The sequence below is a fragment of the Lissotriton helveticus genome, chromosome 10 (assembly GCF_964261635.1).
Source record: "Lissotriton helveticus chromosome 10, aLisHel1.1, whole genome shotgun sequence".
Taxonomy (NCBI): Eukaryota; Metazoa; Chordata; class Amphibia; order Caudata; family Salamandridae; genus Lissotriton; species Lissotriton helveticus.
The window spans coordinates 580,855,131-580,927,219 of record NC_136071.1 but is presented as its reverse complement, the minus strand read 5'-3'; the positions used below and the strand labels follow the sequence as shown (position 1 = coordinate 580,927,219).

The 72,089-nt window shown below is 41.8% G+C and overlaps 1 pseudogene; it reads right to left on the bottom strand.

The window, feature by feature from the left end:
- Window positions 1-33,792: 33,792 nt before the first annotated feature.
- On the bottom strand, window positions 33,793-36,332 carry LOC144784062 (uncharacterized; annotated as a pseudogene).
- Between the last annotated feature and the right edge of the window lie 35,757 nt (window positions 36,333-72,089).

The following is a 72,089-nucleotide window of genomic DNA, read 5'->3' as shown; positions in this document are numbered from 1 at the left end:
GGATTGCGGGTGCGCGATATATAGTTAGTGCAACTAACTATATATGGAATTTCAATGGTTTTGTGTGAGTAAAATAAGGTTTTTTAAATGCTAATTCCTAACTATATATGGTCTATAACCTATGGTTTTTTCAGTGAATTTTCAAGGTTTTGTAAATGCTAATTCCTAACTATATATGGTCTATAACCTATGGTTTTTTCAGTGAATTTCATTGGTTTTTTAACAGCTAATATCTGTAGCTGTAAAATGTATTCTTCTTTAAATCCCAAAATATATTTTACATGTTTATTAATAACTTTTTTTTTAAATATTTTTTTTTCTTCGTTCCCGCTTCGCGAATCGGGAAGCTTCCCGTTAGCTGACCTTGATGCCGCGAAATAGACCGCGAGCCGGTAAACGTTTCTTTACCGCAACTGCCGCGTTAGAAAACAACATCGTGACGCCTCCCGTCCGCATGACTTTTCGCGTTGTCGCGTGATACGTCATATGACGTGCTACGTTAGCGAACTCGTACGCTTACCGAGTCGCAAAGCACAGGTTTCTGGAAGCAAACCGGGAGGCCCTGCAAAGCGCTTAACGAAAACACAGCAGGTCATGTGACTTGGTAATAACACTTTTCATTGGTTCATTTCACTTTCGGTTTCCTAATGATGTAAGACTAGGTCATATGATCTAAAATGAACACTTTTCATTGGTTGAGAACTATTTTTTTTCCCAAATGGTGAAAATCCCTCCTTCTTTCCTCACTCTGACTTTCATCATTGTGAGAGAAAGACCCTTTGTTACCAGTGAGCAATGGCTTCTTTACTAGCTTCAGCTGGTGCTTCCCCACCACCTCCACCACATCCAAGGAAGAGTGGACCACCTGCTAAAGTTATAATTCAGCAAGAAGAGGAAGAAGAGGAACAGGACGACCTAGATAATCTCCCTATTATGGCCAGAAGATCTATTGTACCGGAAGTAACGGGACCAGAGGGCAGGGAGATGGTGCCAAATATACAAACGAGATTTCGTGAAGTAAAACAAGTCTGCGTACATTGCAGTGGATTCATTTGCTACGGAGAAAGTAGCATCACTCTGATCAACAGAGCTATTGACAATCATGCTCATGTTTGTCCGAAACTCCCCAAACAATAAATTCTTTTTTTTTGTTTTCTTGCTCCTGTTGAGCCCTTTACAATGAATCGTTTTCGTTGCCCCCTCCGAAAAAAAAACAAAAAAAATATAAAACTGTTCAGAAAAATTCAAAAAAAGTAAAAAAATGTTCCGAAAAATAATAGAAAAAATATAAAACAACAAAAACAATAAAAAAAAAGTTCTTTTCAGAACTACCTCCCCGTTATTAAAAAATTGGTACAATATTTGCAACTGTGCCAACCTCTATTTCTCTTAGTTCGCTTCCCAGTTCGCTCCCCGGTACGCGAACCGGAAGCGAACCAAAATTTTTTTTTTAAAAAAAGAACAGTAAGTATAAGGGAAGGAAACAGACAGTTATGTTAAAAGAAAGACAGCTATAGGGGAGTAAACTAGAGATACTATTACCCGTAATCCACTGCTGATGATGTCACATATTACATCATTCATGACATGCTCAGTGACATCATCAGCAGAGGATTGCGGGTAACAGTATCCCTAGTTTATTCCCTATAGCTGTGTTTCTTTTAACATAACTGTCTGTTTCCTTCCCTTATACTTACTGTTCTTTTTAAAAAAAATTTTTTAGATCAGTCAGAAACAGTGAAAGTAATGAAATATAAAAGACTACGTAGAATATGAGCACTGTATGCAACAACTTTGACACTTACAGAAGACTCACCTTCTCCATGCCTCCTACACAGTTCTACATGTACATCATAAATGCAAACAGAACAGAATTAATTATACATGTTAAATGATTTATTTTTGCTGTTCTCAGAATGTATCAAATTTCACTAAAACAGTGACTTGAAGGTATTCATCATATAACAGCGGGGAAAAAAAAACACAATCAAAATGATTGTGTTTAAAAAACCCAAAAAACATTACAAATCAGAATTCAGAACTCCTTAAAGTTAACTTACTTTCCATGACGGCCAAGGATGTCCTATGAACAGCTTACACTCTGTTGTGCTGTTATTACTTTCAACCCGCCACTTTCTGAAAGAAAACCTCCATCGTTTTCAAAAACATGTTACATACAATAAATGACTTCTTGCTCTCTACCACAATTTTCCACAAGGCCAAATCTTGTCAGAGCCATGTATAACTCTTGGATTTCTTGTTAGCCAATCCCGTCTTTTCGCATTTCCGCAACTTTCAGAATTAAAATGTTGAAGATCATTTACACAATCCTGGACTAGTAATATCTTCCCCTTCTTGCTCAATCATGTTCTACATTTCCTATCACACTGATACTGCTTACTATGAAGCAGACTTACACTACCTTTATGACTAGTACAATTATTTAATTCTCTACATCACTTTTAATCACAAAGCAATGTAAAACAGTAGACAGCATTGCAGACTTACATTCCCTCTACTCCATGTTTTGATTGGCTGCTTCAATTAGCTTATAAAAAGAAACAGTTTTTCTGAACTCATTCAAAGTGCACGTATTTCTCCATAAAGTCCAGTGTTATGGTAAGAAGTTATGTCTCTGTACTACACTTATCCTCAAGGCCAAATCGTGTAGGAGCCATGAGAACTTCTTGAAATTCCTCAGAGCACATCCCGAGATTCTTTCCCTAAAATTTTGGTTTTAAAAACACCAGGTAAGAGTTTTTAAGGTCATACGGCAAATTTTTTTTGAAAATTAAAACAGAATCATTGCAGAATGACCAGCCATTTCTACACTTTAAATAAGCTGTATAATGTCCTGATGTTATTGAAGGACCATCATGATATATAATTGCTACAGTTACAAAAGTCCTTCCTGATATTGACAACTGTGAAGCCACAAAATTTTTAATTAAAGTTGTCAATTTTGTTCCATCAGGCCTACATCGTTGGAACATTAAAATGACATACTGGCCATATGTTCGTATAAATAATGTGGACATCATTTCAGATTTACATTGGCTACACTCCATGTTGTGATCAGCTGCTTTTACTAGCTTATTAAAAGAGACTGATTTACTGTCTGGCAAAGTTAAATATATAAATCTTTCTGAGTCTACACTAGTAGTACTTGATACCCTACAGTTCTCGCAGTCATGCTGCCATTGATAAGAAAGCCCAAACAGATGATCTACATCTACACCTTCAGAATACAATACATCAAGCATATACATTAAAAACTCCTGACAATCTTGCTGACTATTTTGAGAGAATTGTGTTTGGCCTGAACATCTGTCTAACAGATTTTGAATTTCAGACACACTTTCTATGTTTGTTCTATCAGTGCTACATTTCTCTAACACAGAATTTAACAAACTGCAAAATCTTTGATCAAAATTGACCACAATCTCTTCTTTTACATTTTGTAGAGAAAACAAAACATTAATCACTACATTAGCATAGCAGTTGACACCAGAACTGTTTTCAAATTGAAAACCAACAACATCTTCAACAGAATCCTTTTTGTTTCTGCTTATAATTTCAGGTTCATCGACTTTTCGTCTTTTTGCTACAACCTCCCCAGTATTGGTCACATTTCTTCGTTTCCGGCCTACCACACGTTTCTCAAACAAAGGATACTGAGGCAAATGTGGCCCATACTCTCTTCTCAACCTATTGTATTCCTTAACACAATCTAGATCCGCACAAATGTTTGTGACATCACACTCAATCAAGTACAATCCCGATAAAGTCCTAACTCGTGACAATGCCACATATGCCATACCCTCCTTGAACACAGAACTGCCAATATTCACCAATGCACAGTCTACACTTGAACCTTGCGATTTATGGATTGTCACCGCATATGCCAAGCAAACAGGAAACTGCTTACGACGAACATATAAGTCTTTTACAAGCAAAAATCTAGCAGAACAACGAGCAATTAGCTGTACTTCCTCAATGCCATCAAATTTAATTTTTAAAAATTCAATTCCATCTCTATTTCTGTATTTCACAAAATCAACAACATTACCCATTGATCCATTTACCAGACCTCTTTCAACATGTAAATTCCTTCTTAAAATTATACGGCAGTTCAAGCACACATTCAGAGTCTTTTCAAAACCCGCAGTTTTAGATATACTCTTCTCTAATGAATCCAATTTTGTTTTCAGATTCTCAGACAAAATAATTGTTGATCCCATATGCTCTACTCTGTCAATAGCTTCCAATTTTACAATCTCTTGCTTTTCTAAATGCAACATTTTGTTGTTGAATTTGGCACATTCTGCAAGAGTTGGCATCAAACATATTCCAGATTTTTTCTCAGTAACTTTCTGAAAAATATTCTCAGGCACAACATCTTCGTCTGGATATAAATTTGTCAGTAATCGTGCATGTAAAGCTTCTTTCCCATGCTCTGTCACTTTTCCAATTCTAACATCTTGTAGAATAGTCTTGTAAACTTCATCCTTTGCCTGACGCATATTTTCATGCAGTTCAGCATAATTGAAGTTTAACCATATATTGACGTTGCCAATACTCCCTAAGCACTTCCTGGTATCTTCATGCGTGAGCATTTTGAACACAGGTTGCCCTTTCACTGGTGTCAGCTGCAGAAGATCTCCGAAAACAATGATGTGTTTGCCACCAAATAACACATCATACTCTGTTTTGAGAACTTCTTGCATTCTCAAATGCACAAAGGCAAGCATGACATTGGAAACCATGCTTACTTCGTCAATGATAAGAAGTTTCATTTTCCTCAAGACTCTTGAAACTTCAAAACAAGCATCTCCAGATAGCTTGTGATATTCTAATTTGTTGTCATGCTCCACTGGCAGCATCAGTAAACGATGTAAAGTAATCCCTTTAATGTTATGTGCTGCCAGTCCAGTTGGAGCGGTGACAACACAAGACAGCGATGACTCTGTCCTTTCCTGCAAATAACATGAAATTGCTTTAAAAAGGAAACTTTTTCCAGTTCCCGCTTCTCCACTCACGTACAGTCGGACAGGCTTCAACGACGTACATGAGCACTCTTTCTTGTCATGACTTAATCCATGATCAATTTGCATGGTAAGTTCGTCATATATTTTCCTCTGCTCAACGTTGAGTTGTCTTTCCAACTCTTCTAAGTTAACCGCATCCTCCTGAGCATGTGCCATGGCTCTTTCCACTTCATTCATAGCAGTGGCAGCTTCATTTTCGATAAGAGGTCCTCCTAGTGGATCCTGACTCAATGAAGCAGAACTCTGACTGTCCTGAGAACTGTCTCTGGCAATCTCGGCTGCAATCGTTGCTTCCTGCTCAATTTCCACATTCAACATTTCTACATATTTGGGAAAAGCAGGACATTCTATGGTCTCCTTGGCAGCATTGAATGAGTCTTCGTAACAAAGGAAATCTCCAAGCAGTTCCTCTTCTGCACGCCAAGGCTTAAAAAGTTGCAAAAGTGCTAAATAGAAAAACTCCTTTTTTTCAGGAGATTCGCCACTCAATTTTCGATGGTTTATCAAGTGGCATTTTCTTTGCTTGACCAGACATCCCTCACTTCCTATTACAGCATACACTCCTTTCTCAGTATCTTCTTTGATGTTCCTCTTGAATATGTAATTTTGCAGAACCTCATACAGACAAACATTCTCGAGGTGACTGCTTCGATTTGGATAATATGTATCCAACATGTTGCTCTTCAAAATGTCGGTACTGTTTGGCTCCTTTTCCGCCAAATACTCAATTTCCCGCACAGGTTTCAGAACTCGATTACGCGTTGCAGCAAGACCAACACTCGCCCAAACGATACTCCTGGACTTGGCATAGAGACTTGCTGAAGACAACCGGTCAGAACATTCGTAAGCTCCGATTTCTCGATGCGACAACATCTTCAGACTGAAACTGTACAACTTCTTGCTGAGGCTCTTTTCATGGGAAATGTCCTCCCACATATCCTTCAATTCTGTCTTCTCTTTTTTGGTGATGTAAGATGTCACATACCGAGCCACAGCCATACAGTTATCAGCCACAAACTGTATATCCATGTTAGCATTCCACATGGACACAATCACCGGGTTGTAGTCGTTAATGTACTTAGACTCTTCGTTCCTCTTCAAATTGTATGTGTTTTTAGGTGATTTCTTCATCACATTATGTCGCAGCGAAGACATCAAACTGTTCACTCTTCCTTTAGAAATCACCGGTCGTGGAAAGCCGAAACGACATTTGGTGTAGAACTTGTCTTTGTTCCGGAATTTACGACGACAGTACTTTCCACATCGATGGCTTTGGAAACGTAGAACTTTTTCTCGTAGGCTTTTTTTCTCCTTTGCGTTTGGAACAGCACACGTAGAATACTGTTCTATGAAACTCATCACTGAGTCTTCTGCATCCGTTCCAAATTTAGGTGCATCCTTGATCCACAGCAACATATGTATATGAGGAGCACCTCTTGCTTGGTACTCCTTCCTCCAGAAGAAATCCAACACCTCTCCAAGAGGTGGATTCTTCTTATTCATGATGAAAGACATCATACCTTCAAATCTATGATTGAAGTACCTACATACATTGACTGGATCCAAAGAGCACAGTTCTCCGGGTGTCTTGAATTCGATGTTTTCTACGTTAGCATTTGCCTCTCGTAGAAATTCAAGTAAGTCTTCCCAGCCATACTCAGCACAGCTCAAAGTGAGGAACCATGTGGGAGTTCCTAAGTTCCTTAGCATACATTTTAAATCACCATGACGACGGTACCAGTACTCATTAGTACCACGCTGACACGCCATGAGATTAATCAGGTGAGAATCCAAAATACTGTCTTGGACATTGACTTTATCCATAAAGTCACTTGCCGAGATGTTTTGCATGTGTATACCACTTTTCAAGATGTGGTTCACTGCATATGACAGTCCAGACAGATCGCTTTCAAACAGGAGATGAAACAAATAAGGAATGCATTGTCGAAACCTAGGATCTCCTGCATACAATCGCAAAGTCCGGTATTCAGAAGCAGGAATTTGATGAGGTCGCTCATCATATCTTCCTCCCTGACCTGTTGGAAAAAGCTGTGGGAAACACCGAGCTTCCAAACTTTCCTCCCAAACACTAATGGGACTCCCTTTCGCTTGTTTCATTTGAAACAACTCAATAGCATTCCCCATGACTTCCTTGGAATGCAAAGGATGAACACTATAATGTTCATATATTTCTTCACTAGTACAGGGTTCTACTTTCTCAATTTGACCAGCACACAAATCGTTATCCTCTTCCTCACTTACTTCCTCTTCTGCAACATATACATTTTTATAGTACTTATTATATTTTTTCAAATACAATGTTGCCCTTTTGACTTTCCTAACATCTACTAAATCTTGCCATATTTTCTTATTCTTTGTCGGAACCCCATTAACTAAGATAACAAGAGGTTCCTCTTCCACTTTTTCTACTCCAATTGTGTTAATGTTTTTCTTCAAATCTAGAGGCAAATAAACAACTCTTCCCTTTAATCCTCTCTGTAAATCTGATGGAGGCAATTTCCCTGTCTTTGGCTCCATTCTTACAATAGCCTGAAAGGGATGGATACTTTGAATCAAAATAGATTCATAAGTATTTAAATCCTTCAATTCAGAAGGAATCTCAACCAATTCCAGATTATTATGAACTGCTCTAGCAGGCATCTGGTTTTGATTTAATTTGTTACAACAATAAGTACACACACGTTGATCCAATCCCAAATCAAAACAATTTTCTACCATCAAGTATGTTGTAAAATCCTTCCATTCACTATTATTTTCCCTTTCACTTTTTCCATATAAATCCACTAACTTAGTCTGATTCTTATAATAAGTGCATCGACAACACACACAAGTGAAATTTGGCCTCTCACTTGATTTCACCTCAAACGTCGCAATTTCCCTCTGGAAATTATCTGTACTGGAAACCTGTACACTATCTTCCACATTACTCTCTTCTTCTTGGTCAATTTCAACATTCTCCTCTTTACTTCCAAAGTAACAAAACTCAATTTCTTCACATATATTCTTCACATCTATTTCAGAACCATGCAAAAGAGCAGTGCATATTTGTTTAAGCATAATTGCTGGACTCTTAGCATAATACAACATTCTAACTAATTTCCTCACTTTATTATGATGCACTGCTAGCATCCTGAAATGATGAAAAACACTCTGGCATACTCTCCTGGAAAGACAAGCCAGTGAATGACCATGCAAACCTATCACTTCTCTCACTCTGCAAGGATCTAATTCTTGCAACAACTTCATTTTCTGCTTCAAACTGTTCTTACTAAATGACCGTATAAAATCACAAAGCAAATTGATGGAATCCTGTCGTACACTGCAAATACTACTACACTTCCAGGTGTACACAGGACCCTTAGGACGTCTCCCTAAAACCTCATTACCTAACACCTCTTCTATCTCTGTTGTCACAAGTTTTTCTTTTTCAACTGGACAACCATCTTTCACTTCATAAGCTCGACCACTGGTGTCAACTGCATGCACCAAATCATTATCCTGGAAATAACTCTCCTCATTAAAAAATGCCTCAGAGCTTGAACTATGCATCCATTCTCCAGAAAAAACTTCACAAAAATTACTACGATTAACTATTCTCTTCCATCTACTATTTCTTTTGAAATCATAAATTACCTTGTTTAGCTTCCGAATTCTATTGATTGTCAAAATAAATAACTTACGTTTAATTTCAAATGCCTGATCAATAACTTTCTCAACAATTTTTTTTCTCTTATAAAAAACCACTTTCTGCTGACCTTTCTTAATATTTTTTAACAAATTCCCAATTATCCTGTTGCGGAACATTCGTTTACGAATATCCCTAAACTCTTGTTTCCTTCTACTTTCATGCATAGAGTTATCTCTTACTCTAGCAGTAACATTTCTCATTGGCCTTTCCTTACCATTTGAATTCTGTCTCCTTTTCTGGACTGAAACATTTTCTGTAGTAATATTTTTTTTACTACACATATTTCTTATGACTGTTTTTCAACTCTTACCCGGTGCTTTCTTGGTGACTTGACAAATCTTTTTGTTAGAGGACTGCTGCATTCTTCCATGGTCCTGCTGTCTTTGACGTTTTGCAGCCTTTCTTACTCTTTCTTTGCTAGGCATCCTAAAATCTTGAAATAATCTGCAGTTGAATCTGTGGTAAAATATAATAAAAAATGTTATTAACCACTATTACCCAACAGTAAATTAATAACAGTCATCAAAAACTTAACACACTACTTAAGTATATAATATACTGAAGCCTATCTCCAATTTTTCACTGAACAGGACTCATCTCTTCTTAACCTTGGATAAACCTCACCTACTCTGTGTCCCCTGCACATAATTAAATGTAAAGGGGCAGATTTATATTAACTAGCACATCCCCAGGGATGCACCAGTTAACGTGCACCGCTGCTCTGCCACCCACGGTGTGCCGCATTTACAATCAGATAGGACAAAGCTACATCAAAACCCTGCGCCTGCTTGAAGCAGGCATAGATCTTGACGCAGGTAGGCTGAAAGCTAAAGCAACAACTAAGTATCGTGTGCAGAAGTTACAAAAAAGGAAAAATGGCGTTTAAACCAGTAATGAGCCCATGCTAACGTAACACAGTGTAAAAATATCCAGGATCTACATCAGTTTGGGGTTCACGAACCTGACAGGTACAAGGCACTGAGGCTTTCCACCGTGCATGTCTCATCCCAAATCATATGTTGTTTGTGAATGAAACAATTTCCCAGACCAAATGCTTTGGATTGGCTACTTCTAAAAAATTAAACACCCCTACTATCCCGGAGTTAGAGGAATATGATGGTTGGAGTAATTTTACTCGTTGTCCATTAAAGATTTACAGGCCCTACTCCGTAATTCTTCCTTTAACATTTCCAGTATAAATCCAAAAGGTTCACTGCTTTGGCAACGTGCCTTATCCACGGTTTATTAACGCTGCCTTTTGCTTTATATAAGTTTTCAAATTGTATGAAATATATACCAATAGGTCGTTATTAACCTTTAGGTAGTGGTTTTCTTCATGAGGTCTGGTCGCTTCCATACACATACAGATTTTCAAAGATGATCAAGACCTTTATCTGAATGGAGAGGAATGCACTGAGACGCCAGATCATTCACTAATGTGTAGGCACATACAGTTACACGGTTCATGCAACAAACACCGACCAAATATGGCTTGCGTGTTGCAAGGCACGCCAGTTCCTGCTATCATCCCCACGTTCAAGTTCTTGGAAAATGGTAGTTATTTGATGCTCAATAATGAAGATTGTTCTGGGTTAATTAAAAGTATTCATTTTATAGTAACAGTAAATGAACGGGTTATTTGCTGCAGAAATGTTCTATTTCCTCCCACACATGAACATAGGGAGTTTTCAATCTGGCCACAAATACCAACCTTGGGAGCACATTTCAACGGCATGGCAAGAATAAGAGCTCTTTTGTCTCAGAGAGAGGTGGCCTTGAGTTCGGCCCGTGAAACTCCCGTGCTTCACATAGCGAACACCCGTACAGAGGTGCAGACCCTTTTAAATACAGATTCGACTTTGCATTTCAGCAAGATTACCCATTCATTTCCATGCAGCAGGAGGCCCATAGGAATGAAGGTGCAATTTGCGATTAGCAATTACCTCATCGCAAATTACGAATTTTTCCGACGGTGCAGGGGTGTCTCAAGAACACCCTGCTGCACCCCTGAAAAAAAAATTTGGGGTCATATGGCGCACATAAATTTTGAAAACATTCCTTTACCTCAAAAACGATTTTCAACTCATAATTTGAAAACACTGCACATGGGGAAATGACTTAAAATGTCCTTAAGACACATAAAAGCATTTTTTGATTGCCTTTGCAGCATGTTTCAGTCACCTTTAACATGCCTATGTAACGGAAACATTCAAAATCTAAATTTGCCATGCACAGGTGGGAGCATATTTACAAGCAATTTGCTCCACAGACAAACTTCTTACATTGAAATGGGAAAAATAACATCAGAGACTCTCAATTACCTTATAAAGAAGCAGACACCATTATCTCCTTCTCATCAATATTAAAACCATTGCTTTTTCTCAAAAACGATTTACAAGTCATAATTTGAAAACACTCCACAGCTCCTATGCACATAAAAGCCCTGTCAGTACTAATACTTCACATTTTCTCCAATTACAATTTCTCAAAGAAACAAAATCTATTTGTGAAACACTTGAGACAAAGCAACATTTGAAAAACACAACTTTCTTCATAATTTTCTCCTTAAAGCACACTATTTTCTATCTAAATTAAAGAAATTTTTTCTCACCTTAGCAAATACTTTGAGTTTCAAAACAGTCTCAGAAACACACCAATTTGTCTTCAGCAGAGCAAAAGGTATGCACTCCAGAGTCTGCAGCTATCAAAAGCACAGAAATGCTGTAATTCCTCACACAGATCTCTCATGTCACCCAATCAAAACTCTTCCCTCACTTTTTTTCAAAGCAAAACCCTTCCCCCCTCTGCCCCCTCTCTGCTTTTTCTGCATAGCAACCACCTCTTGCAAGACCTCTCACACAACAATGTTGCAATTGAACTCTGAACTCTCAGTGCACCTGCATATCCAGAGCATTCTTTCATTTAATGATTTTTTCTTCACCACTCAAAATACATCTTTCAACGAACTCATCCATGCACACTAACTTTCTGTTTTCAGCAATCAAAATCCACCAATCACTCTTACTGCTTCATTAACACAGAAACTCCTCAGTTTTTTTCATTTTACACTCTCATTTTTTCAACTGCCATTTCATTGCCACACTTCATCTGACTGCAGGAGAACCTTCTCTCGCCATGTTTTCTGTCTGGATTGTTGGACATAGCTACATCTATTGGGCTCAAAGGTACGCTGAGAACAGGAATTTACCTAACCTCAATTTACAAGATGTGGAAATTAAGTGGTTTGGCCACAGAGGATTAAAATGTCACCAATTGATACCATTGGTGAAAACCTTTATGCATTTGCCAAAACCTGACCTGTTAATTGTGCACTGTGGAGGTAATGATTTGGGCACTTTGACTGGGGTAGGTCTGGAAATGCTTTTAAAGGACACCTTTGAGCAATTGATGGCACTTTTTCCTCAGACTGCCTTGGTATATTCAAATATATGCCAAAGACAGAAATGGAGGTGGTCGAACCAATTTTGTCCACAAATTGAGAAATCGAGGAAGCATGTAAACAAATCTGTTTCAGCTTACATGAGAGACCATGGAATGGGCTCCCTGTACAACAATAACTTGCGTTACTACATGCAAGATATCTACAGAGCAGATGGAGTTCACTTCTCAGATGAGGGCAACAGAGTTTTCACTCTGAATTTAAGACTGTGCATTGGTACCTACTTATAAGTACCTAAATGTACCATAAACCCAAAAGCTCTTCTCAGAGCTACCCTACATCTGATCACTCACAATTATTATTTTACTCTAACTTTTTTCACTAATTTTCAAGAAAGTACGCTCCCCAGACCGCTTCCCGGTTCGCGAACCGGGCGCACTCCACGCAAAAAAACTAAAAAAACGGTATATTTTTTTTTTGCCCTGCGAGACCCTTTCAAAGCCTCCACATCAAACCTAGGGGGTCAGGGAAGATCTACTATGCCCCCTTATGGTCATTTGCCCCTTCGCTTTGGCCTCCTCTTGTCTCTCGATCCTACCGAGAGACAAGATGGCGGCCGCTACGGACTGTTTGGAATGTTTACAGACGCCGAAAAACCAATCAGCTTCGCAAACCTCCGTAACGCGAAAAGTACGAGAAGCGGAGCGCTGTTACAGATATATATCTTTTTTTGAACGTTAATTTCTCAAAATCCACTAGAGCACATATATTGAGACCTAGCAAAGGCACATCGGGCTACCAGTCCCTACAATTTTGCCAAGTTTCGTGCAAATCCATTCAGCCGTTCGATTATTATTATTATTTTTTTTTTTGCCCCGCGGGGCCCTTTTAAAACCTCCACATCAAACGTAGGGGGTCACCGACAATCTACTATTCCCCCTTATGGTCATTTGCCCCTTCGCTTTGGCCTCCTCTTGTCTCTTGATCCTACCGAGAGACAAGATGGCGGCCGCTACGGACTGTTTGGAATGTTTACAGACGCCGGAGAGCCAATCAGCTTCGCTTCGCAAAGCTCCGTAACGCGAAAAGTACGCGAAGCGCTGCGCTGTTACAGATATATATCTTTTTTTGAACGTTAATTTCTCAAAATCCACTGGAGCACATATATTGAGATCTAGCAAAGGCACATCGGGCTACCAGTCCCTACAATTTTGCCAACTTTCGTGCAAATCCATTCAGCTGTTCGATTATTATTATTTTTTTTTTTTTTTGCCCCGCGGGGCCCTTTTAAAACCTCCACATCAAACCTAGGGGGTGAGCGACAATGTACTATGCCCCCTTATGGTCATTTGCCCCTTCGCTTCGGCCTCCTCTTGTCTCTCGATCCTACCGAGAGACAAGATGGCGGCCGCTACGGACTGTTTGGAATGTTGACAGATGCCGGAGAACCAATCAGCTTCGCTTCACAAAGCTCCGTTGCGCGACAAGTACGCGTCCTGGGCCGCTGCCCGGTCCGCTGTTACAGATATATATCTTTTTTTAAACGTTAATTTCTCAAAATCCACTGGAGCACATATATTGAGACCTACAAAAGGCACATCGGGCTACCAGTCCCTACAATTTTGCCAAGTTTCGTGCAAATCCATTCAGCCGTTCGGGCTAAAAGTGAGGCCAACCGCCCTATGGAAATTAACATGGGAAAAACGCGTTTTGGGACCCCCCTTTTTTCTCGGCCCTCAGAAACAAAATGTGCCATTTTCCTGAAAATTTCAGCCAATTCCGTCCACAAACGCCAAAGTTATTAGACATAGAATTTTCAAAAAACCCATAGAGAAAAAATCCTAACTATATATACCTACTGGCGACCGCGGTATATATATATTACATACTGGCGGTCGCCAGTAGGTAGTTATAGTTAGGACCTAGTTTCCATAGGAAATCCGCAACATTCTATTTGGAATAACTTTGGCGCTGGTCGATGAATACATGCGGAATTCTCAAAGAAAATGGCCTGCTCTGCTCCGCTCTTTACCTGAAAGTTTCGGGGTGATTCGTGAAGCGGGGGCCCAGAAAAAGGGGGGGTCTCAAAACGTGTTTCCCCCATGCAACTTTCCATAGGGACCTTTAGCCAGGGCAACAGCCCGAACGGCTGAACGGAATTACAACAAATCTGGCAAAAAGGTAGAGTTTGGCTCGCAGATTACGCTTTTTGTTAAATGGTGTAAATCCATTCAGTAGTTCCTGAGAAAATCAAAAGTAAAATCCTAGATATATCTAGAGATGAAGTACCGTACTCTGTACCTTCCCGAGCACAAGCTTAATGCTAATTGGCTGTCAACACTCCAAAGCAGGAAGTGTTGGCAGTCATCTTGTGCCTCGGTAGAACCGAGGCACAAGAAAGCAGTGAAACAAACGTGCAAAACACGCAAAGGGGGCAGGGTAGAAACACCCTGACCCCCTAGGCCTGCTCAGGGGGTCCGGCAAAGACCCCCAAGGCCCCAAAATAGTTTTTTTTAAATCGCGGGATACACGTAGGTACCCGGTCTGATTTTTTTTGTAATTAGCCCCCGGGGGCATAATAAAAAGAGTGTGGAGGGTGCCCCAATCCCCCCTACACTGCCCCGGGGACCGCCACTCAGCAGGGCAAAGTGATTATAATAGCGGGGGTCACACGGCCCCCCCGCAACCCAGGGGACCACCACCCCCCGGGGCTTGCATATTCATGATGGGGGGCCTCTAAGGCCCATGACGTCACATATTACATCACTCATGACATGGTCAGTGACATCACTCATGACATCACTGATGACATCTCAAAAGACATCACTGATGACATCAGTGAATGTGTGTCTTTCTGAAAAATAAATATTTTTTATATATGTATATCTAAAGGTCGATGGAAGAACAAATGGGTAAATAGGTGTCTAAATGGATGTTTTTTTTGTAAAATTGATTGTATAACTGACTTATTAAGTGTATCTTAGTGAATACATGTATTAAAGAGCAATACTTAAATATTTAAATATCTGTATTAGTGTCTCACTTTGTGTATAAGTGTCTGCATGGGTTGGTGAGTAGCTACATGAGTGTGTATATGGGTTATTACTTTATTTTTTGAGTATCAGTATGAGTGTCTGTATAGTTCGGTGGGGGATTTTACTTAGTGCACAGATGCATGAATGACTGACTCACTGTTTGTATGTGATTTGAAGACAGCATGTGTGCAGGACTGTATGGGTGGATGAGTGTGTAGCCCTCATCCTCCTCGATCTATCAGCGGCGTTCGACACAGTCTCCCACCGCACCCTAATACGCAGACTCTATGACGCAGGAATCCAGAACAAGGCCCTCGACTGGATCTGCTCCTTCCTCTCCGGCAGGACGCAGTGGGTCAGACTCCCCCCTTTCCTCTCGGACCCCACACCTACCACCTGCGGAGTCCCCCAGGGCTTCTCCCTCAGCCCGACGCTCTTCAACGTCTACATGGCTCCACTTGCCCCCATCGTCAGAACCTACGGACTCAACATCGTGTCATACGCAGATGACACCCAGCTCATCCTCTCCCTATCCAACGAGCCCAACACCGCCAGACGCAACTTTCGAGAAGGCATGGAAGCCGATGCCAAATGGATGAAAAACAGCTGCCTACAACTAAACACCAACAAAACAGAAGTACTCATCATGGGCCCAAACCCCGACGCCTGGAGCGACACCTGGTGGCCCACCGCCCTCGGAAACCCGCCAACCCCCACAGACCACGCACGCAACCTGGGAATCATCCTGGACTCTGAGCTGAAAATGGACCGCCAGATCAACTCTGTCTCATCTTCCTGCTTCCACACCCTCCGCCTCCTTCGTAAGACCTTCAAATGGATCCCCCTCGAACACCGAAAGACAGTTACTCACGCCCTGGTCACCAGCAGACACGACTACGGCAACGCACTCTACGCCGGAATAAACAAAAACCTCCTCCGCAAGCTACAGAACATCCAGAACGCCGCCTCAAGACTGGTCCTCAACCTGCCAAAACACTGCCACATCTCCCAGCACCTGCGCACACTCCACTGGCTCCCCGTCGAGGCAAGAATCACCTTTAAGATGCTCACCCACGCACACAAGGCCCTCTATGGCACCGGACCAGCATACCTGAACAGCTGACTCAAATTCCACGCACCCCAAAGGACCCTACGATCAGCCCAGCTCTCCTACGCCGTGGTCCCCCGCACCAGAAAGACCAGATCGGGAGGCCACTCCTTCTCATTCTTTGCTGCCAAAGCATGGAACGCCCTTCCGCTCCACCTCAGACAGACAACATCGCTCCCCATCTTCGCAAGAAACCTCAAAACCTGGCTCTTCGACAGACCTCCTCCTTGATGGAATGGAACCTGCACCCCCCCACCCCTAGCGCCTTGAGACCCTTACGGGTGAGTAGTCACGCTTTAACAAACCCCTGATTGATTGATTGATTGATTGTGTGTGTATGGGTGTGTTAGTGATTTAATGACTGTCTCAATAGTATCTTTATTAGTAACTACATATGTTTAAAACTAGTATATGTGAGTATTGATGTATATAAGTGAGTATATGTGACAGCGAGAGATTGGAAGAGTCCCTGTATAAATAAGTATGTGTTTCTATAAGTGATTGTTTAAGAGAGAAAGAATGTGTACGATTCTGTAGAAGTAAGTGTAGTGGTGGGTGTATACCTGTATATGCAAGTAAATGGATGTTTGATAGTTTATTTGCATGTGTGAGTATGTCTGTGTGTAACTCTATAGATGAGTGTCGGTGTCTAATAAGATGTATAGGTGTGTGAGTACATATGATGAGTGAGTACATGTATGAGTGACTATATAGAACTGTTAGTGAATGAGTGGATGTGTATGTAGATGTTGGAATTACTGAATATGTTGTTGTAACTGGAATTGGTATCTCAATTTTTTTGAAAATTTTAGTTTCTATTTTTCAATGTGTGTATCAAAGGTTACATTAGGGTGAGAGGAGGTCTGCCACTCTTTCACAATGATGATGTTATCAGTGATGTCATCAGTGATGTCATTTTAGATGTCATCAGTGATGTCATGAGTGATGTCACTGAGCATGTCATGAGTGATGCAGTATGTGACGTCATCAGCAGTGCATTGCGGGCGCGCGAGTTATAGTTAGCTGAACTAACTATAACGGAGAAATTTCAATGGTTTTGTATGAGAGAAATGTCCAGCTAACTATAACATGGGTGAAACCTATGGTTTTTTCAGTGAATTTCTATGGTTTTTTAAATGCTAATTCCTAACTATTACGTGCCTGACACCTATGGTTTTTTCAGTGAATGTCTAAGGTTTTTTAAATGCTAATTCCTAACTATATTGTGCCTGAAACCTATGGTTTTTTCAGTGAATTTCAAAGGTTTTGTAAATAATAATTTATAAATGTATTAATTATTATGTCTTTCTTTTTATACTAATTTCTTAGAATTGTAATATAAATATTTATATTTATTCTATTTTTTAGATTATATTTCGGTTGCAAGCATAACACAACTCCAGCAATTCTCTCGGGCTGTATGCTTACAATACTGTATCAATCCTTACACCTGCCTCAAGCTTATACAAGGTTTTGACACAACATAAGCTCAAAAGTGACTGAATGAAATATTATACATTTCACTCCGTCACTTTTAGGAGGCGTTGCTGCACCCCCTCCTGCACAGGAAAGCCTCCTTCTGGCACAGGGCTTTACAATGTAATGCACCCTCCAGATGCATCACATTCTTAATACAACACACCATGGCACATCTTTTGCACCACCGCTGTGTCACAAAAGTGATGCAACGGCTGTGTAAAGAGGCACAAGGGGATTGTAAATCCACCCCTAACACATACAAATTCACCCAGGCAGCTTCACTAGCAGCGCAGATTGAAGCATAGACTTGAACATATTTATGTACATATGTTACATTCAAGTGCTTCGGACATACTACCGTATACTATAGGTAAACACCTTATAGATTTATGCCGTAGCACTTCCTTATAGTTCTGCACTTTAACTTCTCCATACACTAGTAATATATTCATTCATTCATTTATGAACTACACATTCATTCTGACAAACTTATACACACTAACATAGAAATATAGTTCTTTCTTTGACCAGTGAAGGTAGTTCTAAAAAGAACTGTTTTTTTCTGTTTTTACTTTTCATTTTTTTTTGTGTTTTGTCAACAAGTTTTTTTTTTTAAACCAAAGAAATTGACTGGAACCCAAAAAGTATCAAACAGGAACAAAAAAATGAAAAAAAAACAAAAAAACGAATGTCGAGGACAGCGATGCTCCTGCAACCTGCGTTTCATCAGATCAATAGACTGTTCCCTATAACACAAAAGTCTATCGCAATGAATGCATACAATTTTAACGTCAGCAAAATCAGGATCAATTTGTGGATGTGGACTGCTTCCTGAAAATTCTGCTGCAGTAGTTGATGGGCTTGGTGCAGAAGCAAGTGGGTTCTCCTGCAACCTCCGTGTTGCAGCTCGAGCAAAGTTATTGGGGTGCAAGTTCTTCACATGTTGCACCATATTTGCTGTGCCAAAGGAGTATTTTTTAGATGGATCACCCCTTGAAAGAGTTGTTTGGTAAATTTTACAGGTTACTTTTGGAGCATTAACCTTTTTTTGCCCTTATGGAAAAGTACAAAATTGCCAAATTAGAGCTTCTTTCCTCTTCTTTGGAGGTTTTTCAGGAATGAAACCTCCCTCTGAAGAACTGCTGGAAGATGAGTCCATTGCTCTTATTATGATGATCTTCCTTCTATTTGAAAAAATTCTCAGAAGAAATGCTTCTTCTTAGAAAGTCAAAGTCGAATGATTATAATGGGACAGAAATTTCAACAGTTGCAATAGGAAAAGTTATGAACCAATCAAATCTCTCCTTTTAAAGTCACATGACTTTGCGTACGCTTATGATGCGCTTACGCAGATGTTTCGATACCGGTACGCATGATGTTCTACCGCGATTTGTGTAATTGTTTTTAAAAATAATATATGATTGTTAAAACTGTTAAAAAAAGTTCATAGTTATCCCAAATAATATCTTCCCTTAGTATGTACATTAAATACATAAATATATGTTTTTAACCATGTAGAAACATTGGCCCCTTTCGCGTACAGGGCGCCGTACATGACGTCACACGGAATCTTTGATGCAACGTGTAACGTCAAAGCATATTTGTACTGTATGCGCGGGTACGCGCTTAGTATGATTAGCAGTACAAAGTATATTGCAATCACCGTCTCACTGACAGGTCAGAGCTCAGGGCGCGCTAAGGAGAATGATTAGAAGTGGTCACTCAGATCCGATTCTAGGACTGCCTCTGCGCACATTATAACACCGCCCCATCTCTCTCTGTTGTTAATTGTTGGTGCGATCACTCACACTTGCACATGCGTGGTGCACGCCCGCCCACACTCCCCACATGCCACCACCTAGCATTCTTGCTATCACTAAGCCTGGAAACCAATACACTAGCAAATGGGATGTCCCCCAAGGCCATCATTCTTATGGACCGCGAAAACGCTACCAATGATGGTCCTGGGATTGGTTTGCTCAGCCCCCGCGGTTCCCATATAGTCCGAACACTGACGTGAGCACGCTCTCTTTTGCCTGCCTATGCTGCGGTGACAGACAGAGTGTCATCATCGATTTTACTACAAACTCACAGCTCGAGGGGAGGAGGACACTCGACATGGTGTCACTGCTGCTGCCGGCCAGCCACAATACCATAGGCGCGGAGGCGGCGGAGCCCGCACCCAAAACACCCCAGACCCAGCGAAACCGCAGCCTTTGAAGACACGACAAAAGACGACAGAAGCAAAGGTAAGAGAAACCGTCACAACATCAGACTCCGCTGCAAATTGTATATTCATGATGCTATTTTTTTCTCCATCATGGCTCTCCTACCCCTCAATGGTTTTAAATTGTATGCACATAGTATAAAAGTTTCTATGTGCGTCACAAGGTCCTATACACCTCTAATTTTATAAATTATGCGTCCATAAATTTCTGTGTCGTATTTCTGTACTACGCCACGTGCTTAGGCCTCTATCGTTATTAATTTTGCGTCCAAGATATATTTTTTTCTGCGTCATGAGGCCGCCTCAGCCAGGCCCGGACTGGCCGTTGCGGGCACAGGCGATCCGCCAGTATGCCGCAAGTGTGGGGGCCGGTTTTGGGCCCCTGGGGGCCGATTTTGTTACATGGCCATTTTTGCAGCAGAGCAAAACTGGCCCTGGCAAAGCGCTCGGAGGAGGGGGTGGGGGAGGGGAGGGCCGAGCACTTTGCCAGGGCCAGTTTTGGTTTCCAGTCCGGCCCTGGTCCCAGGCCTCCATTCTTATTGACCTTCCTTTGTTGATCCTAATATTTCCTTCTGTGTTACGGAGCACTCCCACGCCTTTTTTTATAAATTGAGCTTCCATGAATTTCTGTATCCTATTTTTGAAGTGTGTCACGTGCTTTACAATGTGTTCTTGTTATGTATGTTCATGATGGTATTCTTTTCTGCATCACGTGCCCCTCCTACCCCTCAATGATTTTGTATGTACATAGTATAAATGTTTCTTTCTGTGTCACGAAGTCCCCCAGACCTGTATTTTTATAAATTCTGTGTACATAAATTTCGGTTTCGTATTTTTTAACTGTCACGTGCTTTAGCCTGTATTCTTATACATTGTGGTTTCATAATACTATTTTTTTTAATCCATCACGTGGCCCTCCCAGCTCTGCTTTGCTTTGATTTTCCGGAATATATGCTATCTGGTTCATCGTATTTGCTCCCTCCTAATTCTCCCTTTAGTTTTAATATTTATTACTGCGTCACGTGACACTCCCAAGCCTGTTCTTCGTTTTCGTATACTTGTAAGTGTAAATTAATGTAATTGCCAGCCACCGCTCGTGCAGGACGGTACGCCGAGCGGTGACGTCAGCAGCCATGGCTCGTGCAGGGTGTTAAGCCGGGCGGTGATGTCAGGCAGAGATGGGGCAGGGTGGGGGGTTGTAAAATGCGGGATATGGACGATGTCAGGTAAGTACCGAAAAAAAAAAAGAATTTTGTTGCTCGCGCTGCATCACATTTGGCGATGCAGCACGGGTAACGAAAGAGAGAGAGAGAGAGAGATAGAGAGAGACAGGAGAGAGAGCAGAGTGGATGAGAGTGGAGGGAACAGAGAGAGAGAGAGCGAGAGAAAGAGAGAGAGATGTAATAAACGCAAAAGGTCACGGTTAATGCCAGACCAAATTAGGGGCCCAATTATTCAAGAAAGTCTCAAAAGTGCACCCATGGAATATGTCCTAGCATTAAGTGCAGCTATACAGCTTTTGTGAATTCCCAAAAATTTACAAAAGGAGGACAAGAAATAGTACTCCTAGAAAATATTTGTGAACTACATTTTAACATGAGCAAATTTGCATGTGTAGATTTGCTCATGCGAAAATCTGAATAATTACAAATTCACTTTTCCTCCAACACCTTTTTTCCCAACTCAGGAAGAAGGTTGATGTCTGCCATTGTCGGGAAGAAATTTCCAACATTCTTCACTATAACAAAAGATTAGAGAAGAGTTGTTAAAAACGCATAAAACATGGAAGTTAGTGGGTTTGCACAGGCTCAAAAGGCCATTCTGACCCTGGAACTATGTTTACCATATAAATACATATAAGAGTTTTTATTTCAAAAAGTTATTCACCTTTAAACAATGCAATATTAATTACAACGTACTTTTCACTTTCTTCTCAACAGGCCCAATGTTTCGAATGCAACAGATTACTACAATCAAATGTAAATCATACTTGCCTTTTACTGCCGGTGTATGTGAAAAATGTGTTAATTTTGTTGAGTATAAACACACCTTTTGGATTAGGACTATGGAATAGTGGTATATTCATTCTATTGTCAGATATCTACCTTGGTGATAGAGGAATTACCACTACTTTTTAGACAACAATTCAACAATAATGTGTAGAGGAGCAGAGTTGCTTCTACGCGTTCAAAGAGGAAGATTTAAATTTATATTTCAACAGATAAACAAAATAATTACTCAATTTCACAAAGAAAATTGAGTAAGAATGTTAGACAAAGTCTGCTCCAACTCTAAAAGCATTGTGCAAATCGTAACACGTGAAAAAAAGTGTGTCTCAACATTACTTTTTAAAATAATTTGGACACAAGACTACACTGCAGGAGTGTCCAAATATCTAATTAGATATCTTGCATGTGATCATATTTTACTTAAAAACATGCTTATGCACTTTTTATGCTGGACAATATTGCTTCTAAACCCCCTTTCACGGCTTACTTCCAAACCCTCAAAAAAGATTTCATGAATTTACATGCATAGTCTTTCAGGTCTGTATATCTCTAATGTAAAACAATCGTACTTGTTTTCTCTTTTGTAAACTGACATATGTAAACTCATCAGTCACTCCTATGGTAAGCCTTTACAATCCTGAATGCTGAGTGCTGAGTTTTGTGTGAGAGGATGCCCATACATAACCAAGCTAACTTTTCTTTCGCTACATAGAAACATGTAGTGTAAACTGTCAAACACTTTGAAATACTACCCTCCCACTAGTCTTAGAGGTGGATGTAGAATTCAACCATTCTTCATAAAATACAATTGGATGTCACTAAGTACAAAGTATTTCTGTATTATGGAATCCCTAATGCGTCCCTTAAAGATTCAAGCAAAGTCCAAACACATACTAACTGAAACACACCAACCATTAGTAACCTGTAAAATTTGCCAAACAGCTCTTTCAAGGTGTAATCAATCCAAAAAATACTCCTTTGGCACACCAAATATAGTACAAAACACATAAACTACTTGCACCCCAAAAACTTTGCTTGAGCTGCAACACAGAGATTGCAGGACAACCACTTGCTGCTGCACCAAGCAAAGCACATCAACAGCTGCAACACCATCTTTAGCAAACAGTCCATACTCGCATATTGATCTTGAGTTTCGTAAACTTAAATTTTCATGCATTTATTGTGATGAACTTTTGTGTTATGCAAACACTATATCAACCTCATCAAAAACAAGAAACAGAAGCAGCGCTGTCCTCAACTTTAGTTATTAGACATTTATCAAGCTTTTTTGTTGTAAAAACTACCCCGTCCGAAGGCAGTTGAAAATATGCACACTTGCTGCCTTTCTTGGCTGGGGTTATCAATTACTCTTGAATTTCATATTCTGATTCAAACTCGTGGCCCTTTATTGAGCCTTTATGTTGTACCTACGACCCCGGCCGCAGGCAGTGGTAAATTTGGACACTTACTGCCTTTCTTGGCTGGGGTTATCAATTATTCTTGAATTTGATATTCTGATTCAAACTCATGACCCTTTATCGAGCCTTTTTGTTGTACAAACTACCCCGGCCGAAAGCAGTGGGAAATTTGCACACTTGCTGCCTTTCTTGGGTGGGGTTGTCAATTGTCTTCCTTGTACTACAAATTCAAAGTGCAGGCCCTTTATTGAGCCTTCTTGGTAACTATTACTCGTGAATGGCAGTGGGTAATTTGCGCACTTCCTGCCGTTCATGTATAAACAAAAGCTTAAAAGACTAACAATATTAAAAAAGAGCCAGTATAGTCTATGGTTATCAAATCTTCTGTTTGTTATTGAAATTCAAAGTACAGGCCCTTTATTGAGCCTTCTTGGTAAATACTACCCATGAATGGCAGTGGGTAATTTGCGCACTTCCTACCGTTCATGTATAAACAAAAGCTTAAAAGTCTAACAATATTAAAAAAGAGCCGGTATAGTCTATTGTTATCAAATCTTCTGTTTTTTATTGTAATTCAAAATACAGGCCCTTTATTGAGCATTCTTGCTAACTACTACCCATGAATGGCAGTGGGTAATTTAGACACTTTCAGCCTTTCATATTTTTTACATTATTGATCTACCACTCAATCAACACATCATCAACACGTACACACACCTACTTGCTGCCTTTATTGGCTATGGTTATCAACTATTCTTCTATTTCATATCTGTATTCAAAGTGCGGGCCCTTTATCGAACCTTTTTCATGTAGATACTGCACTGCCAGAAGGAAATGGGAAATGTGCGCACTTACTGCATTTCTTCACAGGAGTTATGAACTATTGTTCAATTTCATATTTCTATTCAAAGTGCAGGCCCCTTATCGAACCCTTTTTCTTCAATCAACTACCACGGCCGAAGGCAGTGGGAAATTTTAACACTTGTTGCCTTTCTTGGACGGGGTTATCAATTATCCTTCTTCTAATACAAATTCACAGTACAGGCCCTTTATTGAGCCTTCTTGGTAACTATTACTCGTGAATGGCCGTGGGTAATTTGCTCACTTCCTGCCGTTCATGTCTAAAAATAAGCTTAACAAAAGTCTACCAATATTAAAAAAAGATCCAGTATAGTCTTTGGTTATCAAATCTTCTGTTTGTTATTGTAATTCAAAGTACATGCCCTTTATTGAGCCTTCTTGGTAACTACTACCCGTGAATGGCAGTGGGTAATTTGCACACTTGCAGCCTTTCTTATTTTTCACATTATTCATCTAACACTCAATCAACACATCATCTACACATACACATACCTACTTGCTACCTTTCTTGGCTGCGGTTATCAATTATCCTTCTTCTAATACAAATGCAAAGAGCAGGCCCTTTATTCAGCCTTCTTGGTAACTATTACTAGAGAATGGAAGTGGGTAATTTGCACACTTGCGTCCTTTCTACCGCACAGTGTGTGTACTTTGTGCACTTGCTTAACTCTAGATTAGATACCTGTTTCTCAGGCTCCCATAGCGGAATCCGACTCACAGTCTGTAATGGACTGGAAAACCAAACATCCATTTCCTTTACAAGGCAGTGGGTTGTTTCCACATCTACTACCTTTCTTCCTTTTCACCTTATTCTAAAACACACCTACCTCCTAACTTTCTTGCAGCCTTTGCCAAGTATTATTTTAATTCAAAGTAGAGTCCCTGAAATGGGCCCATTGTCCTAATTGTTCAGCCATACCCCCCCACAATGCACTGAAATTGCTTCCTTCTATGTCGTAGCCATTTCGTATGCTCCCACTGCAAAATTCGATGCCCTATCCGTATAATGACTTGGAAATCAAAAGATCCACTTCCCTGACAACGCAGTGGATAGTTTGCACGTCTGCAGCCTTTCTGAATTGTTCACCTTTTTTTATCTTCCACCCAATCAACACATCATCAACACATAACACACACCAACTTGCTACCTTTTCTGGCTGCAGTTATCAAATCTTTTTAAATTTCATATTCTGATTCAAACTCGTGGCCCTTTATTGAGCCTTTTTGTTGTAGTGGCAAATTTGGACACTTACTGCCTTTCTTGACTGGGATTATCAATTATTGTTCAATTCCATATTCTGATTCAAAGTCAAGGCCCTTTATTGAGCCTTTTTCATATAGATACTGCAGTGGCAGAAGGCAGTGGGAAATGTGTACACTTGCTGAATTTCTTCGCAGGGGATATGAACTATTGTTCAATTTCATATTCCTATTCAAACTGCAATCCCTTTATCAAGCCCTTTTTATTCTATCAACTACCCCGGCCGAAGGCACTAGGAAATTTGAACTCTTGCTGCCTTTCTTGGCTGGGGTTATCAATTATCCTTCTTGTAATACAAATTCAAAGTGCAGGCCCTTTATTGAGCCTTCTTGGTAACTATTACTCGTAAATGGCAGTGGGTAATTTGCGCACTTCCTGCCGTTCATGTATGAAAAAAAGCTTAACAAAAGTCTACCAATATTAAAAAAAGAGCCTGTATAGTCTATGGTTATCAAATCTTCTCTTTGTTATTCTAGTTTAAAGTCCAGGCCCTTTACTGAGCCTTCTTGCAAATTACTACCCGTGAATAGCAGTGGCTAATTTGCACACTTACAGCCTTTCTTCGTTTTTACATTATTCATGTTCCACTCAATCAACACATTATCTACACGTACACACACCTACTTGCTGCCTTTCTTGCTTATGGTTATCAACTATTCTATTTCATATTCGTATTCAAACTACAGGCCCTTGATCGAGCCTTTTTGTTGTAACAAGTACCCCAGCCGAAGGCAGTAAAAAATTGCACACTTGCTGCCTTTCTTGGTTGGGTTTATCAATTGTTCGTGAATTTCATATTCTGATACAAACTTGTGGCCATTTTTTGAGGCTTTTTGTTGTACCTACGACTCCAGCTGAAGACAGTGGAAATATGCACACTAACTGCCTTTGCTGGCTAGGGTTATCAATTATTGTTCAATTTTATTTTCTGATTCAAAGTCAAGGACCTTTATCAAACATTTTTATTGTAGCTTATACCCCGGCCGAACAAAGTAGGATATTTTTACACTTGCTGCTTTTCTTCACTGGGGTTGTCAATTATTTTAAAAGTACCTACAAGCTTAGCAACAATATTTTCTTTTGGAAACAAATTTCAATCTAATCGTCTCCGTAAAACTTCTTTGACTTGTTTAGTCATTTCTCCAATTCTTATTTATTGTAGAATAGTTCCATATTCAGAATTATTTCCTTATTGCATATTTGTAATAACTTCCTTATATTAAAAATATAATTAAATGTCAACATTACCAATGCTACATTACATCATTTACTTATACTAACTATGGAGCATGACAAAAAATTACAATAACAGAAGCTATCCTGAGAAGCTTGTTTTGAAGACTCTTGAAGAAAATAAACTTCTCATTATTGAGGACATAAGCATGGTATCAAGCTTAATGCTTGCCTTTGTGCATTTAAGAATGCTGCAAACTCTTAAACAAAGTATGACATATTAGTCTCAATTTATTTAAGGCACAGACAATTGTACTATGTCCTCCAATTCTGTTAACTGTATAAAATAACATTCATCAATGTTTGTGTTGAGTAGCACCTTCAATATACATTGCAGACATCAGGGTTCACAACTTCACTTCAGCTTTCCTTCTACATTAAGGACAGAATTGTATTCAGCCTTCCTTCCCTTAAGGCAGAGCCAATTATACTGTGTCCTCAGATTCTGTTATCTGTGACTAAATAGCATTCATCAATCTTTGTGTCAACAACTGCCGTCAATCTACACTGCAGACAGCTGCATTCACAACTTCAATTTAGCTTTTCTTCTACATTAAGGACAGTATTGTATTTTTCCTAGCTTTCCTCAACGCAGAGACAATTATGCTATGTCCTCAGATTCTGTTATCTGTGACTAAATAGCATTCTTCGTTCTTTGTCTCAACAACTGCCTTCAATCTACACTGCAGACAGCTGGGTTAACAACTTGAATTCAGCTTTCCTTTTACATTAAGGACAGCATTGTAATCAGCCTTGCTTTCTTTAAGGCAGATACAATTGTACTGTATTCTCACATTCTGTTAACTGTGACAAAATAGCATTCTTCGATGTTCGTCTCAAAAACTGCCTTCAATCTACACTGCGGACAGCTGGATTCAGAGCTTGAATTCAGCTTTCCTTCTACATTAAGGACAGCATTGCATTTAGCCTTGCTTTCCTTAAGGCACACACAATTATACTGTATTCTGAGATTCTATTATCTGTGATTAAATGGCATTCATCGACCTGTGTGTCAACAACTGCCTTCAATCTACACTGCGGACCGAAGGGTTCACAACTTCAACTCAGCTTTAGAACTAAAATTATCTTCAATATCTGTCCTTACAACAACCTTCAATATATTCTGCGGTCAGTAAAAATTAAAACTTCATAGCAAGAGATTCACTACTACAGAAAACATTGAATTCAGTCTCGCTTTATTTAAGGTAGAGACTAATGGATTTTATGTCTTCCGATTTTGTAAAAGAATGTCACAAATAGTATTCATCTATAAATGCTCATGAGAGCTTTCAATCTACACTACGGACAGCTCAGTCAACAACTACCTTCAATCTACACTGCAGACAGCTGGGTTCACAACTTCAATTCAGCTTTCCTTCTACATTGAGGACAGCTTTGTATTCAGCCTTGCTTTCCTTAACGCAGAGACAATTATACTGTGTCCTCACTACAGACTCTGTTAACTAAGATAAAATAGCATTCATCGATCTTTGTGTCAACAACTGCCTTTAATCTACACTGGTGACAGCTGTATTCACAACTTCAATTCAGCTTTCCTTCTACATTAAGGACAGCATTGCATTCAGCCTTGCTCTTCTTAAGGCAGAGACAATTATACTCTGTCCTCACATTCTGTTAACTGTACCAAATAGCATTCTTCGAACTTTGTCTCAACAACTGCCTTCAATCTACACTGCGCACAGCCGGGTTCACAACTTAAATTCAGATTTCCTTCTACATTAAGGACAGCATGACATTTAGCCTTGCTTTCCTTAAGGCACACACAATTATACTGTCTCCTCAGATTCTGTTATCTGTAACTAAATTGCATTCTTCAATCTTTGTGTGAACAACTGCCTTCAATCTACACTACGGACAGCTGGGTTCACAACTTGAATTCAGCTTTCCTTCTACATTAAGGACAGCATTGCATTTAGCCTTGCTTTCCTTAAGGCAGAGACAATTACACTGTGTCCTCACATTCTGTTAACTGTACAAAATAGCATTCTTAGATCTTTGTCTCAACAACTGCCTTCAATATATACTGCGGACAGCCAGGTTCACAACTTGAATACAGCTTTCCTTCTACATTAAGGACAGCATTGCATTTAGCCTTGCTTTCCTTAAGGCACACACAATTATACTGTATCCTGAGATTCTATTATCTGTGATTAAATGGCATTCATCGACCTTTGTGTCAAAAACTGCCTTCAGTCTACACTGCGGACAGAAGGGTTCACAACTTCAACTCAGCTTTAGAACTAAAATTATCTTCAATATCTGTCCTTACAACAACCTTCAATATATTCTGTGGTCAGTAAAAATTAAAACTTCATAGCAAGAGATCCACTACTACAGAAAACATTGAATCCAGCCTTGATTTATTTAAGGTAGAGACTAATGGATTTTATGTCTTCCGATTTTGTAACAGAATGTCACAAATAGTGTTCAGCTATAACTGCTCACAAGAGCTTTCAATCTACACTACGGACAGCTCAGTTCACACCTTCAATTCAGCTTTCCTTCAACATTAAGGACACCATTATATTGAGCTTTACTTTCCTTAAGACAGACACAATTATACTGCGTCCTCAGATACGGTTAACTTTCACAACTTGCATTGACCGATCTTTCTGTCAACAACTACCGTCAATCTACACTGCGGACAGCTGGGTTCACAACTTCAATTCAGCTTTCCTTCTACATTGAGGACAGCATTGTATTCAACCTTGCTTTCCTTAACACAGAGACAATTATACTGTATCCTCACTACAGACTCTGTTAAATAAGATAAAATAGCATTCATCGATCTTTGTGTCAACAACTGCCTTCAATCTAAACTGGGGACAGCTGTATTCACAACTTCAATTCAGCTTTCCTTCTACTTTAAGGACCGCATTGCATTCAGCCTTTTTTTCCCTTAAGGCAGAGACAATTATACTGTCTCCTCAGATTCTGTTATCTGTAACTAAATAGCATTCTTTAATCTTTATGTGAACAACTGCATTTAATCTACACTCCGGACAGCTGGGTTCGCAACTTGAATTCAGCTTTCCTACTACATTAAGGACAGCATTGCATTCAGCCTTGCTTTCTTTAAGGCAGAGACCATTATAATGTGTCCACACATTCTGTTAACTGTACAAAATAGAATTCTTCGATCTTTGTCTCAACAACTGCCTTCAATCTACACTGCGGACAGCCAGGTTCACAACTTGATTTCAGCTTTCCTTCTACATTAAGGACAGCATTGCATTCAGCCTTGCTTTCCTAAAGGCACACACAATTATACTGTATCCTGAGATTCTATTATCTGTGATTAAATGGCATTCATTGACCTTTGTGTCAACAACTGCCTTCAATCCACACTGCGGACAGAAGGGTTCACAACTTCAACTCAGCTTTAGAACTAAAATTATCTTCAATATCTGTCCTTACAACAACCTTCAATATATTCTGCGGTCAGTAAAAATTAAAACTTCACAGCAAGAGATCCACTACTACAGAAAACATTGAATTCAGCCTCGCTTTATTTAAGGTAGAGACTAATGGATTTTTTGTCTTCCGATTTTGTAAAAGAATGACACAAATAGTATTCATCTATAACTGCTCACAAGAGCTTTCAATCTACACTATGGACAGCTCAGTTCACAACTTCACTTCGGCTTTCCTTCTACATTAAGGCCAGCATTGTATTCAGCCTTCCTTTCCTTAAGGCAGAGACAATTATACTGTGTCCTCAGATTCTGTTATCTATGACTAAATAGCATTCATCGATCTTTGTGTCAACAACTGCCGTAAATCTACACAGCGGACATCTGCATTCACAACTTCGATTTAGCTTTCCTTCTACATTAAGGACAGTATTGTATTCTTCCTTGCTTTCCTTAAGGCAGAGACAATTATACTATGTCCTCAGATTCTGTTATCTGTGACTAAATAGCATTCTTTGATATTTGTCTCAATAACTGCCTTCAATCTACACTGCGGACAGCTGGGTTAACAACTTGAATTCAGCTTTCCTTTTACATTAAGGACAACATTGTATTCAGTCTTGCTTTCCTTAAGGCAGAGACAATTGTACTGTATCCTCACATTCTGTTAACTGTAACAAAATAGCATTCATCGATCTTTCTGTCAACAACTACCTTCAATCTACACTGCGGACAGCTGGGTTCACACCTTCAATGTAGCTTTACTTCTACATTAAGGACAGTATTACATTCAAAATTGTTTTCCTTAACGCAGATACAATTCTACTCTGTCCTAAGATTCTGTTAACTGTACAAAATACCATTCATCAATGTTTCTATCGATTAGTACCTTCTATCTACATTACAGACAGCAGGGTTCACAACTTCAATTCAGTTTTCCATGTTAATTTCTCTTCACTATGTGTGCTGAGAACTGCCTTCAATCAATTCTGCGCTCAGTAGAGTTCACAACTAGATACCAAGAGTGCCAGCACTACAGAAAACATTCAATACAATCTTGATTTACTTAAAACACAGACAATTGCACAATATCCTCATATTTTCTTAATCTTTGAACACTAGGAAATTCAGCCTTCATTGATTTGATGCAGACAAAATTCTACTATATGTGTTTCAGATTTTGTTTATATAAGTGACTAAAAACATGTATCTATGTCTGTTAACAACTGCCTTCAATCCACACTGCACAGGGAACATACAAGCTCCCCGCCAAAGATACTACTTACTGAGCGCACCATAAATAATCACAAACAAGAGTGAACACTTTTATGTCACAGTGAGACATACTGTCCCTTTTAAATGGAATTGATGCAGAATTCAACCAACAAAAGACATTACTTCAATTACTGTACCTCACCCCGACCACACACCATCACAAGGTACATTCAAGCTCAGCGCCAAAGGTATTACTAACTCAGTGCACCACAAATGATCACCATCTCACAGTATTGAATGAGATGACTTATTTAGAAAATAATACATCGTACTTTTTGAAAATATACTTCAACTTACTTCTGTGAATGGACAATCAATATTTATTAGAACACTTGATTTTAAAGATTTTGCTACCAATCCGTGCTGCTTGTACCACACATTATCACACACTCCACAGAACTTTGTTGCTTTAGATGCACACTTTCTTCCTTTCTTGGCTGGGATTATCAATTATTCCTCAATTTCCTATTCTAATTGAACGTCAAGGCCCTTTATCAAACCTTTTTCTCATTTCTACTACCCAGAAGAAGGTTAATACTCCAAAACGAATCTGTAAAATTTAGCAAACAACTCTTTCAAACAATGATTCATCCAAAAAATACTCCTTTGGCACACCGACTATGGTGCGACATGTAAAAACTTGCACCCGACAACTTCACTTGAGCTGCAACACAGAGTTTGCAAGACAACCCACTTGCTGCTGCACCAACCACATCAACTGCTGCAAAAGCATCTTCGGCAAGCAGTCTATACTCACATATTGGTCTTGATATTGGTAAACTTAAATTTCTATGCATTTATTGCGATGAACTTTTCTGTTACGTCAAATAGTCTATCAACCTCATAAAAAAAAAATAAAAGGAGCATCACTCTCCTCAACATCACTCACTACACATTTATCAAGCTTTTTTGTTGGGAGAACTACCCCATCCAAAGGCAGTAGAAAATGTGCACACTTGCGGCCTTTCTTAGCTAGGGTTATCAATTATTCTTTAATTTAATATTCTGATTGAAAGTCAAGACCCTTTATTAAGCCTTTTTGTTGTAGACATTTCCACATTTGCAGCCTTTCTTCGCTAGGGTTATCAATTATTATTCTTGAAATTCAAATTCAAACTGCAGGCCCTTCATTGACCCTTCTTGGATACTACTACCCATGAATAGCAGTCTGTAATTTGCACACTTGCATCCTTTCTTGCGTCCTTTCTACCGCACAGTGTGTGTACTTTGTGCACTAGCTTGCCTCCTTATATGTGGTACCCATTTCCCAGACTCCCACTGCAGAATCTGACACCCTGTCGGTGTAATGGACTGGAAAACCAAACACCCACTTCCCTCACAAGGAAATGGGTAGCTTGCACATCTTCAGCATTTCTTATTTTTCACCTTATTCATCTTCCACTCAATCAACATATCATCCACACATACATAAACCTACTTCCTGCCTTTCTTCGTTGTGGTTACCAAAGTGATTCATCTGGCAGAGGCAGGAGTCCTATCACCGAGTCCTGCATGTCCCCTTGTGATGACAAAGCGCGGCAGACAACTACTCCACTGCACTCCGCATGGGACGTGAATATCCTACAAGTACAGCACTTGATTGTCCTGTTCATAATACATGTGCTCCTTGTATTAATTTACAGAGGTGAAGCTGAGGACATTTTTCAGCTAATAAAATCACACCAAGGAATCAGGACTTGCTCCCTCCCCCACATTTGCGCATATTGCCATTATCAAAAAATACTGTTTAGTGCTGAGCTGAAAACTGCAAGCTATGGTCGAACAAAACAGGATGCTGGCCTCAAAATTCCTTAGATTTAGGCAGTGGCGCAGTCCGAACATGTGCAGTCTTCTGCAAAGAAACCCTTTAAAATACCCTTCAAATTAAGCGCTGGATATCTGCATGTTCATAGTCCGAAAACCAAAACTGCATGGATTGTTTTTGTAGGCAGTGTCCTGTAAAACCTGTACTGCAAATATTGCATATGCCAAAGAAAAACAGAGGGTATAACTTTTTAACTTCAATATAGCTCGGTAGGCTTGAAATAACCTGCTTTAATACAGAAACATCTCAGCCAGGCTACAAAAAAGTGCGGCCATAAATTACATAAGTCCCAACAAAAACAAAAGTACTTAACGATCGGATTGGCAGGCTGAGTCCATAAATATAGTATATTGTGATTGGGGAATTGTGAGCATGTGACCACACAGTCTACCGCATAATGAAACTGCATGAAGGCGGCGTGTTTTAAAGAGGTCTGGCTTTGAACCTTATGTGTTTGTCTCCATCTGTTATTATCTTCTTGCCTGACACACTTCAATCTTTTTCTTCAACTCATTCCGCTCCGCTAGGGTAAAGAAGATACACGACGAAGAAACCTTGTTTTGAAGGAAACATGCCACTTGCTAAGACCATGGAAGCATGTTGAAGTTTTCAATGAGGATATCCATATGAAATCCCACGGAGCGTACCAGCATATTTAAGTGCATAAGGAATGTGTATATTATATCACATATATACTGCGAACCATTAAGCGAACACACAGTTTGTTTTTGGACCCACAGTTCGTCAGCAAGTATTTGGGTGAACTGGTATACTAAGTAATTCCTCGGAGTAATGGCCTCCAGAAGATCCCTCAGGGCCCATGTATTTTTCCCAAAAGCCAAAATGATACTCAAAACAGATGCTGGTGGTTTAGGGTCAAATAACAACTTTTGGGCAAAGGCTCGGTCGATGAGAATCAGCTCTGCCTCATTGGGCATCACAGAAAAAGGCTGAGGAAGATTTACATGGGTCTGCCTCCGAAGTTCTTCCAGGATGGGAATTGCTATATCCATTACACTCCTTTGAAAATCTAGATTTGGTTCAGGATAAGCAATAGGTCCCAACTGCCCCTTCGGCCCTAAAACAGGACTGCTGCACCAAGTCTGGATGAGTGTACTCCAACAGTTATGAGATTCTAACAATGCTGGGTTGACATACAGGATTCTGAGTATCAGCTTTATCAGAACACCCCTCTTCAGTACATTTCCTTTTAGTGATGTCCACTCCTCTTGGTCAGTGAGGTATTTGCCAGATGGACAGCACTCCGTTCAAAACATCTTTAAATAAGGGCAAAGTCAGCAACTGGCAACTTAACATTCATTGTGCAAGAGGCACATTTTAACTGTACAAGTGACTGGGCAGCTTCTGGAAAATTTCCATATTTACACATATAGAACGGGATTTTCTCTCTCAAACGTTGTAACAGCAACATATCATTGCACTGCACAGCTTTTAGGTAACGCACCAAATGTTTGTAATTTCCCTCCTCTTCCAATTTCTGCACCCGTGCCTGGATAACAGATATAGCTTCACAAAGAAACTCCTTTTTTCCTTTCCTGGTTCAGTGACCAGTGATATTTTGCCCCAATAATATTGTGATTAAAAATAAGTCATCCCATGGCAGGACATTCAGTCAATTACTGAAGCAGTAGCAGTGAGGAGGTAGAGGAAGGGACTGGAAAAAACAAATACATTTGTCACACAGAGTATTAGGAAAACCAGACAGCACCAACATCTTCTGGAGGTTTGCAAGAATCCTTCGAAGTAAAATAGACGTAGCACTTCTTAAACTGGAAGATGGGTCTCCAACTTGATGAGCTAGTGGTGGTTCCTTGTGAATCACAAGCTCTTTCACGATTCCTAGGAGAATGACAGCAGCACTCTTTGGCTTCTCCTTTTCTGCCTTTTTCAGAAACTCTTCCACCTTTTTGTAGACTTCTAAGTAGCTGTATATTATGATGTCTGTGTGATACAGGGTGCATGGAGGGCATGGAATAGAACTTCTCATAAGACTGCGATGACACACACACATGCAAGGGAAGAACTGATCTTGTGCCATTCTTGTTCCCATAAGATACTTGTTATATTCTATAGTGAGCTCGTGCACAAATGTAAGTAGAAGAAATCCTCCTTGTTGCAGATCAGCCTCTATCTCTGTGAGGTCCAAGTCGAATATGGTAAGAATGTCAGCTAAGGCAGCTTCGCGCTGGCTTTTCCAGAATATGCGCTTGTTGAGTGCGTTGCAATGGCAAATGGAAACAGTTGTCCAATAGGGACACTGCAAAGCCGATTTATCACAGAGGTAGCAGTAGCACTGATCACATACATCGGCATTGTTCTCAAGTGGAGCACTTGTGTCATGCTCTGTCCGCACAAATAGATGTGCCGTACAGTCGTAGCACGCATGTGGCATCACATTCCCACTCCTAGTGAAAGTAATGGCTAGTTCTTCATCCAACATCACTTCTTCAGAACGCTTCTCCTCCAGCATAGATTTTTCAAAGGATTCCTCTATTATTAGTACCGAATTTCCAAGGCCAAGTGTGCAGTCTGCTTCATCATCATCACTAATAACGATCACACTATCCTGCGTACTGACTGAAATTGGTCTGAAGCGGTCTCCAACAAGAGCTTCTGCAGCTATGTTTTCACCTACGGCACTCTCATCAGCAGCTTTAGAGCACATGGGAATCTAATTTTCAGAGTTCGTAGGAGCTCTCGCAGTTGTGCCAACCTCTTTGCAGTTCTTAGGAGGAGCTTCCACAGTTGTGCTACCCTCTCTACAGTTGTCGGCAAGTGTTTCAATAGTTGCGGTACTCTCGGAAGAGTCTTTGGAAGGAGCTTCCACACTGATGAACCTTTCTTCAGGGTCCTCAGCAGGAGCTTCTGCTGCTATACCACTCTCTTCTAAAACATCAACAGGAAGTCCAACATCCGTGTCACTTACTTCAGGCGCCGCTACCTTTTTGGTACCAGCAGGGAGAGCAGCCCTTTTAGCTCTATTCTTCATTTTTGCTGTAGGAAGCTCCTAACTCCAGCCGGTGACTCTTAAAAAATCCTATCACCGAGTCTGCATTGATTTCGACAATGATGATGGTTACCAACTATTCTTCAATTTCATATTCTGATTCAAACTAATTTTGACAATACATTCCATACATGTTCTATCTTTCATTTCAATCGTGATTACAGATGATACAGTCCACCATTAAATTTACACTGCGGACACCCTGATTCACAACTACAATTCAGCTTTGCTTCTACATTAAGGACACCATTGAATCTACCCTTGCTTTCCTTAACGTAGAGACAATTGTACTCTGTCCTCAGATTCTGTTAACTGTACAAAATAGCATTCATCAATATGTGTATCAATTAGTACCTTTGATCTACAATACAGACAGCGGGGTTCACAACTTTAATTCAGCTTTCAATGTAAATTTCTATTCACTATGTGTCCTGAGAAGTGATTTAAATCAATTCTCCGCTCAGCACAGTTCACAACTAGATACCAAGTGCGATAGCACGACAGAAAACATTCAATACAATCTTGATTTACTTAAAACACAGACAATTGGTGTAGAAAATGTACAGGATGAACATTTAGCTATTCTTGTCAATGGCGTTCCTACTAAGACTAAGAAAATATGGCAACAATTAGTGGATATTAGGAAAGTAAAAAAGGCAACGTTCTATCTGCTATAAAAAAATAATATTACAAAAATGTGTATGTGGAAAAAGAATAAATAACTGTAGAAGATACTGAATTCCCATCTGGACAAATTGAAAAACTGGATGTTTCCATAACTGAAGAAATCTACGAACATTACAGTATTCATCCACTTCATTCTAAAGAAGTAACGGGGAACACTATAGAGTTATTCCAAATGAAAGAAGGAAAGGGAAGTCCCATTACTGTATGGGAAAAAAGCTTGGAAGATCGTTGTTTCCCTCAGTTCCTTCCCACACGAAAAAGAGGACGATATGATGACCGACCTGTGCAGATTCCTGCATCTGAATACCGGACATCAATATTATATGCAGAAAATCCAAGATTTCAACAACGTATTCCATATTTATTCCATCTTTTGTTTGAGAGTGATTTGTCTGGACGTCTTATGCAGAAAACCATATATTGAAAACAGGTGTACATCTGCAAAATGTTTCAGCAAACAAATGTATGCATAAAGTACAGCTGAAAGATAATATTTTGGAATCTCACCTCATTAATCTCATGGCATGTCAGCGTTGTAGTAATGAGTACTGGTACCGTCTTCATGGAGAACTAAAATGTATGCTAAGGAACTTAGAAACTCCTACATAGTTCCTTACTCTAAGCTCTGCTGACTATGCTTGGGATGGTTTACTTCAATTTCTTGATTACACAAATTCATATGATCATACTCGATGTCATCTAATACTTCCACAAAATCAGCATCTAAAGTTTCGTTTTTAGAAAATCACAGCTGATATCTACAGCATTTATATCTTCCTCTTCATTCTCCCTACTTATAAAAATATGTTTAGCTCTTCTATGACACTGTTACTAATGTCGAAACCGTCTTTCAAATTTTGTTGATTATCCATACTGAATTTCTTATGTTGTAGGTCCTTGTACAAAAACATAAACAGTTAATTTTATCTTCACTGTAATATGAGAATATGTGGTGATTCATATGAAATATCTTACAAGTAAAGCAACAATATTTTCTACATAAGTGTATATTATTTTCAAAATATTCTAAAATTAAATTTAATAAATACAGTGTCACTCTGCATTGTGTCAAGAGCTTTATTTATTTATTTATACTACCTTCTGTTTTGCAAACTTAAAACAATGACGACAGCACTGCCTTAGTTTGATTCACCCCATTGCGTTCTCAATTAGGGTTGAGGGAGGCAAAGGAAAGGAGTAAACTACATGTCTACAGATGTACTCCTATATTTAGAACACTGGATGAAGCACTGAATAAATAAAGTTAGATACAAAAGAACATACACAAAAAAAGGCTGCATAAAAGATACACAAAGAAATGCAACACAAATAGGTCACGGAATCTTGACCACAAACTGGTAAGTCACCAAAAGAACAAAAAGGCTAAGAACACTGCAACGGATGCTATGCTGTGGAACTCATTGTGAAGAAAGGTAGAAACATACCATAAATAAAGTGGAATTCAAATAAAGAAAAAGTAAAAAAAAATACATGGATAACAAAGTCACTGGAGTGGGACCGTGCAGAGAAAGCCAATGCCCCCACGGTCCCAGCCGGCTCCCCGCATCCTTTGAAAGCCGGCATTGCTTTCTCAGAGAGAACATCTTACATGCTGCTCTCTCTAACGAAAAGCAATCTGCTTTCCTACTCGAAAGAGACAGCAGATTAACTCTCTCTCTCTTTCAAGTAGTAAACTGGTTTGCTGTGCTACAGTGGGAGCTGCGGCGCTCCCGCCCTACCATAGCAAACAGCAGTGTCCCAGGGATAGGCACCCCGAGACACTGCAAGAGCCGGCCAAGGGAAATGATGGTCCCCAGGGCCATCAAGGAATCCAGTAAGGAGGCCGCATGACGTAACCCCCTCCCAACATTAAAAAGTCCCGAGAAGTAGAAGTCCCTGGAGGTGGGAAATCCGTGCCATTACAGACCCCCCTATTTTAAATATTACTGCCCCAGGAAGGTGGTGGTCCCCGAAGAATGTAGGAGAGCCGTGAGCCCCCCACATACTTCAAAATAAACAATGGCTGCCAACACTTCCTGGTTAGCAGTGCTGACAGACAGTTGACGACCAATCAGCATGCAGCTCGTGCTCGTAATTGTACGGAATTCCGTACGCGTATGCCACGATTATTCTTTTAAAAAAAGTATATATATATATATATAACCTAAACATCCATGTACGCCCCCCTGAGCAAGACTATAGGGTCAGAATGTTTCTACACAAACAATATGGAGCAAAGAGGGAAACAGAACCCTGGTGGCCCTCCACTCAAATCATTAATCCACAAAAAGACCAGGGTCCTAGGACTTCGGAGATCTTAATATATCGTATCCCCTCAATGTAGTCCTGTTTAGAGGTTTATAGTTTTCTACATAACACTCCGTGTACTCTATTTTGTAGTATTCATATATGTGTAATCCTTAAAAATCTATTCTCACACTTTTTGTTGACAGTATTTCAGTATATGATGGGATAGTGAGTTACATACTCCCAACTATTGCGGTCCGAATCATACAACCCTCAAAAAGTGAAAAAAGTGAAGCGAGCATAATGATACCTCACGGACGTACCACCATGCGGACCACTGATAGGTACTCACCAGTGAAGTCCATTGTTGTCATCATTGGCATTCATTACGCTCTTAACAGAAGAAATGAGTGTCCAACAGAAAAGGAGTAAAGTAACAGTAAAGGTGCAAAATGTGATGTGCAGGAATATATCACACCTCACAATGTGGTGAAAAATCTAATAAAATTGATAGGATTCACACACTTCGCAACAACTTTATTCTTTCACTCAGTGAATCCAGTCAAAATAAAAAAACAGTGTAAGTTGCTATTTATGCATACCACTGTTGGATGCCAACATGTTTCTCTGCCTCTAGACTTTATGCAGACTCATCAGGGCTATGTTATATTTGCCACTGCACCATGTGTTGGACACATCAATCTGAAAGACCTCAGCAAACCATCCTGTGGCCTAACAGCTGCAAGGTTTATAAGCAAGTTTCCTTTTGTAAAACTCTTACTCCTGGGGTACCAAGTGTTCCTATCGTTGTTGGTATCGCGGAGCGTACTCTCTCTCTTTGCGTGTTGGTCCTTTCACTTCAGAATGTTTCTACCCTGCGCCCTTTCCTTATTTCTCAACTTTGTTTTACTGTTTTCTTATGACTCGGTTCTAGCGACGAACAAGATGGTTGCCAACACTTCCTGGTTTGGAGTGCTGACAGACAGTTGACAGCCTATCAGCATGCAGCTCGTGCTCAAAATTCTACAGATTTCTCTATGCGTACGCCACGATTTTTCTTTAAAAAAAAAGAAAATAGAGCCTAAACATCCATGTATGACCCCCTGAGCAAGCCTAGAGGGTCAGAATGTTTCTAGCCTGCCCCCTTCCCTTACTACTCAACTTGGCTTCACTGTTTTCTTGTGACTCGGTTCTACCGAGGCACAAGATGACAACCAACACTTCCTGGTTTCGAGTGTTGACAGACAGACAGTTGACAGCCAATCAGCATGCAGCTCGCGCTCGTAATTGAACGGATTTCTGTACGCATGCTGAACTCCGTCTCTAGATATTGCTGTGATTTTACTTGTAATTTTCTCAGGAACTACCAAACGGATTTACACCATTTAACAAAAAGCACAATCTGCGAACCGAACTCCACCTCTCTGCCAAATTTCGTGTTATTCTGTTTAGCCGTTCGGGCTGTAGCCCTGGCTAAAGGTCCCTATGGAAAATTGCATTGGAAAAACATGTTTTGGGACCCCCTTTTTTCTCGGCCCCCACTTGACGAATCACCCCCACACTTTCAGGGAAGGAGCGGACCCAAGCAGGCCATTTTCTTGGAGAAATTCACAAAGATTCATCCACCGGCGCCAAAGTTATTCCAAATAGAATGTTGTTGTTTTCCTTTGGAAACTAGGTCCTAACTATAACTACCTACTGGTGACCGCCAGTAGGTAATATATATATATACTTAGAGCAGAAGAAGATCCTCACCCTGCTTTGAGCTAGTGTAGCTTTCACCACATCCGCCCCAGCAAGTGTGTGATCAATTATTGGTGTAAATTTAATTTAGAATTTAGTCACACCTTAATACAAATCACACAGTCCGGGGGAAGAGGGTTAGGGTTCTATGACTGGTTGGGAAGGAGTATTTGAGGGAAAGGTTTGACAAAGACAAACACTACACATGGACAACACACAATCTTGGCAGATGACCATCATAAATCTGTTAAGGGAGAAAATTGAAATTCATGCATGATGCTGACTGGATGATTTATGTTAAGTAGTACTAGACTAGTAGTACAGGCAGCAGTAAATTATTAATATTATTAATATGCAATTGCCTTGCCTGTCTGCCCTCAGAGAGAGCCAAATTACATACATTTTATGTTATGTTGTAATGGGCTTCCTTTTAAAGCTCGCAAAGAAAATTGTAACGTAGCTGTAGGGGTTAATTATAAGCAAAGAGAAAACATAATAAACAACAACACACACAGTTGTAAAGATTGAAAAGAAAAAATGAATCAAATTAAATAAAAGTTGATGAATGATACTAAGTTACTATGTATGTTATGGTTACATTGGGGAGTTGCATCTCAGCATTCCTCTTGTTCCTCCTTTCCATGGACGCTCCGTCCGTTAGTCATGGGAGCCACTGCCTGCCTGGCAGATGCGGATAGTTAAGGTAAGTGTGAGTTGTTTTTCCCAGTATAGCACAGGGTAAAGGCTGACCAGTAAGTGTAGATGGAAAAGCAAACAGGATATTGAAAAATCAAGAAGAAACAAAATGCATAAATTACGGGGTAATGCAACAAGAACATTTCAGAGGTGGAATGGCTAAATCATGTCCACTGCTCTTTTTCCAAAATGAACCTACAACAACAACAGGACAGAGCAGGCCCACAGCGCCTACCCAACCTTCACTTCATGCACAACAAAAACACAAGCACCAATCACTCAGAGTCAGCGACCAATGCATGCCATCCCTCTTTACCTGTTGTTCTTAAGGGGCAGTCCCTTTCAGCTCGGAAAGGAGGATAGCTATAGTTTTGTTCTTTGGAGGGACACGACGAGGCAGGCACACATTTCTTGTACTATTTTCCATTAAATGTCTGGCTTGAGGGAAATGGATTTAGGGTGAGTCAGGATGGAGCAGGACTCAGAGGATTAGAGTTCCTTCTTTAATAAATGCACACAGTTGCAACTCCAAAAGGCAATAAAAAGAGTAAGGCGGTGGTGATGGATTTGTTGTGATTCGAACCAGAAAGACAGAGACACACACAAATAATAAAAGTAAATAAGGAAGAAAGTAAAAATGTTGAAAGCCTAGTTGTCAGGGAAGTAGAGCTTGTCCTCAAACTCTGGTGGTTCACTCAGAAGTAGATCATCTAACACACTACTTCCAAGACCTAAGTCGTCGTCATCATCTTCCTGCTGTGCTATTTCAGGTATGGTATAATCCGGAGATATAAAGTGCTGATTCGTTTTGCTCAAGGTTACCCTGTCCACGTTTTGGGGCATGAGACTGGTCCTTTTCACTGTTACAATGGTACCAGCAGCACTGGAGGCAAGATGGTGGCCGCTTGGACTGCCGAATGAGCTGCTCTCTCACTCTCCACCGCAGACCTGTCTTTGTGCAATGAGGAATATCACTATCTGAATTGAAAGGACTCGGGATTCAGGGACTTACCAATGCTGTCTTCGGTCGTTCCCCTGAAATGATTTGGAGGTCACAGCTCTGGCTGTGGAGCATCCCGCTCCCTTGCTACTTGGCGTCTCGCAGCTTGAGCGGTCTTGCAACTGCTATTTTTCTGCCAGCCATAAGGTCTGCTATATGTACGCCGGTAGCTGCTACTATGCCTCCAAAAGCATCCAGCAGGAGTATCAGGGATGGTGGCTCATCGTCTACCCAGCTCAACCAAGTCAAAACTCCTGCTGCTGACACTAGCTCGGAGAACAGGGAGGCCGGTAATCATCAAACAGCGCCTGCCTTTGTGACTGAGTCCACTGGCAAGAACCACCGAGCCGCGGGAAAAAGACTGAACCAGCGCTGTTTAAAGCACAGTCACTGAAGGGCAATCCACTACTTAGCACCCCCGGGGGGTCAAAGGATCCGCACATTCAAAGACGCCAGTTCTCATTCCAAACATCTGTGCAGAAATACAGGCTGCTCTCATCGAAGGGGAATCTACCTCCTCCCTCACGCTACTGCCGGGGAGTGATATGTCATCTCAAGGAGCAGAACCCTCAGTTTCTGGGCATACAGTTGCAGGAGAAGATCCTGGTTGTACTTTGACTAACTTTCTAGCATTGTCAAAATTCGATTAAACTTCCATAAAACAAGTGCAATGCACTTTGGGAAATGTAGTTCCCTAAGTTGGAGCTCAAGAGCTAGGCTGCCCGGACACACTGAAAACAATTGACTTGAACATCCAGATGGAAGGTACTGAGCCTAGTAGAGAGGATGACTCGGTTGATAAATTATTTTCTTTATCAGATGTATCCAACTTCTCTGAATATTATATCCAGGATAAGGATTAGGCCTGTGATGGTAGCAACACTAGCAGTTTGCATTGGAAGGGTGAAGCTGATCACTCTCAGCTGAACTTAAAGACGGTTAAAGAAAAGAGACCATTATCTGCTTGTCCCACCCTGACAGAGGGGCCACAGGAGCTATGTCCTGGGATTATTCTTATTCACCAGATCTGGGAGACAAGGACAGCATAGTGGATGGAGCCGTATCCGGCAGAACACCTACAGTTCCTAACTGCCCTGAAGAAATTACTTTATCCACAATTTACCAGGTGATCATGGCTCATAGGTAGGAGTCAAGGGCCGAGAGCAACAGCACACAAGGGGCCTGCAGGAAATTACAAAATTCTATTCGCAGGATAGCCAAGACATGCTCAGACTTTTCCACAAGAATAGGAGAAGCAGATACCAGGATCTCCCAACTCAAAGACAAGCTGGCCTCGCAGAAAGCTAAGACGGAACTTATACAAACTGCTAGAGATGATACTCTGCTCAAATTGACTGATTTGGAAAATCGGGCTAGGCGGAACAACTTAAGAATTCTGGGCATTTTAAAGGGCCAAGAAGGCTCCATTATCTGTCAATTCGTGATCGAGCTTTTTGAGGAAGCTTTCCCAGATCTCCGTCAGTGGGATTGGAAGACTCAAATCCAAAGGGCTCATCGCTTCCCTTTTGACCAGCACAGATCAGGGGGGCAATCTGACAATCGGCCTTGTGCCATCTTGATCTCCCTTAATAATTTGTTGGCCCAGGAATCCCCATACGATCTTGCCAGGCCAGACCGGAAAAGAGCCGGTAAAGGTTGCAACTTCTTCGTGCACCCTGACATCTCTCAGAAGACAGTCGAACAGCGATGGCTTCTTCAGCAACTAATGCCTGTGTTCAGGAAAAGGGAGCCCTGATTTTTCTTTTAAACCCGGCCAAACCACAAATGATGTTTAAAGGACAAACCCACTTTTTTCAGTCAGAGGTCCAGGCTAAAGAGTTATTAATCTCAAGGAAGACAGGGTAAAACCTCAGATTTTACTAGTTCTAAAGAGCTGGTTAGGGATAGTATGTCGGTTGCAAATGTTGTACTCTATGTCAGATTTGGCTTTTCCCGATTTCGTTTTTTTCTCCTTCTAGATGTTATCTATTGCTCTTGAACTTATTTTTTAGTTCATTTAGTGTTTAGTGGTGAGAGAGTGGGGCGCCCAGCTCAGCATCACCAGGGACTGTTCGTCCCCATGCCTCATGTGATGGCGGTAGGGAGTGTTGGGATCAGGGATGGCAAGGGTAAAAGGGTAGGGGGAGGTTCAGGGGGGTGGTGGGTAGTCTCCTAGGGGGGCTCAGTGGTGGGGGGGCACAAATAGCTTTTTTCAAGTGCAGTTATGGCAAACAACACAAAACAGTCCAAAAGCACTATTTTGCTAATGTTATTCTTGTTGATATTATGATTAGAAAAACTGGTTGGATGTGTCTAGGGCCTAATGGGCTGGCTTTGACAGCATTCAAGGGTGATCGGTAGGTATAACTATGTTCAAATCTGTTCCTTAAATTGTTTTCGGCTAAACGATAGAAAGAAGAGGGGTATTCTAGCAAAACTTATTAGGCATTTGGATATAGACTTATTATGTCTGCAGGAGACTCATGTCTCTTGGAACAACTGTGCTTGGCTAAAAGAACTGGGTCTTGATCTTATTGCATGCACCCGACAAGTGACAACTACCAGGGGGATAGCTATAATGGCCAAGCAAGGCAAGTTCACAATTAAGCAAGTGAAGGAGGATAATCTAGGCCGCTGGGCAATTGCTGAAATACTTCTTAAGGGATCATCATACACTATTTGCTCTTTGTACGGCTCCAACCTTGATGACCCTTCTATTCTAAATGTACTGAGTATGGAACTTGCTTCATTGCCCTCTCCTAAAGTTTTATGTGGGGATTTTAATATCCATTTGAACGCTAATTTTGATTTGTATAGTAATACCCCATACCCTGGGAGGAAGGGCAAGACATTCAAAGCTATTCAGGGGCTCTGCCATGAACACGCCTTGGTAGATATCTGGCAAAGACAGTGACAGACTGAGCCTGGCTACACCTTTTTTTCTGCCCCCCACAGCAAATTTGTACGTTTAGATTACTTTTGGTTGTCTGACTCGATCATAGAAGGGACTAGCTGTGAGCTTCATTCCAGAATAATTTCGGATCATAATCCAATAATAATTCAAATTCCATCTAGTGGCCCAAAACAAGCTGTGGCAACCTGGACATTTGATAGGAAATTTCTGTTAGACCAAGAGTATTGTAGCTTTATGACAAACTGGATGACAGACTTCTTCTGCAGGAATAAGGGTACAGCCCCTGAGCTAATTGTCTAGAATGCCTTTAAGGCAGCTGTGAGGAGGGAGACTCTCAGCTTCTCCCTTCACCGTCAGAAGGTGATCAAAGAAAGGATTAATGGTTGGGTTAACCAGCTTCGAGAAGCAAAGAAAGAGATCATTCGAGTAATTGCAGACCAGGAAAAAAGAGAGGAATGTCAACACCAGATAGCAATTGTAAGAAATAGAATACATCAACATTTTGGGGAGGAACTTGCCGCTATGTTTATACAATATCGAACTGATGTATACGAATTCGGAGAAAATACAGGCAGACTGTTGGCTAAAAGACAACAACACAAGGGTGTTTTGAACCAGATATGACAAATCAAAGATAAAACAGGTCAGATTCAGGATCGACCGAGTAAGGTGCTGGAGGTATTTCAAGAGTTCTATAAGACGCTCTATTCTCTATATGTGGATGACGCAGTTACATCGGGTGAGGAATTTCTGCATGATTATACAACATCCGAGGTTACACTGGAACAGAGGGTCATGCTTTCCTCTCCAATAACTAGGGAGGAGATGGAACTTGCGATAGCCTCACTGGCAGCGGGTAAGGCCGCCGCTCCTGACTCATTGCCCCTCGTATTCTATCGAACATTCAGGCAAACCCTACTTGGAGAGCTTGAATATTTGTTCTCACTCACTCAGAACGGCCGGATCCCTGACTCATGGCATAAGACTACCATTGTACATAAAAAAATAAATTAAAAAAAACAGAACTCAGCCCTTCTTCCTACCGCCCGCTTTCCCTAATCCGTGGTGATTGCAAAAACTATGCTTAAATTGTCGCGCTCAGGCTAGGAAAGTTTATTGCCCCCTTGGTATCTAACCGTCAGTACGGTTTTATACCTGGTCATGATACAGCAGACCATATCAGGCGGGCAATAGCACTATTTGATTGGGCCCAGACCTGCAAACAACCTCTGCCAATGATACTGTTGGATGCCGAACCCCCTCCGACTCCATGGGGCCCAGTTAGGTCTCAAAAGAAAGTATGTATGAGTGTGTATGATTGTTGAATGCATGGGTGTGACACTATGATAGGTGTTATGTTTTAAATCACGTTCGAAAATGCACGAAATCAATCACGTGTTTTGTGCATGAAAACACGGCCAATGAGTTCGCGTTCTAAAATCACAGAATACATCACTTCTGAAAAAAACTGTGTGTGTTAACTAATGGGGCCAACCACCCCTTGAATGTTAAAGTTGTTTTCTATCTTTCAGGAACCACGTGTTTTTGGGAACAAAATACGTAGGTATAAATGCATGCACTTAATAGAGTTTGCTGCAGTTTATAACTTTTTACGAATATCTCATTGATAGAGTAAGGAGTGGCGAACACAGGGCTGGTCCCTGTGTAGTCCCGAAGAAGTGCTTGGGGTATGCACGAAACATGTCGACTTAGGAGTGGATAGGAACATCTGGACACATTAAGTTTAGGATAGCCTATCTCCCTACCCCGTTTTTAATACTACCACCTAGAGGCCAGAATAAAGTTTATTAGGAACCTACTGGGCAGGTAACTTTTAATTTCATCACATAGTCCACTGCCCACAAATACACATGCACCACACATAGTCCATTCAAGTGCTCCTACGTAACTTCGCAAGTCGTAGCACGCCCCAGCCCGTAGAGGACTGGGATGGCCCCAATGATGAAGCATGTCACCGTGGGGCAACCCCGGTGAGTGAGGGGACACCTAAAAAAGGAACAATTTTTCCTTTGTTATACACTAGACACTACTTCCAACAGCCAACCACATTGAGCAGTGGCTGTCCTTTCCTCTAGCTAGGCTCTCAGGTATCTGGAAACAGAAACCTTTTTTCTGACTTTAATGACTGGAGGGCGAGCCAAGCTATTAAACCCTCTAACTCCCTTATTCCTTTCCTGAAAAGGCATTCGACAGGGTCTCTCTGGGTTTCCTCTGGTTGCTGTTAAATACCAAGGGATTCCCACAGGAGTTCATCACCGCTACACAAGCTTTGCATGCCTTCTCAGAGGCCTGTGTCCAAATATCTGGTCAAGAGTCGCGCTTCCTCTCCATCAGCAGAGGAACCTGCCAAGGGTGCCCCCGTTCCCCGCTCCTATTCTCAATTTATATTGACCCTTTCCTGAGTAAATTGGACAATAATTTAGGGATTAAGGCAGCTATGGATAACGGCGTGGCCTATAAACCACTAGCCTTTGCCGACGATGTTGCCATTTTTACGAAGGACATCAGCTCTGCTCTTCCAGCAGTCTATGACTTGCCCATGGAATTTGGCACAGTTTCGGGCTATAGGCTGAACGATGATCAAACCCAAGTCATACAATCAAATTTCTCAAAGCCTGTAGGGTTTCCAATGGCCCCAGGAGCAACTTATTTGGGGGTGAAATTTACGCCATCTGTAGAGCAGATACTAGAACTAAATATGCTACTGAATATTAACCCCTTTGCTGCGGCGTGTTTTCCCCCCACTGTTCGGGGGGAGGGGGCGCGGCGCGTGGCGCCGCTGTGGTGGTGACGAGCATGGCTCGTGATGAGGCACAGCAGAGCTGCCCTCATGACGAGCTGAGCTCATCACAGCCACACCCGTTTTCGAACGTTCAACATAGCGGGGAAATTATCCCCACCTGCGAACGTTCCAACGGCTGTGACGAGCTCAGCTCGTCATGAGGGCAGCTCAACCGTCCCTCATGACGAGCTGAGCTCATCACCAGCACGCAAGGGGTAAAAGATGTGAACCAGACTTTGGAAAGAGTAGACCATTTGCACCTCTCGCTCCACGGGCATTGTAATGGCCTAAAAATGTCTATATTTACCACATTTTTATATTTATTCCGGACCATCCCACTAGAATTTCCAGTTCAATGCATTTCTAGTGCAGAAAGGGCTTGCACCAGATTCTTGTGGGGCGATCACAAAGCTAGAAGGGAAGCTAAATGGCTAATACTTCCAAGATCAAGGGGTGGCTGGGGTTTACCTTCCTTAATGCTATATCTTTGGGCTGCACTGTTACAGCTAATGGGGATATTATTGTTTGGGGGAAAGAAAGAGGTACCTGAATTCGCCAGACCTACAATTTTAGGGGTTCTACTTGGGGAAGATGCACTTAATTGTCTAGTTAGAATCGTAGAACCAAGTTATTATAAGAAAATAAAATTTAAAGTGATCCAATCTGCCTATACTGTTTTGGTTCAGCATATCGAATATAAATGACTATACCCCTCTGTTGTTATATGGTCTTTTGCCTCCAATGTTTCAGGATCCGCTCGCTATCAGTTGGGGGGGCTCTGGGAATTAATGTATTGGGTGATTTTTTTCATGAGGGCCAAATTATTTCTTTTTCTAACCTTCAAGATTAATATGGGCTTCCTACCAGACATTTTTTAAGTTCTTCCAAATCAGGAGCTAATTGTTTAAGAATGTAACATTTAGAGAAGACAAGTTTGGGAAAATTCCCTTGGTGGGAATTATAGAGAAAAGATCTCGGATTGGGCTAATATATCAAACACTTATCTCCAATTTGTCTGATGACATAACTACTCAAAATGACAGGTGGGATAGTAAACTCGGACAAGAGGGTACTGATTTAGTAGCTTCCTTGGAGCTGGCCAATCAGATTTTAATAACTGGTAGTTTGAGGGCCCAGCATTATATGTCAGCATTTGATTTATATTATACCCCAGGGAAAATTTCTAGATGGTCTGGGAATCGTGGGAACTCGTAACAGATGTGGTGCCTTGGCTGCTGACATGATCCAAATGTTTTTCTCATGTCCCAAACTGACCAAATATCTACAAGATATTGAATTATTGTTAGTCCAGATCACCGGTAAAACAGTGATGTTAACACCTTTCTTAGTAATCTTGGGGATAGACCCAACTCAGAATATGGCTGGGCGGAACAAAGCTGAAGAAGGTTTCCTGTTTATTGCCATGGCCATTCTGAGAGCGGGCGTTAGCTCTCAATGGATCAGCCCTGATTCCCCAACATGTATTAACTGGAGGGCCTGGCTGTTGGTTATATACAACATGGAATTAGCTTTATATAGATTAAAAGAGCGGGGTGCGACTCGTGGCTCGAGGTTTGCCGTTCCTGGGTCTGTGGGAGGACCGGAGGACAATCTGCCCACTGCCAAGAATATTTGCATCATTTTTTTTCCTTGTGGGGATTCGGCGGGTGCGGCGGCCAGGGACTGCGAGTGCCAGCATTCCCTCCCATTACCTGCAGCTGGTACTCTTCCCCGGCCGGCCCCGCCTCCTGCTTGCTGCCAGTGATAACCTCTCGCCACCCCCGCTTCGCGGGAGCGACTCGCGGCTCGAGGTTTGCCGTTCCTGGGTCTGTGGGAGGACCTGAGGACAATCTGCCCACTGCCAAGACTATTTGCATCATTTTCTTTCCTTGTGGGGAATCAGCGGGTGCAGCGGCCAGGGACTGCGAGTACCAGCATTCCCTCCAATTACCTGCAGCTGGTACTCTTCCCCGGCCGGCCCCGCCTCCTGCTTGCTGCCAGTGATAACCTCGCGCCGCCCCCGCTTCGCGGGTGCGACTCGCGGCTCGAGGTTTGCCGTTCCTGGGTCTGTGGGAGGACCGGAGGACAATATGCCCACTGCCAAGACTATTTGCATTATTTTCTTTCCTTGTGGGGAATCGGCGGGTGCGGCGGCCAGGGACTGTGAGTGCCAGCATTCCCTCCCATTACCTGCAGCTGGTACTCTTCCCCGGCCGGCCCCGCCTTCTTGTCCTTCTTGTCCTATTTAACCAGATCTTGATCCCGTCCCGCGGGACGCGCGCGGGCCAGAGCGCGGGGCTAAACCCGGGCAAAGGGCGGGCCCGAGGAGGCCCGAGGAGGACGGGACGGGCTCCGCCACTTGGTTTTCCTGGAGGAGGTAAAGCCCATTTTACATACTTTTCCGGTCAATAGTATTACCCCAACAAACTCTATCACTTTGTCCACATCCAAACTATATCATGACCCAGAAAGGGGTTGCCACAAAACTAGCGCCTCGGCCGACTACCTGTTTGAGTTCGCACGAGAAGTACATAAATAACATAATGCTACCCTCACTTATAGAGGCGGATAAAAATAACTGCCACCAGCCTGTAGCCAGTCCATCTTGTAATCACTCTCCTCCTCAACCAAACAATACAATGTGTAGACTCTCACTGTTGGAGGAATTAAACAGTTTGTGTAAGACCAGCTATGCCCCTGCAGGATCACCAGCCCCTCCAAATAACATTAATTTATTAACTACAAATGAGAGAATGCTGGAACCTTTCCCTATATTTTCCAAAACAAATATGCAATGTCGAGTATTCGCCCGGGCCACACCTAACAAAAGTAAGGAGGACGGGGATAAATACAACGAGATCCAATCGAAAGTACAATTAATACAATTTGAATCCCCAACCTCGAATCCACCCCCCATCATTCTTCCCCAAACTGGAGAGGTGGTAGATATATTAGACGACCTTGCTCCCTCCTCCCAGAGTGCCCTATTGTCAATGATCGAACAACTGATCAAATCCACCATAGACCCCCTAATTGATAAAATAAACATCCTGGGGGATAGATTGACAGGGATTGAGGAAAAAATAAACTCTAATCTGTTAACCTCTACCCATGCTTCTATACCCCCCATCCTTTGACAACTGCTACCTTAAATAAGCCCATACCTGTCATTCAAAATAAAGCTACCCAAAAGAAAGTTGCCCAAATTCGAGTATCAGTTCCCACTAATCTTCCCCTAAACATTTCTAAAGCCCCTCTTAATTCCACTACACCGATAACTTCTGTCCCCAGGGTAGACCGAAACAGGGTTCTCAGAATGCATCTACCTCCAGAGGCAGCCCCATTTGTATGCATCCTCTCGGAAGTTCCGCAACAAAAAAAGGGTAAAATAGAGAGACAGGATGACCTGTTAAATAAGGTCCAGTTTTGGTTATCAAAAAATAGACCCCTGCCCCGTGACTGTGACGTGGGATTGTGAGCGTGAGGAGAGTAGGTTGGCTGGGCCCCCTTCCGAAAAACATTATTGGTGACCTGATACTAATAAGATTCAGAAGCAGAAACATTGCCCCACTTCTTCGAACTTGGCAACCTAAAGAAGGGGATGGTCCCATATCCATCTGGGACCTACATGACTTTTATCCAAGCACATTGTATACTCGCGCCGCTAGGCCAACGACTGGGGATTGTACCAGGCTGGGTAGAGGATCTTGTTTACCGCTTGTTTGTAGTATTTCCGCCCCAAATAGATTTGAAATACCGTTTAACATTTCTTAATCACTGTTAGCCCTTGCACATTCCCTTTTGATGAAAAGGAAGAACTGATATCATGAACACTGTAAAGTATGCTATTGGTAGGAAGTTATATTCACAGGATGAGCAAATGTTTGTTTATTCTTTTATCCTGGAGATATCTGTGTTTCATATGTATGTACCTTATTTTTAATTATGAATGTATTTTAAAATTGTATGCCTTTATGATTTTATACAAAAAATCGAATAAAGCTCTTTGAATTGAATTGAAATTGATTAAAAGAGCGGAGGAGAGGTGAAATGGGTAGGAAAATTTGGGGCCCAATTATTGATTGGATTGGATGAATCTTGTTTCTTTTTCATTGCACTCCGAGACAGCCCTTTCTCTTTATTTCTTTACCTGTCGTTGTATTCTCTGTTGCCTTTTGTTATTCTTATTGGTTATTGGATATTTTGTACTAAATGTTTTGACAGTTTCTACCTATGTTTTGCCATAACATCTGCATTCAAGATGTAATTAAAAAAAAATTTAATAAAAAAAAAAACAGCAGCACTGAAAACATGCTCAGAAGAGACACTTGCGACAGGGCAGGCCAGATAGTTTATCACCAGCATCTTCAGCACTGGCCATTGGCGTCTTTTCCCATACCAATACAGCAATGGGTTTTGATCAATATAGACCTCTGTTGGGTCATCCAGATGGGCCTGGACCATCCCCTCAATGCCCAGGGGTGCTCCGCTTTGCTCAGCCTCTTTTGCCTTAGATTCAGCACTGGACCTAACAAGCCATTGCTGTAGAAACCATTCCTGTGCCGATTATGGTGGGGCTGATGCTTCTGTTGTTGTTGATGTTGTTTTTGGTGGTGTTATTGGTTATGGCTGCTGTGAGCCAACCGCACTGCCCTTAGGCTCTGAAGTTGAATTTGACACCGGCTGCCCTGCAGTACTTGTTGCAGCCTGAAATAGCAGGCCTCTAATTGTCGACTGTTGTTTTTATAGCGACTGGCTTTCGCAGCTATCCAAGGTTTGTACTTGGCAACATCCACTTCGGAAAAATGAATCAATGTGTTAGTGTTCAGTACTGCAAGGTACCGTAGATCCAGAATTATGGCAGAAATGTAGTGGTTGGGTGACAATATTTCTCTTTGCACCCTTGTATTGTCAGATAAGCGATGGGTTAAGCTCTCCACCAACTTATTTGCTTCTTTTTTTTCAACCACACCTGGGTACATTGCATACAACCCCTACAGCTGTTCCTGTAGCATGTGCAACAATGGGATATCTTGGCCCATAGTACAGTTCTCCTTGCTGACTTCACATGTGAAGAGCTTGAAAGGAAGTAGCATTTCTGTTAGGCATTTAACTATAATGCATTGGTTTATCTCAACAGTCATGCCTTTCACAGTAGTATCCCCAATTTGCATGACATATTCATTGATTGGTTTGTACTGCTCAAACATATGTTCAATCATGTAATTAGTTGAGTTCCAACATTTTGGCACCTCCTGGATGAGTGCTTTAACTGGCACTCTATGCTCATGTTGATTGATCCTCAGCTGCTTCCAGGCTTTAAAAGAATGGCTGATATGTGTGCAGATTCTTCAGCAGGTGGTCAGTAAGTTGCTGACTCACTCTTCTTTTTTCTAAAAGTCTTGAACAATAATGTTAATGCAGTTCCCTAAACACAGGACCCTGAAATAGTCACTATCATACATGGCCCTAACTAAATTACTGCCATTGTCTGTGGCAACAAAACCAATGTTAAGCCCTCTTGGGTGCAGCCATTCAAAGACTTTGATGTTAAACTCATTCAAAATATTTGCAGGAGTATAAGATTTCTCCATGGTAAACATGGCTACAATTGCATGTTTCCAAGTGGCATTAAAAATCTCACCAGTGTCAACATCTGCAGATATCTTTTCATTAACCCCCACAAAAGAGATCCAGTGTGCAGTGATGCGCATGTAATCAGTGGCCTGGCAACTGATCCAAATGTCTGTTGTCAGGTGGATAGTGTGAACAACACTCTGCTGCAAAGCTTGTCCAAGCAAGTTCAGCACGTCGTGATGTAGTGCTGGAACAGCAACTCTGGCAAAATAGGACCGACTGGGAACCTTCCATTTTGGGCAGATGGCTGTCACAAATTCAGGAAAATTCACCCCTTCCACAAAACAAAGGATGGAGGTTCAGCGCTAACATTTTAGCCAGCTTCACATTGCACAAAAGTGCCGTTGGGTGGTTGCGTTCATACTGCCCCTCCGACATAAACATGCTGAGAATGGTAAGCTGGATTTTGTTCTTTTCTGGTGTCATTGATGGAGGTAATATTTTGGCGTCAGAGGTTGTTAGGCTCAACGTCACATGCTTTTTCCTTGTGCTACTCTCTTGCCTTAGTAGTGTCTCAGCCTGACTCTTACTCTTGTGCCATTGAGATGTTGCTGAGGCTGATGAGTATGTGGTGGTACCACTGCACTGCTAGGGACAGGGCTTCTTTGTGTTCCAGAGAAAATGTCTCCCTCTTGTTCACCTTCCACCACGATCGCATCTTCTACTTCTTTATCACCAACCAACAGCAATGGGTGCAGTTCTACTGGATCTAGTGGTGTTTTTTTCAGATGGGTTGTTTGGCCTCTGATACCATAGTATGTATCAAGCTTTCCTCGACTAACACATTGTCCACAAATGGAGTGTATAGCAACGTTCTTGTCCTTACTACTAACCGAAAAGAAGTCCCAAACTGGGGAGGTGATATTTCTGGTGCTGTTGAAGGTATCACTTACAATGCTGGATGAACTGGAAGGTGGATGTGGTGGAGTTTGACTAAGCATGGGCTGAAAATCTGTTCCGCTTGCAGAATGTGCGAATTTTTGGCAATTTCGCGGTCTGCGCATCGTGTGAAATTGTCAAAGAATTCGCAATGCGCGAGTTGGCGGATTTTATTTGCTTGGTCGCGCTTTAAAAATACAATCTGGCACGCGCGGCGTTGACTTATCGTGATTCTGAGTTTGCTGAGTTGTTTTCCTCCCGGTTTGCGTGCGCTGCACCATCTTCGATCTTGCTGCGTGATCGCGCGAGACTTTTCGGCCTCCAGTACGTCATGGCGTGATCGCACGAGGCTATTCGACCGCAAGTACGTTATGGAGTCCCGCCATCTTGCAATGCGAGACTTTCAGAACCTGATTACGTCATAAGGGCCCGCGAACACGTATCGCGAGAGTAAACAATAGCAAATACGTAGAAGCGACACACAGCTGACATCCGGCGGGAGATTTGAACAGCTCGCTTTCCCAAAATCGCATAAATTGCAATTCTGCACAAGAAATCTATCGCTGGCAGCATAAACCTTCTGAAAATGATGATTTGGATCAGAGTAGCTCCTCAGATTGACATTTGGCTGCACCTTTTTGTGCAAGGAGTGCATTTTTGGGGGGTTGGGGCATGGTCCAGGGCCTGGCCATGTGGGTGGGTGCCATTTTGATGCCTGGTCCAGGGCCTGGCCATGTGGGTGGGGGTTCTAGGGGCCATTTTGAAGCCAGGCAGTGTGATTTGTGCCATAGGCCTGCACCCAGTCTGCCTTGCTTTCCTCCATGATGCCCAGAGGTACTCAGTGGTGCATGGGCCATGTCTTTCTGTGGGGTCTCTTGAAGTTAAACATCATTTAGAGCATGGATGGCATTGGATTGGGGTGATTTTTGTGTGTATTTCGATTTTTTGGGTGTTGTTGGGGCCTGGTCAAGGGCCTGGCCATGTGGTTGGGGGGGGGCATATTGAGTTCAGGCAGTTTTTTCCATAGGCCATGTGGGTGGGGGGCATGTTGATGCCTGGTCCAGGGCCTGGCCATGTGGTTGGGGGTCTAGGGGCCATTTTGAAGCCAGGCAGTGTGCGTTGTGCTATAGGCCTGCACCCAATCTGCCTTCCTTCCATCTATTATGCCCAGAGGTACTCAGTGGTGCATGGGCCATGTCTTTTTGTTGGGTCTCTTGAATTTAAACATCATTTAGGGCATGGATTGCATTGGATTGGGGTGATTCTTGTGTGTATTTCGATTTTTTTGATGTTGTAGGGGCCTGGTCCAGGGCCTGGCCATGTGGGTGGGGGCCATTTTGATAGCTGGTCCAGGGCCTGGCAATGTGGATGGGGGTCTAGGGGTAATTTTGAAGCCAGGCAGTGTGCTTTGTGCCATATGCCTCCACCCAGTCTGCCTTGCTTTCATCAATTATGCCCAGGGGTACTCAGTGGTGCATGGACCAAAGACTTTCTGTGAGGTCTCTTGAATTTAAACATCATTTAGGGCATGGATGGCATTGGATTGGGATGATTTTTGTGTGTTTTCTGATTTTTTGGGTGTTGTTGGGGCCTGGTCAAGGGCCTGGCCATGTGGTTGGGGGGGGGGGCATATTGAGTTCAGGCAGTTTTTGCCATAGGCCGGAAAGCTTGCGGGCCAGTAGGCCTAGGGTTATGAATCGCTGCATGAAACAACTATCTCTGTGTGGTCTCTTGTCTATCAATTTAAACATCCATTTTTGATTAGAATCGCAATTTTCATTTTGGGTTTTTCAGTTTTCGGGTGTGTTGTGTTAATAATAATAAGTGCCTAGTTGCATAGTATTAATTGAAGCACGACATATGCAACATTTATTTAACTTATGTTCCTCTGGCTTCTTTGCTTTTAGGTGCACACAGACTCATCTTCATCATCATCTCTTGTTGTAGTGCCAGGAAGAAGTCCTGCTGCGGTGTGTGCACAACTTCACGTGATATCACATGTGGTGTCCACAGACAACTCTGCAACTAGTGCACGTCCTGCTGTTCTTTCTGACATCTGAAGAATATGGGCCAAAAGAAAGGTGGCCGAAGCTCCTCTACCAAGAAAGTTGCCAGTGCCACTGCTAGTAAGAAGGAGCAGAAGAAGCAAGTGGCGCCACTTACCAAGGAGACTGGTGTGCCGATCATCACTTTTTTTGGGAAAAAAAACTACACCTGAAACTGCGGTGTCTGCCCGGGACCAAGCTGGGAGCAGCACCTCCGCTTTATTGGTCTCAGTGCCACCACGTCAAGTTAGGCCCAAGCCCATGAGTGCCGCAGAGGCAGCCACTTTAATTGCTCTTTCACCATCGACCAGTGATGTTGGTGTTGACTCATCGCAAAGTAGCATCCAATCAACGCAGGGTGTAACCCATCTGATGAGTGTTCAACCACAGCCGCAACGACAACCACAGGTGCAACAAGGAGAGGTGCAAGGAGAGGCGCAAGGAGAGGCGAAAGGAGAGGCGCAAGGTGAGGCGCATGGAGAGGCGCGTGGAGAGGCACAAGAAGAGGCACAAGGAGAGGCACAACTGCCCACAATACATGTTCCTCCAGAAGTAGGGGCACATCAGGAAATAGAGATTCATGCGAAGGTATCAGCCGAGCAAGCCACTCCTGATGATCCATTGTCTTCCAGATCCCCAGCAAGGAAAAGGTCAAGGAGGGATAGTACAACTTCTTCTTCAAGTCCCCTTCCTTCTGATGATCTAGATCTTGATTGGCACCCACCAATTCAGTCTGAGAGGGACGCACGCCATGAGCCGACAATGCTAGGTAAAAGGAAGGCTCCCACAAGGTTTTCAGTTATGGGTGATGACGAAGAAGAAGTCAAAGTGGTGTATTCTGCTGCTGATAAACAGTCTGACGATGACGACCCAGTCATCACAGTCGTCACTCCAGCCCAGCGGGCATGCAGCAGACAGACATTTTTTCCCTATCCCGAAATGCTGCTGCTGTGCAGGATGTGGGCAGCGTGGCACTGGTACCACCACCAACACAGGTAACTACTACACCAATACGACCTACAGCTTCCATATTTCAGAAGGGCCGTCAGGGACCTCCATCCAGCTCGACCTCCATTACCTCAAGTAGTGGTGCTGTAAGTGCACAACAGAGTCAAATTCCACCACGCCCATCCTCCACTTCATCTGGCATTGAAAGTGGAACCTTCACCACCACCACCACCAGCAGAAATCTCAACTCCCCAGTTTGGGACTTCTTTAGTACTAGCAAAATGGCGGAAAACCACATTATTTGTTCGATTTGAAAACAAGTAGTTAGTCGGCGTAAGCTTGGTACCAGCTATGGTACCGGAGGCCAAATAGGTCATCTCCAAAAACACCACAGCATCCAGTGGGAGGCGCACCTAAGTAACATCCGGAAAGCCAAAAGTAGAAATCCAAATGTAGCCATTAGTTTAGCATCTGATGATGATGACGAGGAGCTGATCATGCAGGGGGAGATGAAGAAGCGAGAGACATTTTTTCTGGTACACACAGTACCCCTGGCAGCAGCACTGCAGTGGTTGCGCCCACACCCTCTACCCCAGCAACATTTAGGTGGTACAGTAAGAAACTGGTAGCGACGCCAATGCGAAAAAGTACATCAATGAGCCTAACTTGCTTGAAGAAGTCTGGATCATCATCACATATGAAAATGGTTCAGACCACCATTCAAAGCATGTTTTGGTCAGAGGCGCCATTCGAGCGCAACCACCCAATGGCACGTCTTTATAATGCAATGCTGGCTAAAATGTTAGCGCTGGACCTTCTCCCTTTTTCTTTCGAGGAAGGGGTGGCAACAGTCTGCCCTAAATGGAAGGTTCCTAGCCGGTCCTATTTTGCCAGAGTTGCGGTTTCAGTACTACATCAAGATGTGCTGGACGTGATTGGGGCAGCTTTGCAGAAGAGTGCTGTTCACACTATCCACCTGACAACAGACATGTGGACCAGTTGCCAATCCATTGATTACATGTACATCACTGCACACTGGGTCTCTTGTGCTGTGGTTAGAGAGAAGATTGCTGCAGGTGTTGACAGTGTCACAATTTTTCAAGCTACTCGAAAACATGCCACAGTAGCCATGTTTGCCATTGAGAAATCTCATGCTGCAGTAAACATTTTGGAGGAGTTTAACAGTAAGGTATTTCAATGGCTGGTGCCAAGAAAGCCCATGATTGGTTATGTTTCCAAGGATAATGGCAGTAATATAGTTAAGGCCATGTCTGATGGTGGCTATTTCAGAGTGCCATGTTTGGCGCACAACATTAACATTATTGTTCAAGATTTCTTGAAAAAAAAAACACAGTCAGCAAGTTACTGATCACCTGCTGAAGAATCTTCACACATTTTAGCTATTGTTTTAAGGCCCGGAAGCAGCTGAGGATCATTCACCGTGACCGTAGAGTGCCAGTCAGAGGACTCATCCAGGAGGTGGCAACACGTTGGAATTCAACCTTCTACATGCTTGAGCGTCTGTTTGAGCAGTACTTGGTAATCAATGAGTATGTCTTTAACGCACGGGGTGCTTCTATGAAAGACATGAGGCTAGAGGTGGAGGAATGGGTCCTAGTTAAAAGCCTGACAGACATGCTTCGTCCTTTTGAGGTCTTCACGCATGAAGTCAGCAATGAGGGCTGTACTTTGGGCAAAGCTATCCCATTGTTGCACATGCTAGAGCACCAACTGAAGGCAGTGTCTTCAACGTTCCGAGATGATGCTGAAAAGCATGACGCATATCGGTTGGCATAGAGCTTATTAAGCCGCCTACTTGACAATGCAAGGCTTAAAGGAATACATTCTCAACAACAATATATTTGTGCCACTATTCTGGATCCAAGGTACAAAAAGGCACTGGCCAGCAATACATTCATTCCTTTTTATGAAGCAGATTTTTCAAAGTACAAACATTGGCTTGCTCTGTCAGCCACTCAGTTAGAAAAAGAGCGTCAGGAAATTGAAGGAACCACCACAAGTACTACTGAAGCAGCAGGCCATCCGGCGACAAGGTCCACTTCTGTGGCCGAAGGCAGTCACTTTCCCTCAGAGCCATTACTGACACCAGCAACCGTATCATCAGCATTACCTGCACCAAGCCCAGCCATAATATTGTCAGAAGCAGATTGGATAACTCATCAAGGGTTTGCTCGTTCCAGTGTTGATGCAAAGGCAACAGATGGTACGCAAAGTGGAGCAACCCTGGAGAACCTTGCGTGGATGGTGCAGGCCTATCTGGATGACCCAACAGAGGTCTTCTTTGATCAGAACCCATTGGTGAATTGATATGGGAAAAGGGCTCAATGACCACTGATCACAAATCTGGCTATACATTATTTGGCTTGCCCACTCGCAAGCGTGTCTTCTGAAGGTGTTTTCAGTTCTGCTGGTGCCATTATAACTTCAAAAAGGACTCGCCTCTCACCCAAAAATGTGGAGAGATTAGCAATGATCAAGATGAATCAGCACTTCATACCACCAGATTACAAAATACGTGAATCCATGCAGGAAGAAGAGTACTCCGACTTTGGTGATGGAAGTTCTTCTCTGTTAGCTGACCTATTCCCGTTTCAATTCACAGAGTTTGAGGATGAGCTCTACTTCCCTGACACCTAGGCCTGAAATACTGACTTTCTTTTTTTTCGTCCTTATTCACTTTTATTCCTGTGTGTCTTTCTTTGCTTTGCAACTTTTAGCACAACACAACTCTAATCACAACAAATCCATCAGCAGCACTGTCTTTGTCTTATTTCCTTATTGAAGGGGCCGCTGTCTGCATTCCTGAAGTTCACAAGTTCACAACTTAGTCATGCTCCTCTATCCTCCTCCTCCAGACTCCCCCTATCCATTTCCTTCAAGGCAGATGGCCGGATTACGCAGAACCAAGAAACTGTTGCTTTGTAGACGAGTCCCCTCAAAAGAAGTGGGACTGGAATTACTGACTATGCTGACTGTTACTTCTGAAATTGACACGAGAGGCTGCCCTGTGGCCCTTCACTTAAGAATAAGATGCTGACAAAAAGGGGAACCTAGATTTATGCAGCGTACTTTAAAGAATCTTCAAATAGATAAAACATATCCGAATACATGAGTGTGTAGAGACATACTTCAGACACAAGACCATACAGACCTTAAAACAGAGACTGCACTACCATTTCAAACAGACAACGAAGATTATGTGGTGAATTTCAAGTGTACCTTTCTACAGACTCATACAAATAAGCCTAATTACTAATCCCTCTGCCAACATCTCTTAGGTCTCACTTTTTTGCTGCAGCTTCATCATTTTACTACTACTCAGGGTGTTGAGCCTAGCCAAATATAACATAGTATCACTTATCTCTGTAGTAAGTCTCACCATATTCCTGAAATAATGCATGCATGTGCATGTACCTTTTGCTAGTGGCATCATATATAAAGGAAAAATTCAAATAGATGTATATCTGTCTTTAACATATCTAGCATATTCAGATGGATAACATATATCAGTATACATCTGCAAGTACAGACATACCTCAGTCACAACACCATGCAGACCTTAAATCTTGACAGACTGCACTTCACTTTCAAACAAAAACCTACATGTATGCTGCAAACTTCAAGTGCACCTTTACCCAAATTGAGACAAAATAGACTAATCCCTAATCCCTCTGCCAACATGTCCTAAACCTCACTTTTCCTCTACAGCTTCACAATTCTGCTTCTACTGACGGTGTTTAACCTAACCATACATAAAGCAGCAACACTTCACATATCTCTGTTGTAAGTCTCGCCATATTCCTAAAAGCATGCATGAAAGTGTCTGTACATTTTCCTAGTGACATCATATATAAAAGAAACAAAAAAATGGGTGTATGCCTCTGTTTTATATGTAAAGCATCTACAAATACATAGCACATATCAGAATATATCTCTAAGTGGAGACCTTACTCAATCACAACACTCTGCAGACCTGAAAACCTCACAGAACACATTGCCCGTTTCAAACACACACCAAAAATGATGTTGCATATTTCAACTGCACCTCTCTAGAGACTTATACCAAGTAGCCTAATCACTTATAGCTCATGTTAACATGTTTTAAACCTCACTTTTGTGCTGTTGCTTCTCCATTCCAGTACTTCTTACAGTGTTGAGCCTAGCCACATACAATGCAACAACACCTCTCTGTTATACATTTTGCATCTTCAAATGTATAAGACATATGAGAATACAAATGCAAGTAGAGACATACCTCAGTCACAAGTTCATGCACACCTTAAAACTTGACTGACTGCACTTCAAATTTCAAACAGACACCTGTATTTAGGTGGCATACTTCAAGTGTACCTTTCCCCAGACTCATTCAGAGTAGCCTAAGCACTAATCCCTCAGCCAACATGTCTTAAACCTCACATTTGTGCTACAGTTTTACCATTCTGCATCTACTTAGGGTGTTGGGTCTAGCCAAATATAAAGAAGGAACCCTTCACATGTCATTGCTGTAAGTCTCACCATATTGCCGAAAGCATGCATGCATGTGTCTGTATCTTTTGCTAGCATCATCATATATAAAATAAACATACAAGTAGGTGTATACCTGTGTTTAATACATCTAGCATCATCAGATGCATAACAAGTATCACAATACATGTGCAAGCAGAGACAAACCTCAGTCAAAAGACCATGAAGACCTTAAAATAATTTAACAGGCTGTAATTCACATTTCAAGCAGACACCAAAAGTTATGTGGTGTATTTCAAGTGTATTTCAAGTGTACCTTTCTATAGACTCATTGAAATAAGCCTAATCACTAATCCCTCTGCCAACATCTCTTAGACCTCACATTCTTGCTGCAGCGTCACCATTCTGCTATTACTCACAGTGTTGAGCCTAGCCAAATATAACACAGTAACCCTTTACATATCTCTGTTGTAAGTCTCATGATATTCCTGAAAGAATGCATGCATGTGTCTGTACCTTTTGCTAGTGGCATAATATATAAAAGAAAAATACAAATAGATGTATACCTGTCTTTTACACGTCTAGCATCTTCAGATGGAATACACATATTATTATAATTTATTATTTAATATTATTATTTGTAGTGCGCAACAAATCGTCACCTAAGAAAGAAACAGAGTCTTAAAACAGCCAGGTCTTGAGCAATTTCTTAAATTGAGACAAGTTGGAATAGGCACGGATCTCAGCAGGGAGGTTGTTCCAATGGATGGGGGCTAGATGAGAAAAAGTGCGACCGCCCATTTTGTCTTTCTTGATTTTCCACGTGCAGAGCAAATTGCGGTTGCTTGATCTCAACTGATGCATGGTTAGATACAGCTCGAGTTTCTCCTTGGGGTAGACAGGGCCCATCCCCTGAAGGGGCTTAAAGACAGTACATAAGAGCTTGAAAACTGCTACTTTCCTAATGGGGAGCCAGTGCAATTGGCGTAGGAGATGTAGAGATGGGATACGTACCGGTTTATTAAGGGCGAGAATGGCTGCTGTGTTCTGAACCACAGAAAACATCTGTAAGTACAGACATACCTCAGTCACAACACCATGCAGACCTTGAAACTTGACAGTCTGCCCTTCACATTTCAAACAGACACCTACATTTATGCTGCAAACTTCGAGTGCACCTTTCCCCAAATTCATACAAAGTAGACTAATCACTGATCCCCTGCCAACATGTCTTAAACCTCACTTTTTGTTGCAGCATTACCATTCTACTACTACTCAGGGTGTTGGGCCTAGCCAAATATAAAGCAGCAGCCCTTCACATATCTCAGTTGTAAGTCTCACCATATTCCTAAAAGCATGCATTAATGTGTCTGTACTTTTTCGAAGTGACACCATATATAAGGAAACACAAAAATAGGCGTACGCCTGTTTTTTATATGTAAAGCATCTTCTAATTAATAACACATATCAGAATGTATCTCCAAGTAGAGACTTTCCTCAATCAAAACACTCTGCAGACCTGAAAACTTCACAGAACACACTTCTTATTTCAAGCACACATACAGAATTATGCGGAATATGTCAACTATGCCCCTCTAGAGACTTATACAGAGTAGCCTATTCACTAATACCTCATGTCAACATGTTCTAAACCTCACTTTTGTGCTGTTGCTTCTCCATTCAAGTACTACACAGAGTGTTGACCCTGGCCACATACAAAGCAGAAACACCTCTCTGTTATATATCTTGCATCTTCAAATATATGACATATGAGAATACTTATGCAAGCACAGACATACCACACTCACAAGTCCATCCACACTTTTAAACTTGACTGACTGCACTTCCAATTTAAAGCGACACCTACAATTATGGGGTGTACTTCTATTGTACATTTCCGCACACTAATACAAACTACCATATTGCTAATCCATCTACCTATACACACTTATTTCTATACACAATACATTTCAATCATCAATCTTACTTACCTGTTGCTTGTTGCTTTCCCAGCTACACATTTGGACCTGTTGGGGGCATTGTTCCAAGCCTGCATTTCTTTCCCGCCGAGCCCGTGTCCCACATCGTCGCACCCGGTCTCCCCCTGCCGCCGCAGCTTTTTCCAGCAGAGCGCGGCCGCCATGGGGGGGGACCGTGGGTGCAGAGACTCCAACTACCGGGTGCCTTTGCGGCCGGAAGCCGCCACCAACGCTGAACCCGCGCCAGGAGGTGCATAAATCAGTGCGTCATCCTCGACGGAGCAGGGGAACTTACCTGTTGCTTGTTGCTTTCCCTGCTACACGTTTGGACCTGTTTGGGGCTTTGTTCCAAGCCCGCATTTCTTTCCCGCCGAGCCAGTGTCCCACATCGTCGCACCCGGTCTCCCCCTGCCGCCGCAGCTTTATCCAGCAGAGCGCGGCGGCCGTGGGGGGGACCGTGGGTGCAGAGACTCCAACTACCGGGTGCCTTTGCGGCCGGAAGCTGCCGCCAACGCTGAACCTGCGCCAGGAGGCTCATAAATCAGCACATCACCCTCTGCGGAGCGGGAAAACTTACCTGCTGCTTGTTGCTCTCCCTGCTACACATTTGGACCTGTTGGGGGCATAGTTCCAAGCCCGCATTTCTTTCCCGTCGAGCCCGTGTCCCACATCGTCGCACCCGGTCTCCCCCTGCCGCCACAGCTTTTTCCAGCAGAGCCCTGCCGCCTTGGGGGAGGGACCGTGGGTGCAGAGACTCCAACTACCGGGTGCCTTTGCGGCCGGAATCCGCCGCAAACGCTGAACCCGCGCCAGGAGGTGCATAAATCAGTGCGTCATCCCCCGCGTCGCGTGAGCGTCCCGAGAGAAGCCCGGGACAAGGGCGTGACCGTTTGTGGCCATTAGTGGCCGAGAGAGGCCGGGCTGGGCCACCCCTCTTGGTTTGCGGACTTGCATATATTAACTCTTAATGCCTTTCTGGTATCAAACTGGTATTTTAGCTTTTTAGCACTGTAGCAATCATTGTGTTAGGATTTAATCTCTCTTTTAAAAAGGAGCTTATTTTATAAGAGCTTTTTTCCTATCTCATATTTTTAGTGTTGATGTTCGTGGCGTATGGTGACCTTAGTGTATTGCTGCTAATATTAACTATAATTTTTTGCACACTATAATAATGGGGAAGAATATTCCTGTACAACCTGCCCCTGTTCTGAAACAAAGAGCAGTTCTAAATTCTCCGCTACCTAGTCTGACAGCAATTGACCGTATGCTGCAGAAAACTAGGGGTGGTGGCCTCTGCCATTGAAAGCACAGAGAGGCGCCTTTCGCTCCCTGCTGGTACCCTTCCTCCCCTACCTACCACAAATATATCGATGTTTACAATTAACTCTCAGGACTCGATACTGGCTCCATCCTTTGTTGCACTGCCAGGGGCTCATCCTATTCCACCAACTGACGATATTGTTCCTATGATGGTTGATGTATCTTCTGAACCCCTGCCTTCTTTAACAAGGTTATCGTTGACCCCCACGATTTTCCTAATTGATGTAATTTCTGACCCTCCACTTCTGATTGAGGACCCTATAGAAAAGGGGGGGGTGACGCGCCGCTAAGCCCAGTCTGTGTTTCTGCATCACTGTTAAGCGTAAATAGTGATAGCCCGCGTGTAACGACTAGAGGGCAGAAGGCTAGACGCAAATCAAGACATATTAATAAGGAAGGTCTAACTATAAAAAATGTTAAAGGGAATGTTGGTGGTAATAAACAAAAAAAGGCTGTTGCTAAACCTAATGGGGCAAAAGGGAATAAAGTTAATAATCAACCAGAGATTGTATTTCCCTCAACTAGTTCCATTGCCCCAGCCGTTGAGGCGTGCTTCTGGGAACGAATGGAGACTCTCTTAACAACGCTTTTAAAACCTATCAGTCTAAAGGTTATGAATATTGAAGCAAGGTTGACTAATTTGGAGGAAAAGATCCCTAAGAACCAGCAGCATATGCAGACTAAAATAATTCCCATAGTACCCCATTTAAATTTTACTGACCCGAAAGGAAATTCTAACAACTACCTACGGGTCTCAGTAAACCAAATCCAAACTAAAAACCCTGTGGTTAATGCACGATTGGAGCCTAAAAAACAAAGGGGGGGAATCTGGAATGAATGTACCCGGCTTGTCTACACCAACTCAAGTAGTTGTTAATGAAACTTTAAATTTAAATAGAAGAGCTGAAGGTACAAGAGAGGCCAATACAATCCCAAGCCTCCCTATTTTAAATTTGCCTCCTGAAGCAACGCCATATACGGTGGTACTAGCCAATGTTCCTCCTCTACCCCCTAACGTTTTTGAACATTGGTCGACTGTAAGAAACAAACCCCTGCGTTTTTTATCAACTAAACTTTGGTTTAATAATTCCCTTTTCTCGGAATTTAAGATGGTCAGAAGAGTGAGCTGGTTGGGCACATCAAATAAACCACTGTGTGGGGACTGTGTAATTCTTACATTTCGGTCTCCCCCACTGGTTCATAACTTAATTGAGAGGGGCTATACTGGGTCAATCGACCCCAATTTTGTTAACATTCTCCCCCTCGATTTCTTTTACTCCCCACCTCGACCAATTAGGTGCCAAGTTCCCCCTTATCCATCATTAGATCAGGACAGACTGTGGGGTGGAAGATATGGTATTCCAACTTCTAATCCTTTTGATGCTCTTAGTGGATTAGAAAATATCGACTGACTGCAGTCTGATATTACTACCCCTAACCTTCTAGGTGCTAAAATTGACCTCTCTTACATTCTTAGTAATGAGGAAAGTGTAAAGGTAGACGGGGGAAAAGCCCCTAATAAATCCATAAATATGGTAGGGAGTGCGGATTGTACTGGGAGTCCCGAGGTCATAGATGATGGATTAGAGGCTGGAAGGGAGCATAGGATTATTTCTTCATCAGTCGGTACTATTGCTGCTGTTTCTGTTACACCCCTGCTGGCTTTGATACTATGCAAAATTTCATCGTGGAATGTTGCTGGCATTAGATCTAAAATCGCTAACCCAGTTTGGGGGGATTTTAGTCAGACCCAAGATGTGCTCTGCCTTCAAGAAACATGGAGTCGGGATTCGGTCCATCTAAACGGTTTCAGGACCTTACATACTCCAGCTGTTGAGGCCCTGCACGGAAGAGGTAAGGGTGGATTGAGCATATATTTGTCAAATAAATTGAATTTAACAAGAGTAATAGAGCCTGTTATAGATATTTATTTTCAATTTTTAATATTGGTTATGGCTTCTAATACTCCGATCGCTCTCCTTAATTTTTATAATAACATTCCCAATGGCGAAGTATCTAGTGTTCTAAGTAAATTGGTCAAAGCTCTGTCTCTGCACAATAAAATCTTCAGACATGATTTGATGATACTTTTGTTTGGGGATTTTAATTGCACCTTGTGTAGTATGTCAGAGGATAATAGGTGCGGAATGTTTTGTGAAGATGGCCTGTGTCACTCGCACTTTAATCACTCTTTTCAGGGGGATCAATTTAACAACTTACTTGCTAATTTCGATTTGGGATTTGCTAATGAAATCTTTACTATACCATCTTCCCCACATTAAAAATGTATTGGAAGGGGTTGTGCTTCTACTATTGATTACGCTATTGTATCAAATAAGTATGATAATAGAATTTATTCCTTTATGGTATCTGATGTTGCTTTAAGCGACCATTTCCCCCTCTGTGTGCCCATTTTGTTTCCAAAAGTGTCCACCTTAAAAAACAGTAAAGAAAGGGATAGTGTGGACAAAAATGTATCTATTGGTAGCAAAAACGGTTACTCATTGAAATGGGCTATCGTGGACCAGCCGGAAACACTCAGAATAGTGGTTGGTAAATGTAGACATGAGCTTGCGACCTGATTAGGGGAAGATTCTACTCCTGAAATGATTCTTGCATCTTTCCAGACCATCTCCAATGAAATTAGGACCTCCCTTACGAGACAGATCAAAAATAGTAAACAAGAAGGAGGTTGGTTTGACTCTAGTTGTATTAGAGCTTATGCACTTCTAAAGAAGGAATTACATAATAAACCTAGATGTGTCGAGGAAGTTACTAGACTCAGGCAAGTGTACAAAATAGCTATAAGAGATAGAAAAAACACATTGAAATTAGAAGCTTGGGATTGGGAAGCCTTGCACCTAGCTTCCAGTAGAAACGACAGTGCGGGCTTCCGTAAGATTATCAGAACACCCTTTCTCAGGGAAGATGTTGGCCCCAGACTTGAAATGGCAATTCCTGAATCGGATTGGATTAGACACTTTACTAAAGTATATGAAGGTGAGGGAGGGGTAAGCTCCCAACCCACCCTCCTTGCATACCCTGCTTCAAGAAAATTGTTGTTCACTTTGGAGGAAGTAGAAAAAGCACTACACGTAAGCCAGGGTGGAAAGGCCCCCGGCCCGGAAGGTGTCCCCATAGACATTTTTAAGGCTACGCCTGGTGTGTGAGGACCCCCTCCTGGTCCAGGTGCTTAATGCCAGCTGCACTTCGGAATTTATGCCTACTTGGGTGGAGTCTGTAATAGTGCCCATTTATAAAAAGGGGGATAGACATGACCCAGGTTGTTATAGACCCATCTCAATAACAAGAAGAGAAGTGTGGCTTACCGGTTAGAGGCGGCAGACCCAGAAGCAGAGGTTGGCCCGGGACCAGGGTTCAATTCCCGACGCGGCAGGGTACGGAACCAATGTCAGCGGGCTCGATAAATCTCACCTCGGTGCCTCTCTAACCATGGGTCCCACGCTGCAACTCTGGGCAATAGCTTGCTTAATCTCCACAACGGCCCCCTCGCTGCTGGGGATGCCTGGCTTCACCTTAGGGATGCCCAACAGGGACCATCTCACAGGGAAAGCCAGGACGGGTTCCCCAGCGGCACACAGCGTCATGAAACCATGCGGTGAACGTGCGCTCTACAAATTCAGACTAGCATCTCCCTTTTAGATTCTTTTATAAAAATAGTGGGTCGGATAGTTCTGGATCGGCTCTTGGTTTGGGCCAGAGAAAACTCTATTTTATCTGACCTACAGTATGGCTTTCGCTCTGGTTTGGGTACAGTGGAACAAGGTTTGAACCTCCTAATGCTGATCGGGAAGTACACAAGGGCCAAAAAAGGGAACTAGTTCCTGGTCTTTGTGGACCCCTCGGCCGCATTTGATTGTGTAAGTCACTCCAAACTGTGGACAGTATTGGGACAACTTGGGGTTTATGAAAATATTATTTTTTATCTTAAAAGTTTTTATAGCGACGCATCAGCCCGCGTCCGCTATGGCCTGAAGGGGGAACGCACTGATAAAATTCCAATCAGGAGTGGTGTCAGACAGGGCTGTATTCTGGTACCCTTCCTTTTTAATTTGTACATTAATGGATTGTAAAAAGACCTGTGCGATAATAGCTTAGATCCCCCATATGTTGCTGGCCGCCCAATTCCGGCGCTTTTGTACGCTGACGATGCTGTGCGGATGTCACGTACTCAAGTGGGACTCCAGCGTGTGGTAGATAGCTTATTCCTCTACATAAAGGAGTTGCGTCTAAGACTTAATACATCTAAAACTTTTAACATGCACTGCGGCAGATACCATAAACCCAAGAGGGCCATTTTTATAGCAGGCCAGAAGCTTGAATCCTCCAAGCAATTTTCGTACCTGGGTATATTGTTCACTCAGAGTGATTCTTGGTCGCAGGCAGTGACAGCGGAAAAACTCACGTTTGTTCGCTCGACTCCCGCCCTCAGGAATTTCTCAAAGAAATTAGGCACCAGACCTCCAGTGGAATTAATTAAGATATATAAAGCCAAATGTGTGTCTGGTGCAATTTATGGTAGTGGAGTGTGGGCTCTAGCTGACCCCACACCTATCCAGGTGGTGGAAAACTCCTTCTTAAAGTTCATCCTTGGAGTTCCCAAGAGCACCCCAAATTATAGCTGCCATGCAGAATTGGGTCTTGTCTGTATATCTGATTTAATTAGACTGGAGCCTGTGCTATTATGGCGCAGACTGTGGACAGAGAATGAAACCAAGCTTAATAGAGACATTATAACAGATATCTTAAAGCTAGATGGAGCTATGAGGATACCATGGTTGAGCTATGTATGCAAATTTCTAACGGATATTGGAAAGTTAGATTACTTTCTAAATCCTCTTACTATCTCAGCCATCTCGCGCAAAGAACTAAAGAAGGAGGGTTTGGCTCTTTTGGATTCTTTAAGAGTTACATCTGAGTTTTTAAAGCCTACTGTCCTGCACCATCAAATGATTTTATCAACTTTTAAAATTCAACCCCACCTGATCTATGTGCCAGATAATTATGATAGATTTCTACTGTCCGGTTTAGATGTGGAATTTTCCACAGACTTGTTAGTTATCCAACAGTAAACAATTGGATCCCTGATTTACCTCCCTGTCCCTGTGATAATGTATCACCGCAGAGTACATTACATGTTGTTCTCTTTTGTAAATATTAGGGCTTAATTAGACACAATGTTGTATTGCCCTTGCTTAGAGAGATGGGCCATCGGCAATGTCGTGTGGCGATGCTAAGCCTCCAATACTTGCAACAATCACCTTGTTTTTGAAAAACGTGATGCGTAGCAGAAATAGTATGCTCATAAGATGCACTTTAAGGTTTATGACATTATGAACTCTGAAGCACTTTATTGTTGTCTTTTCTTGTCCCTGTACTTCAATGAGATTGTAAAATGGATTAAGGAATCTTTGTAACTGGAATGTTTTTTATGTACACTTTTATGATTGCTTTTTAACAATCAAATAAAGTTATATTTGATTTGATTTGATTCAATCAGTACAATTAAACAAACTACAATACACATCTCTACATTAAATAACATACTTCAAACATAACAGTTCTTTCATAATTTTTAAAGTTGGAAAATTAAGCTTTTCGAATATTAAAATATCACTACAAACAGTAAAGCACTACTACATAATACACCTCACAAATTTGTAACTCACCTTTCAAATAGTATTGTAGAATATGAAATATAGGAAACTCATAAAAGATTTTCTTTTGCACACATTCAATGTAATGCCCCACTCTCAACAAGGTAAAACCAGTAATGGCAAACTTTACCACTTTTTCACCACACAAAAAATGTAAGTAACATCACATACCTTCCTACATTATTTCAAATTGTGAAATACATTTCTATTGGTTAAATATATATTTCTAACTGTCCTCTTGAACTTCCCAAATTGGTTCTGACTACACCACGGTGCCGCAAATTCATACGGGAGTTTAAGCACCTATTACTAATAATACTGCCATTACTTTTTAAGAACACACCACTTCTAAAACATAGCACTGACTTGGCAAATTTTACTTTAATAACATATCACTTATAAATAAATTACAATTTCAAATTTTAAAACCACAGTTAAGTTTCAACTCTTCCCCCATTCCGCATAATCCCAGTTTACATAGTAACAGTTTCTGCAACATTCAACTGTCCTGACAGGTCACAAGTTCAACATATTTTCAAGTACACTACAGTAGCTTACAAATGCAAATAGCGTGTGTGGTTAACTTTTGCAAAATATTACCTAATCCTATATTACCTAATCCTATCTACTGTACCTTTTAAACATGTTTTATTAAGTAATAAGAAACATGCTTCTTTA